Here is a 72,089-nt window from a genome sequence, read left to right on the forward strand (position 1 = left end):
TGCACACACTTAACTTTGACCAATCTGGAGAGAGTTCGATCCCCCTTTATAAATTAGGCCCTTTTATTATGTTGTCGCACATCCTGATGGATTAACACATGCATACAAACATGGTTGCTCCATTGGTCTCATGAATCTAGGTGAGAGAGAGAGCTCCTACACTAATTATTTATAGTCATTGGAGGGGTTCACTCACTTTTAATGAGTGGTAGCAGTTTATACTCATGCAACCATAGAGTACTCGATTTGTTTTTTATCTCATAACAGACTTATGAGGTTGACTTCATATTCGTGAGAAAGAATATGCCAGATTGACTAAGTAGTTTAATCTCTTGCGGTGATGGAGGGAATCTCTTTTGGAAATTAGTTTTTGATAAATTTAAAAGGATGGTTGAAACTGTTTTTTGTTAATATTTTTTGGAAGAGGGACATGCCTTACAGTTTTGCCGCCTATTGCCTCTTTGGTGGAAATGTGATATTAGTTTGTTGATTTTTTTGGATTTTTTTATTTTATTTAACTTTTTAATTGAATTTGAAGGAAAAATTTTGGAGAATTCTGAAAGCATTATTATTGGGGATATGGACAGTTCTTTGGCATTGCATCTAAGCCCTACAATTTAACCACTTGTGGCTTCTTGGTGGAAAACATTTATTCTATTTTATTACTATTCTTCTTTGGGTGAGCCTTACAATTGACCACCTATGGGTCCTTGGTGGATAAATGGGTGATGCTAACTCGTACCTAAAGTTTACAGGATTGGAGGCATTTGAATTACTTTTAGTCCTTTGAATTTTGAGTATTTTAATTTTCGAATTCTTGAGAGAAATCTCATGGTCTGAGAGCATGGATATTGCCATTATGTTCTTTAATTCCCTTTTAGATCCCAGTCACGTCCTTTCAAATGTTTGAGGTTCAAGTTGGATTGATCAGTCTAGAGGAGTAGCAGGGAGAGGTCTTTTACCTTATCTCCAAGACATTGCTTTAAGCCTCTTTCATCTTTTGTATTTTTGTAGATCTCCAATTGTTTTTTTGGGATTTTCACTAGGAATGTTGGTTCAAAGTACATTTTTTGGGTTTTCCCCAATACGGCTTTTATTTATGATGACTCATTTTGCCCATAGTGTTACGACTTTGTTTGTCGTTTCCCTGTTGAGTTTTCACCACATCCATTTTATAAAAATTCCTACTTGTAGGCCCTTTCAAGTTTTCACCATATCTGACATCATTTTTTTCTCTTTCTTTTCTTTAATATTTATTAAGATACATAGCATTGATGAGGTCATTAAGCTCCTTGCCCTCTTGGTTTTGAATTTTATAGGAGTTGCCTGGATGTACCTTAGTTACTATGTAGGTTCAACAGGTAAAACGATTTCAATAGGTAAAACTATTTCTATGTTGTAGACCAGAGAAAATGGAGTCATATCTTAAGGTTTTTCTCATTAGTTTGATAGGCCCAAAGTGCATATTGTAGCTTCTCATGCCAGTCTTTGTACTTTCTATGATTCTATTGATGATCTTGAGAAGTTTTTTGTTCATGGCTTTCCTATTTCCTTGAGGGTGAGAATTTCTAGCTTATTTTGAAATTCTCGCATACTCTAGTGACCTTTTCATCTCGAAGTTAGAGCTATTGCTGGTGAAAATTGTTTCTGGGACTCCAAGTCCACATACTATATTGTTCTTGATGAAATGGGCCACATGTTGCCCCTCAACTTTGGTATTTAGTTAAGCATTCGGTACTTGTCAGGACGAACCTGTATCCATTTGAAGCTTTAAGAGAGATCATGACAATCAAGTCTAATACCCATGAGGTAAATAACCACACTAGCGGAGTAGAATTTAATGGAATGGATGGTCTGTGGATGAGCATGAGCTCTATAAATTTGGCATTTAGGACATCACTTCACATGTTTCAGCAATCTTCTGTAATAAGTGATCCAATATCACCCTTGTCACCTGATTTTCTATGCTAGGGTTACTGCTCCAATGTGTTCATTCATTGTGCATTTATTTTAAGATTTCACTTGCTTCATAGTTATCTAGGCATTGTAAGATGACTCTATCGAATGATTTTCTATAAACTTGGTCACCCATGAGAAAAAGTTTATTGAAAATCTTTTCAGGGCTTCCCTTTCAGTGCAGAATATTTTCTTTTTCTTAGAAAAACTTGAACATCATAGAACCATGGCTTCATTTCCACAAGCTGATTGTTTATTTCGAACTCTCATTCTTTTTCCTTTCTTTCCTCTTCATTTTCAATTTCGTCAATGTTTGGAAGGGAAGAATCATGCTCATATCTGATGTAGAAGGGTTGCATATTTGTTTGTATTAGTATGTTGACCATTGATGTGAGCATGGCAAGGTATCAACAAATCGATTATTTTCTCTAGTCACATGTCAGAATTCTATCTCTTTGAAACTTTTGATTATATTTTTTTACGCTCTCTCTTGAAAAGATTGAAGCTTGGAATATTTAATTTTCTACTTCCCTTGTACTCGATAAATAGTGAGTAATGAATCACGAATAATTTGCATTTGCTCAATTCTTAGTTGGAAAGCATTTTCAAGTTTACCTATTGACTCCTTGTATTCTGCAATGTTATCAGTTCATAGAAAATTGAACCTTAAGGTGGTTGGTAGTATAACCTTTTCTAGTGACTAGAGAATTATTATCATTCCTACCCCATACTCATTTCGTGTCCCATCAAAATAAAGTTCCTACTTTGTATCTTCTATGATGAAGAGGTCTTCATCGTGGAGCTTTTGTTGATCAACATCTTATCTGGGAGCATGTTCTTAGCTAGGTGGTCCACATGGCTTGCCCCTTTCTTAATTTATGGGTAACATACTCAATATCGAAAGTCCTCCACTTTGCCAAGCGTCCATTATGGATTGGTTTCTCAAGCAGGTATTTGAGTGGATCAATCTTGTAAATAGGTTTTGTATTTAGTGTAATATGACATAGTGTCATAACTTCTTCATGGTCCGTACAAGCATTAAGCAATGTTTTTCCATGTCACAATATCTACTTTCATAGTTGACCATCGTCCTACCTATGTAATATATGGTAATATATGGTATTTTCTTTTTCTTATTTACGTGGCACCCATGGTTCTTTCCTTCACTGATATGTATAGAAACAGGGGTTTGTCGAAATCCTATTGACTAAGTATCAGTGATTTGGTGAAGTAATCTTTGATTTGATCAAATGCATCATCCCACTTGTCATCCCATATAAAGAGGAGTATCCTTTTTCGACAACCAATTAAACAGTGTGCATTTATCTTCTAATTGGAAGTTACCTTATGGTTTGTATTTGTCCTTTAAGTCTTAGATTTCACAAATGTTGAGAGATGGAGGCATTTTTACAATTGCCTTAGTTTTGGATTGGTCAAATTCGATGCCTCTTTGACTTATGATGAAACCGAGTAACTTGCCTAATTCGAACCCGAACGCGCATTTTTGCGAATTCAACCTAACTTGATATTTTTGAAGTCAATGAAAGACTATCATTAGGTTTGTATACGAGTATTTATAGTCTTTGATTTGACCAGGGTGTCATCCATTTAGCTTTGATTATCTTATACATTAAATCGTGGAAGATGACAATCATTGCCCATTAATAGGTGGCCCCGCATTCTTGAGACCGAAGGGCATGACTCTATAACAGTAGGTTCCTCATTAAGTAGTAAAGGGTGTTTTCTTTTGATCTTCTACTACCATAAATATCTAATTGTAACTGGAGAAACTGTCCATGAAATATAGCATTTTATGACCGGCAGTGTTGTATACGACATCGTCTAATGCTTGTCAGTGGAAAATTGTCTTTTGGACATGTATTATTTAGGTCCTTGTAGTATATGCCCACTCTTATTCTTCCGGCTTTCTTCGGCATGGCCACTAAGTTGGCTAGCCATTTCGAGTAGCTGACGGGTAGAATGAAGCTAGCTTTTAAAAGCTTATCTATTCCTTTCTTATCTATTCCTTTTTTTATCTTGGGTTCGAGATGTGGTTTCTGTTGGTATAGTTTTTATCTTATTGGTGTAATGTCTTCATGCAACACAAGTTGATGTTCGACTGGGATTGGATCTAAGCTTGGTATATTATCATAAGACCAGGTAAGGTAAAGACATCTGTGTGATCATTTTTTCTTATTCCTCGATCTTAGTCATCTTAGAATCCTCTTCAATTCTTAGGTTGATGTCCCATGCCTTTTTGACGGTGGCCATGAGACTACCATCAAACCTCTTTTTGAATTGTTTTAATTGGGACTCAATTTCTTAAGAGTAAACGTGTTCTTAGACCCCTTATTCTTCCATGCCAATGTCCGGATTGTTAAACCCGTTGCCAATCATGGTGTTCTTGAGTCGTTTTTCACCGTGTCTTATTCGAGGGTGGGTAGGTGTAAGTTTTAGTATGTCCTGAGGTACCTTTAGACTGTATTAGCAAAAAATATGAAGAAACCCGATGTAAATATTGAGCAATGATTTCATGCAACCGTTGCATAGTAATATGATGCAACAACTTTAAAAAACCATCTTATGACCATTTGTTTGATTCAAAATTTGAAATATACACTCTTTTCATTTTAATGAACAATTACAAAAAAAAGGAAAAATTGAAAACACGATCTAAAAAGTATTCTTTTAGCGCAATTAACATAGGCCGTTCATTTTAGTGAGATGCTTATATCTAGGCTTTAGAAGGATTTTTTCATTTCCAATTTTTTTAGATGGCTTTATTATCATTAGATGAACAATGGCAAAAAAAATATATATGATTTTGAGCTTATAAAGGCTAATATCTTGAAATTCACAAAATGAATGGTCTAGATTCGATTTTGGAGGGGACTCATGTTGACCATATCTAAGATTCAAATTGAACTTTTTTTTTTTATTTCTAGAGCGAAACACAAACTCACAAATTAGTTCTAGATCCAATTGACTTGGACCTGACCTGAGTCTAGGTCTAACCTAAACCTAGTTGAGTCGGGTCAGGGTCTAGGTCCAGGTCCAAGGGGCGCATTCCAAGTCTTTTCAGTAACAGATCAAATTACATTAAAACATTAGGTTACAATTCGAGTACATATCAAATAAGTAAGGGATTGTTCTTGTCACTCCTAACAAAATTGTGAGGGTAATGTACTTTAATATTTCCTTAATTGAAAGGTTAGGTTAATTCTTTAATGGGTCCACATATTTCTTTGGGGTGAACCGGAATCACTCATGATGGATTGACCTTTGTGAGTTGAAAGTCAAGGCTACTTTCTTTCTTTTTTGACAAGAGCACAAATTTTATTGATGAACGATTATTACAATGAGATTACAAAATAATGGCTGAAGAAAAGCTGCAGTGATCAATTTGCACTCCTGCTTTAGCCGAGAGCATAGAGTTACCAAATATCCCACCATATTCAAAGCCCACATCCAAAGTTGATAAGTAAGAGTACAGACTAATCACCTATCTAATATTTATTAGAACTAAATTCCTTGAGGTAAAAATACCTTTCCAAATTTGAGACTAACAACATCCTCCTATGCCCCTATTGATAAATCCATTATTATTAATCCCATATTTAGAAACCAGCACCACTTTCCATAATTGTTGACCACCACACAAAGATCTCCTCTACCATTTAGCTAATAAGGCCTGATTATCAAACTTGAGTCTCCTAAAACCTAAGCTTCCTTCCATTTTTGGGATACACACCTTGTCTCAACTCACTAGATAATATTTTCTCCCCTCATCTAAGTACCCTAAAGAAAATTTCACTGTAAGTCTTTCAATGTTTTAGTTACAGGAGTTTGCATATGTAACATGGACATGAAATAAGTTGGCAAATTAGCCAAATAAGATTTAGTAAGAGTAATCTTTTTAATCACATGAGTATGTATATGTAATAAGGACATGAAATAAATTTGCAAATTAGCCAAATAAGATTTAGTGAGAGTAACCCGCCCCCCAGGATATAAGAATTTAGTATTCCAAAGATCAAGTTTTAAATGAACTCTTTTCAAAAAAGGATCCCAAATCGATCTTGGTAATTTATTATTTGAAATAGCAATATCAAGATATTTGATAGGTAAATAATCAGCAACACAACCTAAAGCCCAAGCCAAATGATCTACCACAACCAATACCCACCAAAGAGGAATAAAAAATGAATAAAAAAAAGTGTGCCAAAGAAGGACACCCTATAATCCATCTTCTCTATTTATGTCCAAAACTCATCGATTCTATAATACCATCCAAGATTTTCTATTCCACCCTATCATAAACCTTTTCCATATCCAATTTCAGTAAAACTTTGGTTCTGGTAAATCTCTAAACTGGTTGGCTAAGCCAAGGATAAGCACGCATCCTACAATGTGCTGCTTTATAAGATTTCAAACCATTTGACAAATGTGATATATGAATTTAGTTAATGTCATTTATGAGGTTTAGACTAAAGTTTAATAATGCTCTTAATCATTTGGTAATTAAATTGATATGTTATTTAACCATATGTTCAATATTTCACCTATATAATGAATTTTTATTAAGCACTTCCCCTTATTTTGTGTTTCAATGTTTTTGAGAATGTGAGGGTGTCCTTTCTTTGGAATTTATATCGTTAGTGATATATTCTTTGTTAAGTCTTTTGTACCAAGTGTTAGAAAGACAAATTTGGGGTTGGTAGTTGTTGGTGATAGATGTCTTTTTGACGCGTAGCTTTATGTAAGAATAACGACCTCAGAGGAAGAAAAAGGCTGCTGCTATTTTTTGTCTTTCCTCTGAAGGAGTCTAATTTAAGGTTACATGAGAAAACATTTCACTTTCAGATGAGGAATGAAGCCCCCAAACTGGCCACTGTTGACATCGAACAGCTTAAGGACATGCATAAAATAAAGACTTCACTAGGGGTAGCAATGGACCCGACTAGACCCAAGGACCGACGAGCATAACCGATCTCGGGCGGGCCTAGCCGGACCCAACCGGTACCCATAATCATAGGGTTTATGATGGCAATCATGTCTTTAGACACATGCTAGGTGCTTATATTATGACAATATTGACAGTTCTTATAGTATTATTGACAAAAAAATAAGCTCATAGTCATCGGGTATATGATGGTAAAAACAAAAGGCAAAAAAAAAAAAAAAAAGGCTTATAATCATAAGATGGCAATAGATCCAACCAGACCCGAGACCCAACGGGTCTAGGTCTGGTCCAAATTTTGGACCCAAATACTATTCGGATCTGAGTGCGGGTGGACATAACCCGCACCGGACCCATTGCCACACCTAGAGTTCACATAATAACGATCCCGTGGAATAATAAAGGCTTATTTTTCTAAAGCAAATCCGTTAGTCATGTATTCTAATAGGATACTGCAGTTAATAACGTTGTCCTTGCAGAAGCAGTATGTGACAAGCGCAACGGTGTACTATTTCTCATTAATCCTATAGGAGTGTGAAGTGTGTATTGCATTAATTTGTTTATCAAAATGTTAAATCATTAGCCACATGTTTTGATTACCATTCAGTCCAAAGTTCTAAAAATGCACAAGATTACAAAGAGATTGAAAAAAGAGAGAACAAAAGATTGCTCTAATAGGAAAAGAGCCACAAGGAGATTGAAAAAAGAGAGAACAAAAGTTTGCTCTAATAGGAAAAGAGCCACAAAGAGATTGAAAAAAGAGAGAACAAAAGTTTGCTCTAATAGGAAAAGAGCCACAAAGAGATTGAAAAAAAGAGAGAACAAAAGATTGCTGGAAAAGAGCCAGGCTTAATTTGTCAGCACTTGACAATTTGCAACATTACGTCCTAGGCTCAATTCCTACTACGGGCAAGGGCCTCTCCCCACTGATTCACCCCAAAAAAAAAAAAAAAGGATTGCTCTATTCCAATTTCAGCGTATTTTTACTCATTTTGGCCATTATTTGTGACTTTTATAAAATAAATCTGCACCTACAAAAAACAAAAAATGCAGGCAACTAGGAAAAATGTTGTGTATTGGGGGGGGGGGGGGGGGGGGGGGTCATTTCACGAACACCGATTGTTGTGCCTCAGTCCACTTCCATTCATCTTTCCCTACTCTCTCCCCCTCCCCGAACCCCCTCCCCCCCCCCCCTTCCTTTTCTCCATGTCTTCTTTCTCTCCCCCCTAACCAATGCAAAATTGTGCTTCATCAGACTCCGATCCAAACTGCAATCTGAATAAACCACTCGCTGTCTTCATGAGCAACTTCATGAAGCCAAACAAATGCATCGATTCAATTGACAACTCAAAACCCACTCTTCATCAAAAAACAGACACCTCGACCCCTCCGTAGAAGCTTCTTGTCAACTGAAACTATCTTGACTTCCAATATGATATCAACACTTCAACCCAAAAAAGTCATATGCTCTCCAGCAAAACTAATCAGCACGCATCATTTCAGCATGCGATCTGAGGTTTGCGAAAGGAGTGTATGGCGAAACCACTGTTAAGGCCACATATAGAGTCAACTGAAAAAAGAAAAAAGCATTCGAAAAAACATATCTGGTTAGATTTTCATTTACTATTTAACTCTCTCTCTCTCAGCAACATATGCTGAATGACAAAGCTACATAACGAGTTAACATAGAGCTTACCAGTAGAGGCAGGGTCAAGAAACTCCAAATGGGCCATAGGGCAACAGAAAACCTGTAAAACCAATGAAGAGTTTGAGAATTTGCTCAAAACTAGAGTAGGGAGAAGCTTGTGGTTGAGGGGGAGGAGCAAGAATGGTTAGGTTGTTCCTTACAAAAGAAAGGAGAGGAGTCCAAGTACAGCCATGGTGGGTAAAGCAAAGGGTGGCAAAAGGTCCAACCTCTCATCTGCTCTTCCTTTCTCACGCATAAGAACTGCCATATACGACATGATTCCAACGATGAGAACTAGGCATGCCAACCCCAGGTTCAATGCTGTCCTGCAGATCCAATACCATAGCAGCACGTGAGAAAGCATCTCGAATTTTATACAACTCCCCCTCTCTATCTCAACTTAGATGGCATCTCCCACACAATAGTAACCAACCACCCAGGCATAGCAGTAGAACAAGATGAAAATTATTTTCTTTTTTTACATTCTGCAGTAATGTAGAGATCTTATGATCACAAGTACTAGACGGAACTCAAATGAGTGTGCACATGCAAACAAATATAGACACACATTACACATAAGTATATTCCTATATATATATGCACGCAATTAGCCAACGAGTGTCCATGGTTACCAGAAAGAGAAAACTCAGGCTATATGTACACATACATATACATATACATATACATACACTCAGAGCTACACATATACACAAGTACACACATGGCACATAGAGAAGAAAAGTATATACACACAAGTCATTACATGGCACATAGAGAAGAAAAACATGCCTTATTATGACTGCTCCTGCATGAACTAGTCATGTCCAACTTTGACTATGTTGGTGATATTAACTGTTGGCTTTGGCATATGGCTGGTGTACACTTCACATGCTGCTTAGGTAGACAGAAGAGGGATTTCGTTGGTGAAGTTAGAAATTACAACCATTGCTCTCTCGAAGCGTCTTTTCCCCAACAACACAATCCCCCTCACTTTCTAACCTCAGCTTACAACCCTCTTCTTCTCTCTAGCCTTATCCATAACAATAGAATCCCTTTTTCTCTCTCTAAGCCCAACTTACAACCCTCTCCTCAATCCTCTTAGATCTTATCCAACAAGAAAATGCCTCTCTCTCTCTTCAAAATCTATGTACCATACCTCCAGGTGAGGTGTTTTTTGCAATTCGGATGTTCCAGCCCTCAATCGTAGTTGAAAGCCTATTGAAAAGATCAGTGATGAACTTCACATTCCTTGGTGTTTTTTTCTTTGTTTCCATTACTGAGCCTTTAAGCCCTAGTGCATTAGGTCTTTGTTTTCGTTATTGAGACTTCTAATGACATCAGTCTTCTAGAAGCTTATGGGCTCCATAGATCATATAGTTAAAAGAATCTTGGTACGTTGTTTTTTTCCTTGTGGTTTTTCAAGGGTGAGGACCTTAAACCTTCCCTTAACCCATCCCAAGCCTAGGTAAAAGGGGTGGATTGTATTAAGTACGCAGCCAATGTAAAACTTTGCCAAAACTTCTCATGAATATGGAATATAGGCTATTTGCTTATAATAGAACATTCCCCGCAAGCGAACCTCAGTATAGTGAGAAATGAGCAAGGGTTAGCCAGGGCATTCTACAGAACGATGAGCCGCAGTGCCACCCGGTTGCAATGAAAAATAGGCAAGGGTTGGGTTCCGATGACAATCTGGACGAGGGCAGATAAAGAAGCTAGTCCAAGAAAATAGGATTTGCCTAAACACATGGAATGTAGGAACACTTACAAGTAAGAGTATGGAGTTAATTGATATAATGAGATGAAGGCTAGTAAACATAACTAGCCTACAAGAAACTATGTGGAAAGGAGAAAATTCCAAGGAAATAGATGGGTATAAACTTTGATACACAGGAAAGGATAATAATAGAAATGGCAGGCATAATAGTAGACAAAGATTTAAAAAATAAAGTACTTAATATCAAGAGAGTAGGTGATAGACTCTTATTAATTAAACTTGCAGTAGAGGAAGAGATTGCCATCATCATCATCATCGTAGCCTTTTTCCAAAGATTTAAAAAATAAAGTACATAATGTCAAGAGAGTAGGTGATAGACTGTTATTAATTAAACTTGTAGTAGAGGAAGAGATAATTAATATATTTAGTGCTTATGCACCACAAGTAGGACTAGATAGAATTAAGAAAATTTTGGGAGGACATGGATAGATTAGTGCAAGACATACTAAATGAGGAAAGAACACTTTAGAAAAGAACTTAACTGGACATGTAGGAAATGGTAGTAGAGGATATGAAGGGGTACGTGGGGGGAATGGATTTGGTGAATAAAATGAGATGGGTGAGGTTATTCTAGATTTTCCTATGGCTTACGACCTAGTAATAACAAATATTTACTCCAAAGAGTGAGATGAACATTTAATAACCTATAAAAATAGATCATATAAAAGCCAGATAGACTTCTTTTTAGTTAAGAAGAAAGATCGACCATCATGTGAAGATTGTAAAGTTATTCTAAGAGAGAGTTTGACTGCCCAACATAGGCTCGTGGTTATAGATGTCTGCATAAAGACAGAAGAGAAGGGTTGAAATTACAAGGTGGTAGATTTAAAAAAAGGAAGAGTTTATATAGAGCCTAGGCTCTAAACAATCAAATTAGAGCCTACCTCAAAAAATTCACTAGAAGAGGTTGTTTTGATGCCCAAATATCTTCAAATTGATCATCTCGACATCAAGATGCATGGACTTGAGAAAAAAATGGATTTCAAGTTTTGGAAATAGTACATCTTGTAACGCATTTTTGGACCTTTGATTTTTAATTTATTCAAGTTTTCATAGATCTGTTCGATATGAAGCTTTAAATGTTATAATTAAAGATGAAAACAAATTTTAAGGCTAGTCAAAGATTTTCAGTATTGAAACCACATTTCTCGACACTATTTGAAGGTGGGCTCTGATTTGATTGTTTAGAGCCTTGGCTGTATACAAACCACACCCTTAAAACAATGAGAAAATAGACTTATTTAGGGATAAATTAGTTAAAGAAGGAAAATGGAACTCTAAAATGAGATCAATGCTATATGGAATGAGATGGTTGACTGCATTAAGAAAGTTGCAAAAAAAGTTTTAAGAGAATCTAGGGGGAACAGAAATTATGATAAGGAAACTTAGTGGTGGAGTGATGAGATTCAGAAGGCCATTAATGAAAACGATTATTTTATAAAACTTGGCAATGTAATAGAAATATGATCAAAACTTCGAAGAATATAAAAAGGCTTAGAAAAATGCTTAAATAGTAAATCTACACAATGAATTGAGAACAAGAAAAGGTGAAAAGGATGTCCTCAAATTAGCAAATAAGAGAGAAAAAGTGTAGGGATTGAAATCATATTAAATATATTTGGAGTGAAGACCAAAGGGTTTTGGTAAAGGATGAAGAGGTCAACAAATGGTGGAAAGTTTATTTTCAAAGATTATTAAATGTAGAACACCATGGGAATAAAGTGATAGAAGGAACAGTTGGCATAAATGAGGGTGGAGGTCATAGATACATTCATAGGATTAGGATATCGGAAGTGAGAACCTTTGAAGAGAAAGAAGATGGGAAAGGCTTTAGGAACAAATGGTATTCCGATAGAGGTTTGGAAGTACATAGCGGAGAATAGCATTGACTAGCTAACCAAGTTGTTCAACAAGGTGTTGACAACAAAGAAAATACAAGACCAATAAAGAAAAAGTATTGCGGTGCCGATTTACAAAAACAAAGGAGACATACAAAATTATGCGAACTATTGTAGGATCAAACTTATGAGACACATTATGAAGCTATAGGAGAGAGTGATTGAGCAACATGTGAGGAATGAAATGAGTATCAGAAAATCAATTCGGTTTTATGTCAGGAAAGCCAACAATCGAAGCTATTTTCCTACTTATACAACTGATTAAAAAGTTTAGGGCAAAGGGAAAAGACCTCTACATGGTTTTTATAGATCTAAAAAAAGCTCCAGATATAGTACCTAGAGATCTGATTTGGTAGGTGTCGAAAAAGAAATGAGTCTCAAGATACTATATCAACTTAATAAGAGATATGTACGAGGGAGCGCTAACTAGTGTACAAACAACTAGTGGAGAAACAAATGAGTTTTCAATGACAATACGTTTACATCAAGCGTCAACATTGAGCCCATACCTCTTTGCCTTAGTTATAGATGACTTAACTAGACACCTACAAGATGAAGTATTGTGGTGCATGTTGTTCACAAATGACATAGTTTTGATCAATGAAACCCAAAACGGCATCAACACAAAGTTAGAACTTTGAAGGGATGCTCTAGAATATAAAAGTTACAAATTAGCCGAACTAATACAAAATATATGGAATGCAAGTTTGACGGCCAAGAAATACTAAAAAGTGCGTATTTTCGATATATTGGGTCAATAATCCATGAAACTTGAGAGATTGAGAGAAGATATTGCATATAGAATTAGAGCTGGGTGGGGGAAGTGGAGATGTGTAACCAAAGTTTTATGTGATCGCCGCAATACCAATAAAGTTGAAGGGTAAATTCTATGGGACAGCTGTGAGACCAGCTTTACTTTAAGGGACGGAATATTGGGCGATCAAGAAACAACATACTCATAGAATGAGTCTAGCTGAGATGAGGATGTTGAGATTGATGAGTGAAAAGACAAAAAGGTATAGAGTTCGAACTGAATACATTCAGAAAAATTTAGGTGTGACACCAATAGGAGATAAGATATGAGAAAATAGACTTAGGTGGACTGGCCATATGTGGCGCAACCCAATACAACACCTGTTAGGAGGTACGAGTTAGTTCAAGTGAAAGGCTCAAAAAGGGAAAGGGGTAGGCCCAAAAGGACATAGTTGGAAGTAGTGAGAAAAAATATAGGGACTTATGGCCTCACTAAGGGTATGGTACTTAATAGAGTAAAAAGGCGGACAAAGATTCATGTATAGCCGATCCAATTAGTTGGTAAAAGGCTTCGATGACGATGATTCTTCTTTCCTTGGTTCACATGTTAAGTTAGTTTCCCAATTTTTGGTTTCTTTAAAAAACTAGTTTCCTAATTTTTGTCCAAGAGTTCAAAAATATTATTTTGATGCTTTATACGGGTCTAGTCTCCTAAAATGCTTTTGAAATAGTCGGGAAGATAGTAGTTTAAGAAAGTAGACATAGTGAGTCCCAAGCTAAGTTAAATAAAGTGGGATTCAAACCTGTATAAGTACTCATGTAGGCCCATGGCCAAATATATTCAACTTGAGTAATAAAATTTCAATTTTCAATTGTAGTAAGAGGTGACCTCTAAAGGACAGATTCCTCACCTCTTTTTGTAACACCCCTTTTGAAACAATAGGATAAGACGAGAAGAGCCTCCTCAACAATTTAGCTATGTTTTAAAATGCAGGATGAGACCGAAAGCAGTGGCGGGGGCCAATGCTGCTCGATGCAATCTGGATGAGGGTGCATCGTGGCAATATAAAAAAATTCTAAAAAATGTAAAAAAAATAGGTTAATGCATAAAAAATATATGGTGGTGATATATGTGATAGTAGGTATTTAGTTTATTCATTAACTCCAAAAGTATAAGTTGACAAAGATTTTGTATCCACTATCCCCTGATAGAAACTAGAAACTAGCTTCATAAAACATTCAATAATCAACAACCATAAGCACAAATCTGCAACAACAAACTTTAAAGTTACAAAATACTACAAACTAAAAGTCTATGAAGATTAAAGAGTTTTAAAGTCAAGCTCAAGAGGAGTCAATTCAATAAACCTCCTCCCCCCCCCCCCAAACCCTTTCCTCATTCAACACCCAAAAGATACAATCAACAACCAAACATCAACAAATGCACAAATTGAAGAACTTCAATAAATAAAATTTCCGCCCAAAATTGTTTTGATTCAATTGATCCAATAAACGCCACAAATGCGGCTGAAAAATGTGGTTTAGGGGATTTAATTACCCCCCCCCCCCCCAAACCTTTCCCCCCATTTTTTGAAGGTCAAAATTACCTTATTACTCCTGCCTGTGGGGTACTTAGAATAAAGATGGCGGAAGATTATGCGGCCTAATACGGTGAGATGCGGGATGCGGCTCTAATGAGGAGAGATGCGGCACATATGCCGGCGCATCTCTCCAAACGGCATATGCGGGGAATTTTGATGCACTGCCCAGCGCATAGCACCTGATGCGGCCACATATGCAGCAATGCGGCCACATTTTAAAACACTGCAATTTAGAGTCTTCTTTCCCTTCTCATGTGGCACATTACCATCTAATACTGCCAACAACCAAATTTGCCACCCCACTAAAACCTTCTATAAAACCTAGCCATACCTCTCCACACCTTAGCTAAACTAGCTTAAGAGCGACTTTCAACCATATATCACTCCACAGCCTCAAACTTAGTTTCGACCCTAGATTTGCCTTGATTCAACCTTGGGATTCATCTCATCACCCTTTAGTCTTGCTAAACCTGCTAAATTCCAGCAAGCTTTAACCCTTGAAACCCTAAAACCTATCCTAAATTTACATAAACAATCCAAATCCTTCCATATGATTATAGTTCATTTATACCTTGTATAATCCAATAGGAAACCTCCATAAGGCCCAAAACCCCGATATCCTAATCTTTATTGGAACCTAAACCCTTTAAAACTCCTAAATCCGAACCCAACCAGAATTCGCAATCATACCCAAACCCTTTCATTCTACACCCTACTCGTGTGAAAATCATATAGAAGTCAAACAATCATCATACCCTTTAACAAACCAAGGTTTCCACAGAACTTCCATCTAGCCTCCTAAATCCAAACTAGCCCTTTTTTTTGTGCCATCTACTAATTTTAAGGCATCACTATAGATTAGGAATGATCTCCTTTTTATTCCCCCCCTAGAAGCCAAGGGGATTACCCTACACTAAATTCTTAGTACCAAGTTGCAACAATAAACAATTGAAACATCCTCTTAAAAGGCAAGGTGTTACAGGCAAGTGAATCAATACTGTTGCATTGAAGAAAACATGTTTTAAGAGAAAAAGCCTTCTCTTAGGGGTTCTTAGTAGTTAGTAGTTAGTAGATAGGGAAGCAATGGAAGGATGATACAAGGAAGGCATGTCACAATGGCCCCAAGATTCCATCTGTCGATTACGCATAATAGCCATTCCAAAGCTCTGATTTCTATTACGTCCATTGGTATTTTTTAGCTTCGAGTTACCTAGTTGGAAGAGAGAATCGCCAAAAAACAATGAGCTTTCGCCAATTTTAATAATTTTTGTAAAGTTTTTTAATTTTGAGCCGTTTATGGGCTCCTACATTACTCTAGCAAATCCACTCCACCTTCCCTGTGTTAATCGGCTCCCACAGGCTGATTCCCAAGGCCAAGCCTAAGCCGAGTAATTTCACATTGTTAGAAACATATGAATTTTCGTTCAAGGTACCTCTGTCATTGAGAGTAAACTGTGCGATTACTGACCAAATTAGGACACATTTGCCCATCTTTCTGTATAACTTGAAGTTGTTAAGAATATTACCAGTCAAGCTTATGCCATATGCACCATGCACTTTGACCCTTTCCAGAGTCCAGACAATGTATCTACATGAGGATGAGAAGTCATGTTAGAATATTATTAAATAATACATAATATGCCTTACAATAGCAATATGATTAATATTCGCAGAACACTTATACTATACATACACACATACATAATACACATACACATACACACAAAATATGTTATACATTCAATTTATAATACACGCACATGCACGCACGCACACACACACACACGCACGCACACACACACACACACACATATAAATGCATGTACACACATATAACATGTTAAAATATTCACAGAACACATAATATGCATATACATACATGCATGATATATATATATATATATATATATATATATATATATATATATATATATATATATATATATATATATATATGACACAAACACACACAATATGCATAATATTTACAGAACATCTGTAATATACACATACATACATGCATATATAGATACAAACATAGATACATAATATATATACATGCATACACACACACTAGATATGCTTAACATTCACAGAACGCTTATAATATACACAGAACGCTTATAATATTCACAGAACGCTTATAATATACACATACATACATGCATAATATATGTATGCGTGTGTGTGCATATGTGTGTGTACTGCCCATCAGATAGATACCCAAGCAAAGTAACTGCCATGAAATGAACATGACCCGTATGCAAGATAGTAGAAACACAGTCATAAGCGAGTCGACTCTCTGACCGCTAGGTGAGGTACAAAACATAATAATTGAGCACTTCTAGGTTTCTTTAAAATTTTAAATTTTGTTTTTTTATGATTCATGAAGCTGACCAAGAACATGGTGAACCCACTAAAACTTCATTCATAACTGAGTTAACTTCATGTGACCAAAAGCCAAGGTACAAAACATAATAATTAGCCAAGTCTAAATGTCCTTAAACTATTTCTAAAAATTTTAAAATGCGTGTTATTCTTATTCATAACTCATTGACTAAGAACAGGGTCAGTCAACTCTGCTCGGAACTAGATTGAGTCTTTCAAAATATAAAACTTTGTTTCAAAACATAAATCTTTGTTTCAAAAAAGCAAATGCAGAGCAACGAAAAAGACAATGCTCTTCGAACAAAGATACATACCGATGGAAGTTGGTACAATTCATACAACTTAGCATTTCACGAAATATGAAGCACGGAGGATGCACATATCACCAAGCAGTATACACACACACACACACATAGAGTTGTGTTATAGTGTATATGATCTGTGACCGTGAGTATTGGCATATTCTTCAAGTAGATTATGCAGAATATCACCACAGCATATAGGAGAAGTCGGAATATGACACTTTCTTGGGTATGCCAAAAGTGATCATCCAATTTTACGAAATGGTATACTTGGTAAAAACAATGTCTACTAGTATTAAATCAGTCATGCCAAAACTGAGGCTTTTACTATGATTAAGTTTCAATATATTATCTGCCAATATGTATCCTAGATGCATGAGACAAGCAATACATCTTTGGTACCATAAATAATCATAAAATTTGACATTTGCGTCAGGTTCTGTTCATGTCACTAGGAAATAGAAGTGCTAAAATTTCATTAAAGATGAAAACCCTAAAATTATATGATCTGGATTGTAGAAGAAAAAAACACTCCCATCGCATTTCATTGGCATCAAGGCATAAATATGATTACAGCTTGCTAACATAATGCAAAAGAAATCACCACAGCTATAGTGAATCATTTCCCTTATCAATGATCCAAATTATCAGATAAAAACATATAGTTTTTTTATAATATTAAATGTGTGATGACGACACCCCCACATATGAAAACAATGTCAAGCACAAATTCAAAGCACCAATCCGGTGAGACAGTTTCATAATTGTCAGCCATTCATAACTAAATGCCAAAAGAAGGAAATGCTGTGATGTCCCAGAGCATATGGTCTTCACGAAAATTAATAAATAACAGCTAAATTTAAAGAAACAAAATAAAATAAAACCAAGAACGAACATAGCCAGTACCCAGTGCATGAAGGCATAGCAATAGCACAGTGAAAAAGTTTAAAATCTTCAATCATGAATTGCCGAAAATAACCCAATAACCTAAAACAGAATGCTACTCTCTAACACCTCCCAGAGCATATGGTCTTTACGAAAATTAATAAATAACAGCTAAATTTAAAGAAACAAAATAAAATAAAACCAGGAACGAACATAGCCATTACCCAGGGCATGAAGGCATAGCAATAGCACAGTGAAAAAGTTTAAAATCTTCAATTATGTATTGCCGAAAATAACCCAATAACCTAAAACAGAATGCTACGCTCTAACACCTCACAGACTATCCAAATTTCAAAAATAAGGAGTCACTAAAACAAGGAAAAAGAAAACTAATCTCTATAATGAAAATGCAGTTTATTAGACACCACGAATGAATATTTTGCAATCATATGTGACCAAAGCAACCCAACAATTCCAAGAAAGAGTACGACCCTCTAACACCCCACAGTATACAAACCAGAATCGCAAACAAAAATAAACATAACATAGACAGAACAAGGCAAAAAACCAGTAAAAGAATAACCGCCCTCAATGCCAATTAGCCAGAGAGTCCCAGAGGACTAATGCACAAGAAGAGGCCAGAAACACGATCTCAATTTCCAATTATGCATGACTAAAGAAACATAACAACCCAAAAAGGATGCCACCCAATTAAAGGAAAAGAACCACAAATAAGATTGAAAAACCAATACCAAGAATGAAAAGACTAGTTACCCAGCAAAGGAATGGAAAAAAAACAGTTTCAGGAATGAAAACACTAATTACCAAGTGAAAGAATAAAGAAAGAAACAGTTGAGGAGAGAGAACAAATCAATGTACCTCTTGATCCGCTCGTCATGGCATACAAGATATATGAAATTGGAGCGACGGTCACCATAGTAGAGGATGAATGCTGCAGAGGCCAACCACAAGAAATTCTCCATAAAATGAATCCATGGGCGAGACCTGTCAAGCTTGGGCTCTGGATCATTCAATGATAATGGTGAATTTTCCTCTAAGTCATCACTACTTGAAGCATAACCAGAATCACCCTGGTTATGCCTCTGCCTAACCACGAACCTTAGTGTACCCGAAACCATTTTCAAAACGAACTCGGAATACCCTCTTCTCACTCTTCTTCTTTCTCCAGTGCGCCCACTCTAGAAACCCATTTCTCGAACGGCCCAATAAGAAAATTCAATGAAAACTAAAAGGAAATCCCAAGTTACTGCAACACCCAATTCTCAGAATCTCATTTCTTGAAGAACCCAAGAAGAAATTTTAATGGAAAAAGGATTTATTTACATGGCTATATACCTTGCTTCTAAAATGGAAAGGCTCCACCCTTAAACCTTGCCTCTTAAAGAAGAGAGGAATAAGGGATTGCATGCATGGGTCTTACAGAGAGAGAGAGAGAGAGAAGGGGAGGAGAAAGGGGTCAGGATTGAGAAGAAAAACGAATCCAAATCCTTTGAATGATGGTGAGTTTGCAAAGCGTGCAATGTTTGTTTGGATAACCGTAGGTCAATCCATCCCCCCCACCTCCACTTTCTCGCCCCCCACTCTTCTCTCTCTCTCTCAAGATCAATGAAAAGCTCTCTCTCTCTCTAGGAAATGGGGGAAAGGGAAGAAGCACTTTCTCTCTCTTTCTTAAAAAAACAAGGATGGAAAGTGGCCATGTTTCCAAGGATATTCCGACTGTTACGGATGCCGCATTTGCATGAATCATGAAACGTGGCTGGCAAAACTCAGACAAAGAGGAGAGAGTTTTCAATTCGAGGGTGTTTTCGTCATTTCCTGGAACTCCCCATTTTGTGGTGCCATTACTCACAGAAGGTTGATAAAGAGGAGCGAGGAAGGGAAGTGCGCAATTTTAAACTTCAAATTCTACCATTTTTGTAATCTATCATTGTCGTGTCATTACAGCGTTAGTACAAGGTGGATAAAGGGTGCTTTGTTGCTTGCTTTAGAGTTAGGGGTGCAATGGACCTGACCAGACCCAACGGTGTACCCTTGATTACATAAAATAGTAAGGAACATGGGTGTATGTGCCGGTATTTATAAATGTCAATCACTGTTTGAAAAGTCGGTCGGGTCAAATCGGAACCGACTAGTTAAGTCTGAACCGGGACCCTCTCGGTTTCGATTATCACCGGTTTAAAAAACTTCCGGACAAAAATCAGTCGAAAACCACTCGATTTTTATCCTAACAGGACCGGTTTTCTTTAAAACACGTTATAACGTAATATAACAGCCGTTACGTAACAAATCCTATTATTTGTAGCAGTAGACCATTTTTCTTAGCAGAAACCTATGACTTTTGTTTTGATTTGATTTTTTTCACTTTTTTTAGAATTTGTCAGGTTTTTTCAGTCAATTATTTATTGAAATATTTTATTTCACATTATAACAAGAGGGATTTCCGACCAGAAACACACCGGAATTCGAAAGTTTTGAAGCCATTTTCGGTTTTCTTCACGGTTTCTCAAAAATTCGCCGAAGTTGAGATTTTGGGCTTGTTTTTAGTATTTTATCAATAAATTTTTGGGTATATTGTAGATGTTAGAGTAGGTTATTCAAATCCTAATTTCATTAAAGAATTGAAATTTCGGTATCAAATTCTACAGATTAGGGCGTCATCTCAATTTTCTAAACTGAGTTGATAAAAATCTGCCTAACTCGAGATTTTGAGCTTTTTTTATACTTTTTCAGCCAAATTTCGGAGGTTTTGTAAATGTCAGAGTTACTCAAGATTATTTAAGTCCTAGCTTCATCAAAAGATTGAAATTTCAGGCTTGATTTCTACAAAGTAGGGCATCATCTTAGTTTTTCTAAACTTAGTTAAAAAAATCCGCCAAACTCAAGATTTTAGACCCATTTTTTATCATTTTTCAATCAAATTTTGGGGATTTTGTAGATGTCATAATTACTCAGACTTTTCAAGTCCTATTTTCATCAAAAGATCCAAATTCCAGCCTCAAATTCTACAGATTAGGGCATTGTCTCAGTTTTTCTGAACAGAGTTGTAGATGTCAGAGTTACATGAGATTTTGATTTTTTTATTTTTTATTTTGGGTTTTCGACCCATTTAAAAAAAATATCTATCAGTCCGGTTAACCGCCCGGTTAGTCCAGTTCCGGTTCTAACTGCTCTCGGGCCCATGTCTCGTTAACCGTTCCAATTCGATTTTACAAAAATTGAAGCTATAGAATGAGTTTAGCGGAGATGAGGATGTTGAAATGGAAGAGTGGCATGAGAAGAAGGGATAGAATTCGAAATGAATCGATTCGAAAAATTTTAGGTGTGGCACCAATTGGCAATAAGATGAGAGAGAGTAGACTTGGGTAGGCTGGTCAAATATGGTGCAAATCCAATGCATCACTTGTTAGGAGGTGCGAGTTAATCCAAGTCGAAAGCTCAAAAAAGACACGGGATAGGCTCAAAATAACATAATTAAAAGTAGTGAGAAAAGATATAGATACTTATTGCCTCACTGTGGATATGACCCTTAATAGAATAGAACAGCAAACAATGATTTGTGTAGCCAACCTCAATTAATTATAAAACCATTATGATGATGATGTTGTTGTTCTTGTTGTTGATGATAATGATGAAAAGAAGGGAAAAATAAAAAAAAAAGCTCATAGTGATAGCCCACATATCTTACATAAACATTTGGATGGCAATGGACCCGACAAGACCCGAGAACTGACGGGCTGACCCAACCTAAGGTCCATGTAGGGGTCCAAATTTTGTATCCGAAAGATTGGATCAAGATCCAAAACCTAGACCTGAATACTATTCAAGTCTAGGTCCAACCAGACCCGACCCATTACCATCAATGTAGTCAATAAGATATACTATATAGGGGCAATTTATAAGGGCTTTTATCATATGGGAAAGTTCATATAGAGCCGAGGCTCTAAACAATCAAATTGGAGCCTATCACAAAAGTTTCACTAGGAGAGGTTGTTTTGGGGTCCAAATATCTTCAAATTGATCATCTCGGCATCAAGATGCATGGACATGAGAAAAAAATGGATTTCTAGTTTTGGAAATAGTATATTTTGTAATGCATTTTTGGGCCGTCAATTTTTAAAATTTTAAAGTTTTAATAGATCTGTCGATCTACACTATTTTTGAAGCTTTAAACTTTATAAATAAATATGAAAATATATTTTAAGGCTATCACAAAGATTTCTAATATTGAAATCAAATTTCTCGACACTTTTTAAAGGTAGGCTCTAATTTGATTGTTTAGAGCCTAGGCTCTATACAAGTCGCACCATTTATCAAAATACCCGTTAAAGAAGTATTTAGCTTTACGTTCATTTGCAACTATTCCAACTCAACACCTTGGTTTTTTTTTTTTTAAAGTACCTGTTATATAAGTCCTTAGATTCATTTGTAAAAATGCGCTCCCTCTTAATAACTCCTTTTTCGAATGAATTTAGCCCTAATTTTTAAAAAATATATAATCTCTAACATGGAGAACATTAATATGTAAAAAGAATATTTTAAAAACCAAAAGTGGTGATTTTTTCAAGGGACCACCATTTGCAACTCGGATGTATGGTTTAGGCCTAGGGGGACGCAAACGTAAGAAAGCGTCCCTCCACAAGTATAATGCTTCTCGGTTTGAAAATAAAGCAAAAGATACCTGCAAAGCATTAAATTATTCATCTATGGTAGGTAATTTGATAAATTTCCACACACAAAGCATGGCGCATTTAGGAAATAAAAGGAAAAGAAATTAATTGGAAACCAATTGGTGTAAATAAACGAGAGAGTGAGTCAATAACTTTTCAGAATATAATTCAAATATCGTTAGGGGAAAAAGTTTAAGGCGCACCACAAAAATTTACTAGAAGAGAATGTTTTGAGACCTAAAAATCTTGAAATTGATCATCTCGATTTCAAGATGTATGGACATGAGAAAAAACAGATTTAAAATCTTAAAAATAGTACATCTTGTTTAAGAAAACGTTAAATGATTAAATGTTTAAGAAGGCTTTTTTTTAGGGGAGGGGGCTATCCTTGTTTAAGAAGGCGTTTAAATGTAAATTTAAAAATCAAGGGTGTGGTTTGTACAAGGCCAAGGGCTTAATCAATCAAACTATGGAGCGCATCTTCTTGCATTGTTTTCAAGACTTAAAGTATTTTTTTTTTTTAACGTCTATGTATCTCAAGATTTTTATGGAAGTATTTGAAGGTTTTTCAACATCAAAACTTTTAGTGAATTTTTGAGGTGCACCTTAGTTTGATTGTTTAGGGCTGCAACCTTAAATAAGCTTGTTTAAAAAATCAAAGATACGCAAATACAAACGAAGGGAAAGGTGGGTCATGTGCCGTCCTTCTTTAAATGTAAAAAATATCAAATTTAACATAGAATAAATGTGGGGCTTGTAGGTTGGCTCATTAACAGTTGGTTCATTGACAGTTACAACAGTTATGTCAGTGTCTTACTGATATTTGATCCAGATCGAGCTTACTGATAGTTGATTCAGATCGAGTGATTCTAATTCGAATTGACAAATTTTCGAGCCTTATTTAGCATCGGTCGATATTTTGAATGTATCACCAAAATATGTCTCTTGGCCTCCACGATCTAGTACCTTTGGAAAAAGATAAAACAACTATTTTGTAGCCTTAAACATGGTACGTTGAATATCACCACACGATTTGGACTGTTTATGTCGATAAGCACTAAATCACAACGGACAATCTTAGGAGCTCCAAATTCACTTTCTTAAAATATGAACGTGTAATTTGGACTACTTGTTTCAATCGACCATAGGTCAACAGTTTGCACTCTCTTATGAGCTCCAAATCTATTTTCCCAGAGTAAAAATAAATCTGGCAGTTTAAAATTGCAAATAAGGAATACCTAGCAGTAGAATTTCGCAAGGGGAAAGCTTTGTATGACTCTACTATCTACATATAAATTGTGAAATATTTGTATGACTACCTACATTGTAGGTGACCTTACTTTTCAGCCGATTTAAATAAACAGTTAGGATTACTCATATCATAATATCACACCAAATGCTATTTGATTTTTATATTTTTTCTACAAAAAGCTTTTGGGGCATTCCATCGTCTTATCGAGGCGTACCTAGCAACAACTAAAAAAAATTATTTCCTCAAATTAAATGACAAACATGGCCCTTAATTTCAGGGGTATTCTGATTTATCATATAAATTATTATCATCATGCACCCCCCTGTCAAATGTATGCATGCCACAAATTTAGTTGCAAAATAATTTATAAAAATTGAAGACTCTTAGAGCCATCGAATCAAAGTCCGACGCTCAATAGCCAACTTGTGATATTGTGACTCAAATCGTCCTAACCATCTACCCAAATATGACAGCGAAGAGATATGTGGGAGCGGTCACATGTAAAGCTCTCGCTTTTGTACATGGGTGTGAATCATTTCTTGGGGGCAAGGGATTCCAAAGCCACAGAAAATGTGATACCTAAATTTTCAAAAGATAATGGGAAGAATGAGGGACCACAAGAGGCCTAATAAGAGTAACATGCTCATGGTCCCAAGGGCAAGTTGGAAAACCAACTGGGTAGATAAAATTGGTGATAAGTAATATATTGAAACTCTCTCTCTCTCTCTAGCTTTATCTATATTGGTTGCGCGCATGCACCCTGTCAATTTCTTGCGCTCCTCATGGAGGTGTTTTTTGACACTTGAATATCATATCCCCCATAATTTTCTTCTTTTCTTAATCTCAAATTTTTATGAATCCCTGGCGCATCTGTCACCATCCTTCACATTACAATGAAATGTTATACAACAGGTATCAACTACAAAAGGTTTGACTTCGAAAAGTGGTAATGACATCCTTCACATTACAATGAAATGTCATACAACAGGTATCAACTACAAAAGCTTTGACTGGGAACGACATCCTTCACGTTACAATGAAATGTTATACAACAGGTATCAACTACAAAAGGTTCGACTTCGAAAAATGGGAACGACATCCTTCACATTACAATGAAATGTTATACAACAGGTATCAACTACAAAAGGTTTGACTACGAAAAGTGGGAACGACATCCTTCACATTACAATGAAATGTTATACAACGGGTATCAACTACAAAAGGTTTGACTTCGAAAAGTGGGTACTTAGGAAGAGAAAAACTGAAAATGGGGAAAAGTGGGACCTAGGAAGAGGGGCAGAAAAATGAGAAAGGGAAAAGAAAAGTCAATGGAGAGATGAAAGGAACCCAAAATTCGAAAGAGCTTCCATAGAAGCCGATGGCAGAAGATGTGCGATAAAAGGACCCGAAATTCAAAGGAGCTTCCATAGAGGCTGATGGCAGAAGTTCACTTGGAGCGTTGATGTGAAAGAAAATGCGCTTCTAAAGATAAATTGACTAGAGGCTTGCTTAGCGAGATGAGAGAGGAACCAAGAATAAATGTGCTTCTATGAAAAGAGGACGCAGAGAAAGAAGTGCACATATAAAGTGAGCACAGAGAAGTTCACGAGTGGAAGAGCTTCTTTAAGAGAGAGAGAGAGAGAGAGTTGCATGAGATCATGAAGTCCCACTGCTACTGCATAAACTGACCAGATCCATTAAAACTGCATAAAGAGACTCTAGGGAGAGATGCCCCAAAAACTTCTTACTCTCTGATGAGCCTCCATTGCTAAGATCAGGATGGCCCTCCATTCTCGCATCCTCCAACACCAACCACCACCCGATGCAACAGTGTGGATCGTCTTGGTCTATACGAGCGACAAGACCAAGCCGATCTCCTTGCTCTACCTCAAACCATAGGCTCAAAAAGTCTCGAGTAACCTTCATACCCACAATAAGGGCCTCCTCATGAATCCAATGTACCACCTGGCTCGCTACCTGTTATGAATATCATTGAGCAAGAAAAGCAATCAAAAGTCGAGAATATAAAAGCTAAGTATTTTCTCTGTTTTACTTACCCAAAAAAAAAGTAGTCTGTTTTTTCTCTTAAATAAGATTTCCAATTTTACAAACTTTAATTAGAGGAGAGGCTTAAATCAGGCACTACGAAAGGCTTATGTTTCAAGTGGGACAAAATTTGGTATTTTAAAATTTTCATCTCATTCAACAAACCAGCATTTCTGAGTGGGCAATCACTTGGGGTTCTAAAGTGGCAGCTAAAGAGAACTAACATGCTACCCCAACATGCCAAACTAATCATGCTTCGGGGGGCGCGACAAACAAACCATAAATATCTGTTTTTCAGCCATTTCTGGAGAATTTTGGATCATCATTTACCAGCATTACTCAAAACGAATCCTTGACTAAGGGGATTAGTTTATGCACCTTAAATTTTTGTCACTGCAGCATCTTTGGTAGCTCCACAATCACCCAACCGGTTAGAATCGAGTCCATTTCATACTTACAACCAGAAAACTCTCTCTCTCTCTCTCTCCTTCCTTAGAACAAAAAAAAAAAAAAAAAGGATTCTCCCTCTCTGGACTTCTCTCTCTACCGCCTTCCCAAAAGATGAGCCTCTGACTCTCTACCTCTCACCAAACTGACCGATCTATGAGAAAGGCATCTGGACCATGTACACTGGCCATGAATAAATAAATCAAGGAGTATCTCTTTGTATCATCTCCTTGCATCAATTTGCGAAGTATAAATAATGAATTCTTGGTTCATAAGCCACCTATGTTAACAATCACTGGTCCAACGCTGAGGATTTAGCCACTAAGTAGGTTTTCATTTAACCATGGGGTTGCTTTATTTGGAAGGTTTATGTAAGTATAAAAATGAACAATTATAAGATGCTGGAACACCGGGGAGCAGGCACAAGTGTGCAGTGACAAAAAAAAACTGGGTGTATAAACCATCACTCTTGAAGAAATTGCATCAGGCCTGGATCATGTCAAAATTGCATCAGGCCTGACATCTTTGTTTTGCCAATTTGTGGTCCTGACAACCATATGCAACTCCCTTCCTGGTCCTGAGGAAAATGACCATGGACTGTGTTGTACTACTCTGCATTTTCAGGCTCTCTTACGTGGGGAACCACTCTAAAGCAGGATTAGGTTTCCTTTTGGACTGACGATATTCGTGACTGATAAACACCATAAACTTGTTACAAGCAACCAGCAGGACTGGGGATATTGGGATGGGTTAGTGATCACAATCAGGATGTGCAGTACCTCCCGCCAATGCAGACCCCATAGTTTTCCAGTTGCACCACTCATGAGCCTCCCACATCTGTTGCTGATTAATTTGAGTATCTCCAAGTACCAGGCGTGAAAAGAAATACCTTCTATGCAAAGCCAGATCTGCACATTCCTGAGAGCTCCTCTATTTGGCTTCCATGGTTCAAGTGTAGTCTGGCTCCATATAGCCTTTAGGGGCTCGTGGGCCTCCTATGCAGTTGTCAGTCAAGAAGGCAAAAAGTATGCCATCGTCAAAATTTGTTGACTGCAAAGGAAAAAAGTATGCTGTCATCAAATTTGAGGAGCTTTGAAGACTTGTCTACCCCACTGGTTGATTCTCTTAAGATCATGTCTTGGGGGTTAGAAGACAGGCACCAAAACCCCTTCAAGCAGGGTCAATCTACGTGGGATGATTTCCTTTGCAATGAGGTACAACACGAGGGTTTGAGGCCCCATCTCACATAAATTTTGGTGCAGGCCTGTTGCAATGTTCAAGCAAGCTGGCAAACTGAGGGATTTGGCGACTCGGTTTATGATTACCATTAGCAGATGCAGTAGGTTTGCAGGCAGTCAGGAGCCCACTAAAGATTCTGACTGCAGCAACCCCATTTGTTCTCCAATAATGTGCTCTAAGGCCTGATGAAGTAGGAGTATGCTCCGCGTAGATTCCACGTAGATGAGGTAGCAGAGTGACAGGTGCTGCTTCCGAGACAGGGAGGGCATGGTCGGCATCGGAGAAACTTGGGTGAGAAATGATAGAACCAGTGGGTTGTTGGTGGGCTGGCAGCAGTAACTGCTGTAGTTACAGGCCAGGGTCTTCAGTATGGATGTGGCATGGGTATTGACCATATGGAGGTGGGAATATGAGGCAGCTTCGATGGTCTTCAGTGGGGGAAGGGGGGGGCCAAGAGGACCAACACGGGTTTTGGGGTTTAATGGGTGGGAGAAGGGTATGAGGCCTGTGGAGAGAAATGTGTGGAGAGGGCGCATTGATGCCTGTCAGTGCATTGATTGTAACAGTTGGATGGGATGGGGGAGGGGGACTAGTGTACAGGACTTGTTGAGGAGGGTTTTTGGACTGAGGCATGGGGTCTAGATGATGGAGGATCCTGGGGCAGGCTGACGGAGAGAGATGGGAGGGTGATGGGTCGCAGTGGTAGATGGGGACATGTGGCACTACGGATGGTATATCCTCATCCCTCTGATTTTGTCTCACCCAAATACAGAACTACTATTTGCATTTTAATTAATGTTAAGGTGCCTAACAAAAGAAACTTGGTCATAGACATTTGGCTGGTTTTTTATATTTTTCTCCAAACTCAAATATTTTGAAAGAATTTAATAGGGTTGAGGCATACCTGTTGCAACAACATCGGGGTGAGGTCCTCCAAGCCACAATGATAACCGCTTATTGAACGAACCTCCACGGAATCACTTCTAAATAGACCAACCACACTAGGTGCAGCTTCTCCTTCAATGCATATGGATTCATCATTCACAACAACTTTAGTGTAGAACTGTGACCTGATCCCTTTTTCCAAATCAAATGTTTCAGGTTTTGTTTTACCCAAGTGCATGATAGATTGAGGGACCTTCATATATAGCGACCACGCAGATATTCGAGAGTTCCAGGTAGGATGTGATAATAAGTGAACGTATGGAACTCTTGCTGCCTGCATCGGAAATGAACTAAAAAGCATCTTCAAAAGAATTCACCATGCTCGTAAAAAAAGAACACTCAGATCTCTCAAAGTCAAATAGCAAATGAATCGACATCGTCTTTTCAACAAAATTTGCACATAATCTACAAGAAAATGCAGTTTTTTTTAATCATTGTTACAAATTACAACTATATTTGAATTTTAGGTTATTTCCTAGATATTATATAACAATAGTGGCTTTTTTAGCATCTCCAGAGTCATTGCCAAAAAAAACATTATGCAACTATAGTTCAAAGTTCAAATTCAAACTAAGTTGGAAGACAAATCTTAGAGCGTGAACCAAATGGAGCACATACCAGATTTTCAAGATCTACAAGTACTTTGTGAGAGAAAATTCTGTGGCTGAGTGACACGCAGAAATGACCCAAAAAACCAAACCCATCACCTATAGGCTTCATAGATCCTTGCACTTTATTTGAGCCACATTTGACAGGAGCACGTATCTCTCTGTCTCTAACAAATACATTTTCAAGGAGCAACTGTTGCAGATAAATCTCACAACTCAGAGCATCAGGAAGCCAATTTTGCTCCTTTTCTTGGGTGTTCTTAAGCCTCGCATCCGAAGCTCCGGACCCCTCAGATAGATCCACAGATACCACCCGAGAGCCTTCATTATGAATGCCATTTTGGCTTTCACTCTGATCATCCTTGTTTGAAGCCAATAATTTCAAACAAACAGAGATTTCTGGATTTAAGCTCAACTGGAGAAAATTCTCTCTCATCCCTGTCACATTAACTCCAGGAGATCCATTGAAAGCTTCACGATTTACCCAATCAAAGACCTGCATTAAATAAAAATCACATCGACAATATTGCTCTTGGGTATGCTTGGCAAGGTAATTTCTAAGGGGGTCTATGAAGCTTTGTTAAAAAGTACAATTGGATGACAAGAAAACTTGGAGAATAAAAGTAAAACCTGACATTTAATTTTAATTTCAATAAACATATGATTTTTCTTAGGTTTTGTGACTCGTATTTAATGTAAATTTGACGACTTTATTTTTTTTGTAATCCTAGATGATATTATTTTTTAAAAGACCAGTTGCAAGGAAAAATAAGAAATGAGGAAACTCTAGTGATATCAAGGAAGATATGTAATTAGGCTCCGTTTGCGACAGGTGAAAGAAATACCTCATAAAATTATATCCCAATAGGGCCACAGTACAATTGTGTCCGTACAGTTAGACAAAAGGGGTCGGGATCCCTTTTCAGGAACAATGTAAAATGCAGCTTTCAAGCAGTGTTTTTACATGATAAAGTGATTTGGTTTGGGCTTTCTGAACCCTGAGCGCTGACCACCAATGCAGTATCACACAAAATCCACAATATTGCATTATCAAAATCGATGCCAAACACACTATAAACAAATCCATCATATTTTCTCAACATTCCAATGAAATAGAAATATTTATCACTGATACTTTTAAGTAAATCAATATGATAGATAAATTTCTAAATTAGCATTACAACGACAAACGATACCTGCTCATCAAAGATAGCTCGATGGATACTACGTAGTAAAGCATGTGTTTCCTTCAGGCATTCATTGACATCTTCATTAGTAGCTGTCTCTTTCTTAGCTCCACAATCAAACCCTTCCCTTAAAGAATCAATGTTGGAGCCAGCAGGCTGGATTGGTATAGTACTTGAGGGACCATCACGAAACCCTAAGAACAATGCATGACATGAATTTGGAGGCAATGTTACAGCCAGCATTCCAGTAGAGTCGTGTTCAATTCGAACTGTAGATAGAGAAGATGTTCGAAAAAGTAATGGATCTGATAGAGAGATATCAGATAAATCAAATGTGAAGCCCTCACTTCCTGAAGGGGCAGCTAGTGCACGCTGGCGCTTTACTTTCCAATTTTGTTGCAATCTATTCAATTATCAGAGGGGTGAGAGGGTGAATAATAAAATAGACAATAGTTGATTAGCTCTATAGCAAGAAAATAAATCGGCATAGTAAACGGTTTGGATGGAGTAAGTAGGTTAGAAAGACTGGAATACTGAGTGAGTTCAGAGGGACTGAATATGTGCCTTCTTGCTTTCTTTAGATTATGAACACAAGACAGGTATTCTTATGGAACCTCAGTGGTGTTAACGGCATATTTTCTTTTAATAAATAGAACCTGGAAATGGAACAAAACAAGTAATCCATGGTGTGTATATCAATAAAAGAAAAAGAGAAAAAGAAAAGAAAACATATGTACTTTATCATGTTTAGTGGTACGACGCAAACACACCCTAAGAGTTGTCGGCAGTGAATTTCCCTGGTTCTAACCAGTAGGATGTACTGCAAGTTCACCTGATTAATGAACCGTAGAATCTTGCCTCCCTTGCAACCTGATGTTCCAAAGCTTTTGCAGATTGTTTTAAATATTTGCCCACATGCTGCATATCGAGAAATAAGAGGGCTAAGATTGATGATAGGGCATTTGAGAAGCTAGCATTTCAATAAAAAAGAAACACATATAAAACACTATGCAATAGTAATCAATGTTTCACCAAGTGCATGCTTCTGCAATGAAACTATGTTGATCAGCGATGAATTATCGTCAATTTGTACACTATCCAACCAAAGGGCAATCTAATCGCTAGTAAATTGGGAAACCTCCAAAAGAAACAAAAATCTCAAATAAGTTCAGTAGATCAAGGATGTACTTGCAGTGATACCAAGTTGAAAACCTTTCAATGCTATTGATAATCTTCATAAAAAACCCGCACTCCACGAAATCATGATTGGAATCAACCTGAATTCTTCTTAAGAATACAATAGAATTATGGTTTCACATTCCTTGGCAACAGTTATGTCTGGGTTGTGGGGGCATAGATTCCAACGGAATATCAAAGGAGGATTATGGGCCTAACTATCCAATAACACCAAGAAACACATTTGTGAAATTAGAGGTGAAAAAATTGGGAGATGATGGCAAGTGAGAAGAAACTACAATGCTGTTCTGTTGACCTTAAGATGTAAAGTTCGAAGAATGGAGCATATAGACTTTCTCCAACAATATATGTCAGAAGTTGGAACAAAGTTACAGGACTTAGCCTCAGCATGGATAGTTTTATATGGAAAACTAATCAAACAGATCCATTCATGATCAAGATGGACCATCTGAAATAATCACAAATTAGGTAAGCACTTCTTAAGCGTCTACTAATGGGCTCCTCTAAGGCCAGTACCAGACCATTTCTTGTCTTGTTTCTTTAGACACAACAATGGGCAACCAATAGTTGATGATGTTCAAGTTTATACACAAGTCGTCACTGGCCAACGGTTCTAAGGATAAGGCATGAAAATGGTGCAGTCATTTCAGGTGAAGGAGTGAGTTGAGGGAGCTGAAAATGAGGAACAGAAAGGAGCTGATGGAAGTAGGAGGGTTAAAGGCAGAATCATAGGGAAAGACAAAGAATGCGAAAAGGTTCAGCAAGTAACAAGGTGATACAAATATAGTAGCAAGTAGAAAAGGCGGATGAGACAGTTGATCAGAAAATTATAAAAGGTAGAAATATAGAAGAAAAAAAAAAAATTAAAACAAGGCACACACAAAGAATAGGAACCATATTAACTATATGTTAACCCAAAAAAAAGAAATAAAAAACCAAATTATATTTAAAAGCACGCTCGTTACTAAATCCATTGAACTAGTAATCACTCAATTACTTGATCGGGAAGCCCTCTAAGTTTCCAACAGTCCTTGTGATAGAATTTGTAACACACCACCAAATCAATCATAAGATATAACCTACAGAGGAAGAAAATTGAATTAAAACTAAAGAGAAGAGGGGCCCCAGGCCAGCTATAGAAGTGACAGCGAGGAATCAAATTCCCCATGGATTTAACGTCAAATTCCTTCTTTACTTTGCAGAAAAATCTAGCTTAAGATCCACAATAAACATCTTAACCTAAGTCCCACCTCTATTTACAGTGTTCAGGAGTCCCTTTGGACTCCTCTAATATCCCCATTCAAATGGCATATTGATATATATATATATATATATATATGTGTGTGTGTGTGTGTATATATATATATATATACATATATATATATAGATATATATATATACATATATATATATATATATATATATATATATATATATATATATATACCTTTTCTCACTTTTTTATATCCAATGACTATTACTGAGACAAGAATTGAAACAAGGATTCATGACACACTTATTAAATTCGAATTTCTTGATAAACCAAAAACCAAAGAAATCAATACGGTTAAAAATCATATCAAAGAAAAAGAAGAGTTTTTAGGATCATTACAACTTGAAATCAAACACAAGATTGTTACTGATAAACTCCAATCTGAAGAAATGATACAAAAAATACAACAACTCAAAAGTCTTATTGAACGAGAAATATGCCATGAATTACCAACTGCTTTCTGGAACAGAAAACAACACATTGTTGGATTACCATATGAACCTGATTTTAGTGAAACAAAAATTCCAACAAAAGCTAAACCTATCCAAATTAATACTGAATTACTCCAAACATGTCATAATGAAATTAAAGATCTACTTCAAAAGAAGCTTATTCGTCCAAATTTATCTCCATGGAGCTGCTCTGCTTTTTATGTCAATAAAAATGCCGAACAAGAACGTGGAGTTCCACGATTAGTCATTAATTATAAGCCTCTCAATAAAGTCTTACAATGGATTAGATATCCTATTCTCAATAAAAAGTAAAGGATTAATTTAGTAAGTTTCTTTTGATACAATAATTAGTGTCAACTAGTAATGCTCTAAACAGGGTGTGGCTCTGATACCAATTTTGGCTGTGCAGAAATATGTGCTGAAGGATTAGCCTTATGCACAGATATGAAATTAAAGAAACAAATCGATAAACAAAATATAAGTGGCAAAAAAGAATTCGGTGATTTTTGTGAACAATTCGGTTACATATTGACAAAACCAAACCTCATAAATTACATAAATTTAATAAACGGAGAAAACATAAACATAGATCTGATCAAAGACAGGATAAAACCCAGAACTCTCCTAAAAAGAAAAATAAATTTACAAAACGATTTGTCTCTACAAAATCTCAAAGAAAGGATAAAAAATTACCAATCTGCTATAAGTGTAAGTTGGCCATTATAAAAGCCAATGTAAAGTCAAAAAGAAAATAGCAGCGGTGATACTAGATGAACAAATCAGAAATAAAATATATGATATCATCCAAATATACGATTCTCCATCTAGTTCAGACTCAGATACTACGTCATCCAGTAGTCATACATCCTTTCTCGGTAACATCCATGATGAAGACCTTTATTGGTCAAATACAACTACTAGTTCAGAAGATGATGAAGACTTATGTAAATGTCCTATTACTACTTCTAATATTCATACTTTAACAAAAGAAGACAATCTTATTTTAGATTTAATAGAGAATTTCTAATCCTGATGAAAAACGAGAAATAATTACTCAATTCATCAATCTAGCTAAAACAAAAATAAAACCTATCCCTTTACTCAAACCTCCAGATGAGTATAATTTTTTTGACATAAGGAAACGCATAAGTCAGCATGAAGCTTATCAAAAAGAACCGACTATTGCTGACCTCAACAAAGAAGTAAATACCATAAAATTAGAAGTTGCTCAATTAAAAACTAAGATACAAATCCTTGAACTCCAAAATGAAACTCCAGGAATAGATACAGATACAGATTCTATTGAATTTGATCACTTGATCAAAACATATCATCCAAAACATAGAGATAAATGTGAGTCATCTACTCGTAAATTTGTAATTGAGAAAAGTTCTGAAGATAAAGGGAAAGGGAAAATTCCAGTCCATGATACTATGACTCTTCAAGAAGAAGACCCTGAACCTCAAATTAGAAATACTTTGACAAATATGCAAAAATCCTTTATAGAACATAGTATTCCTCCAGATAGTATCCAACGAATTAATTATAGCAAAAATTGGCAACCGATAAATGCTAGACCATACTATAAGAGACCAACTCCTGTTGACATACAACTTGAAGAAGATCTAGTCAGTCATACATCAACTTATACTGGTCGGACTATCATTAATTGGAGTATCGATGGGATTTCAGACCATCAAATATTAGATACTATGCGACATATGACAATGTACGCATCAGCATGTAAAATGGCTGGAAGCCATGATCAAGAAATAGCGAAAGCCATAGTATCAGGATTTACTGGATGGCGTAGAGGATGGTGGGATTTCCACCTCAATGACCAAACGAAACAACAAATTTTAACAAATACTCGTAAATGGACAGCAAAGAATGAACATAACCAGGATGTCTTATTTACTGAAAGTGATGCTGTCAATACTTTGATATATACTATCGCCTTACATTTTATAGGAAATACTGCTATCTTAGCAGCACGAACTGCTGACCTTTTATCCAATCTTAGATGTCCTACATTATCTCATTATAAATGGTATAAAGACGTCTTCTTTTCTCGTTTACTTATACGAGAAGATAGCCATTTAGATCATTGGAAAGAAAAATTAGTCGCTGGCTTATGGCAAGTAATTCTTTTTTCACAGTGGAATAATTCTTTTGTGTAGGATTCCATGCTTTTGAAGTAAAACGAATTAACTGTTCGGTTGAATCAAATTTTTGTTTTAGTATACCACCTAGACCTAATTCTGAGGCATCACATTCAATGATTTTAAAAGCAGTAGGATTAGGTAGTGTTAAGCAAGGTAATTCTTTGGCTTTTAGTTTAAGGCGTTGAACAGCCAAAGTATGGATCTCAGTCCATGGTGGAGGATTCTTTTTCAAATGGTGGGATATCTACAGTACCGATCCCTCCACATTCATACTCAAACGAATACCCCCTCCATGTGAAACACTTCATCCTCAAGAAAATAATATTGTCAGTCTTCCTAGTTTTTCTGCATATCTCAAGAAAATGCGTCTCTCACACCCCAATGCCACATTAGAAGAACTCGAAGAACACCTTCTTCACATCTTCGCAGCACCAAATACAGAACCAACTACTTCAGAAGAAACTGTAGAGTCAGGCAACCCGCTTCTCGAAGATTTCAGCCAAAAACTCGATGCGTAGCTCGGCCCGATCTCATAAAGATGATATGACCTCGCATAGACACCTCCACAGTAACAATTCCCCTTTCCTTTACTTTTGCTGAAGACAAGACACCTCCACAGTAAAGATTCTCCTTTTCCTCTCTTTTGCTGATATGACTAATTTGGAGTCACATCAAGGCCACAGTATAGATTCCCTCTTCATACGTATCCTTCCCTTATGCCTCGCCGCTCACATATATGACCTCCACCGATGCACGAAAGATACTCCATACCTATCACCGATGCACGGCCACATCCTTAGCCACCCACGCGGCCTTCTTCGTGACCCCACTCCGTGATAAGACGTCATCCTTATGTCTTCTCAGCCATTCACGACAACACCGATACCTTCTCCACTAAGGCATCCGGCTTCTTCCTCCGCCTATAAATACCTCCTCCCTTCTCCAGAAAGAGGCGGACTTCGTCAAGGATACCACTGAAGCAGCATCAGAAGCTCTCATAAGCTCTCATATTCTCTCAATCTCATCCTCTTCTCCTCTCTTCTACTTTGTTTTTCTCAACTTCTGTAGATAGTAGGTTAGTTTATACAGTTGCCATCCAGTTGTCTGTACATCGTCAAAAGTCGGTAACTTCTGTATGTCCTTATGATTTCATAATGTGCGATTGTAATATATCTTCCTTACCCTCCTACTATCCCTCTGAATGGAAACAGTTTGCAAGTCTCTGTATATGCAATAAGTAAGTAACACTGTATATGCAAGAAGTGTGCGTATATTCAAACTTGTTTTTACATTTAAAATTCGTGAATATACGCACACTTCTTGGATTGTATTTGATGTATATTGGCTTTCTGTGCTTATAATAATAGGTGCTTTTCTTTATTATGTTACAATTCTGCAACAAATAATAGCTTATAACTCTGTACTCTTTACATATTTATGGTAAACACGTTAAGGTAGATCTTGCGCCGAAATTGGTATCAGAGCCGCACCCTGTTTAGAGCATTACTAGTTGACACTAATTACTGTATCAAAAGAAACTTACTAAATTAATCCATTAGAGAAAGTTGGTCCGAGCGTAGAGGTTAGAGACGCTCAGACACCCTGTCTAAAGACCGTTAAGGCCAGGAGAGCCATTGAGGTCAAAGAGACATAAGAGGTAGTCACAGAGAACAGTCCAGATAACACTCATCCGCAACCTAATAATGGAAAAAATTATTAAGAATCTGTCAGATAAAGCAATTAGCTCAACTAGTAGTACTCTAAGAATTAAAAATAAAGAAGAAATTATTATAAATGATATAGAAGCCCAAATTCAAAATTGGAACATACCAAAGGTTCCAATATCTGATGTTTATAAAAAAGGTACTTTTGATCTTAAAATGGGATATGCCATCAAAACAGGAGAACAAACTCTATCTGTTACAAGTAACCAAGAGGATTTCCAATTATTATCTAATAAAATATTACAAGTCCATAAAACAAAAAATTATAAATATCTTCATATAGGTTTAATTCAAATTGCAATTAAACCCCTAACTCGTTTAGGACTTAATAATTCTATCTTAGTATGCCTACGTGACATCAGGCATAATAGATTTTCCGACTCATTACACGGAATGGTTGAATCTAGTTTATGTAGTGGACCTATTTATTTTAATTGTTTTCCTAATTATTCTGTATCACTTACAGATCCAAATATCTTAAATGTTTTATCTCTAAACTTAAAAACCCAAGGATTTGATATATGCCAATCAGTAAGTAGCACTGTTATTCTATCTTTCTAATATGCAATTCAAACTTGTTTTTACATTTAAAATTCGTGAATATACGCACACTTCTTGGAATTGTATTTGATGTATCTTGCCTTTCTGTGCTTATAATAATAGGTGCTTTTCTTTATTATGTTACAATTCTGCAACAATTAATAGCTTATAACTCTGTAATCTTTACATATTTATGGTAAACACGTTAGGGTAGATCTTGCGCTGAAATTATATATATATATATATATATATATAAGGCTTTGTTTGGAATATGTCAAATAAAAGAAACTAGTTATTGAAAGAAAAAAATTGCAAGGTTTTAAAGTACAAAATTGAAAAACGTTTAAAGCGCTTTTTTGCTATTCTTATAAAGTTGTTTTGGTGTTATACAAGTATCCTTTTTATATCCTCAGCCATAAGTTGGCCACACTCTCCCCACAAACCCTTACCTCACCAAGATGGCTTTCTCTCACTCTCTGCCTCCCCCATCTTCCCAAACCCTAGACAGAAAATCTCCCATGAGGATGCTGCTCCTACCATTTTCCGATGACCTTCTACCAGAAACCTCAAGAAAGAAACAATGAGTTCGACCCCCAAAAGAAATTGATTCCTCCCTGGAAATGCCTCATATCCATTCTTTCTTGACCCAACTATCCCCTCCTCACAACCCCCAAACTATTCTTCTCACACTTCAATTCCTCATCCCGTTCTATCTTGACTCAATTGTCCCCTTTAAATTTCCTTTTCATAACCCTCCAATTTATGATATATTGGACTGAAGATGCAAATACAAATAATTAAAACAAAGAGAGCGAAAGAGTGTTTCCAAACCAACTGAACTTAAAATCTTTGAAACAGTGAAGCTTAATCGAAATTGTTTATTTATATTTAATTTTCTTGATTGGTTTCTTGTTCTTGTAAATTTTTATAAGTTGATTCTATTTTAAATGAAGTTCCAATTTGTTTTCACGTTTCAGGTTTTGATAAGGTGAAGATGTCTTCTTCTAGTTCTAGCAAACAAACTGATTAAATATGGCATGTGCCCTAATCCCAATGATAAAATTTGTGAAGTGCAAATTTTGTAAGAAGAACTACAATGGTGGCATTGATAGACTGAAGTAACATTTAGCCAGTACAAGAGGAGATGTGGCCCCATGTACCCAAATCCCTGCAGATGTTAGGAAGGAGATATTGGATTATCTACAAGGGGTCAGAAACGAGAAGGAAGCGGAAAAGAAAAAAATCAAAGAGATCACTAGGTCAATTGATATTTGGGGAGATAGAGTAGATGATGAAGTAGCTCAAGATGAGGCTCTGTTAATACGCCATAGGATATTGGGCAGAGAAGACCTTAAGCAAGCGACCTACGGATATCTATTTTCCACCCCCAGCTCCTGAGGTTGCAATTGGCGAAAAGGGGCAGACAACTACTGACAACCGGTACAAAAAAGAACAAAAAGAAAAGGTTGATCAATATGTTGCAAGATGGGTCTACAAATGTGGCATCTCATTCAATGCCACTAGTTTGAAGACCTTTCAGATCATGAGGGAAGCAGTGGGGCAATATGGGCCAGGATATAAAGTGCCAAAATAATATCAACTCAGAAAGCCCTTGCTTAAAAAAGAGGTGGAACTCACTAATGAATATTTCAAGACTGCCAAGGACACATGGGGTAGATATGGAGTCACTATAACGACTGACTCATGGATCGATAGAAGACATAGGAGCATTATGAATTTCATGGTAAATTGTCTATTGGGAACAATGTTTCTAAGGTCCATTGATGCGTCAGACAAGATAAATGATGCGGATTTCATTCTTGGTTTGGTAGAAAAATGCATTGAGGAAGTGGGATAGGCCATGCAGTTCAGGTGGTTACAGACATGGCTGCAGACAACATGGCAGCTGGTAGAATGTTGGAGGCCAATAGGCCACACCTCTTTTGGACACCATGTGCCAATCATTGCATCACCTCATGCTCGAGGCAATAAGCAAGAAAAAGTCCGTGGCCAGTGCCATAAAGAAAGCAAGGGCCATCACCATGTTCATATACAGCCACACATATGTGATGGCTATGATGAGCACGTTCACTAATGATAGGAAATTGGTGAGGCCTGGAGTTACAAGATTTGCCAACTCCTATTTGTGTTTGCACTCTATTATGGAGTAAAATCACAAGCTTAGGGAGATGTTTGTATCTAAAGAATGGGTTCAATGCAAATGGGGCAATTACAAGTGCTGGGACGATGGTGGCCAATCTAGTTTTAGCACCATCCTTTTGGAATGGGGTTACTCGCATCCTCGTGGGTTTTGAACCTCTAGTTAAGGTTTTGCACCTTGTTGTTAGTGAGAAGGAGCCAGCTATGGGTCATATATACCAGGCATGGGAGGTTGCAAAGGAAGAGATTAAGAAAAAAATTTATTACAATGAAAATACATACTCTCCAATTTTGAAGATGGTTGAAGATAAAAGGGACAGCCAGTTACAGAGGCCCCTTCACCTAGCAAGGTATTATCTAAACTATACTTATTTCTATGAAAACCCTAATATTGATATCCAGGGATGCTTTAGGGAATCAACATGCTTTAGGGAATCAACAAGTGTTTAATGAAACTCATCCCTAGTATAGAAGAACAAGAACAAGTGTCAAGAGATTTAGATAAGTATAGATTATCACTTGGGACACTCTGTACTGAATTAGAAGTAAGGCAGAGAACGACACTCTTCCCTGGTAAGTTTCAATTTTGTCTTTTCATGGTGAATTTGTTTTTTGATGAAGCTTCATGGTACTCAAATAACAAATTCACCAGTTTTCATGGTGAATTTGTTATTTGAGTACTTCGTTAGTTTGTTCTAGCGGTCTAGGTAGAACTACCAAATTTATAATACATATTTATATAGATTTCTACTCTATTTATTTTTTAAGGTTCATGGTGGACCAATCATGGCCAAAGCGCTTAGCACTTACAGAGGCCATGTGCATTTTGAGCTTGACAAGCACCTCATCTGGTTGCACACACAACTTTAGTTCTTCTGAGATGGTAATCCCTTTCTCCACTAAATTAATATATTTAATATTTTCAAAATATTTCATAATTTCATTAACCATTGATTTATTACATTGCACTTAATAGATACACAGAGAAACAGGCTTGAACAAACAAGACTGAACGACCTTGTCTTCGTTCAATATAATCAAAAGCTCAAGGAACGTTACCTAAAAAGGGATAACATTGACCCCATCATTGTCAGTTAGATGGATGATACATCTGAGTGGTTGGTCGATGCCAAAGATGATCCCATATTCGAAGGAGAAGATTTGACTTGGACCCAAGTACGGCGAGCAGCTGGAATTCAATTAAGCCCTACTGGGGCAACAAGATCTCAATCTCGTCGAAAGGAAAACAAAAGAGTGAGGGAGGAGGAGGCAGATTCACAGGAGACTGAGGAAGAGGAGGGAGACGACTATGATGCATAATCATCATCAGATGGTGGCTTGGTGGTGGTCGTGGTGGTCCTAGTGCACATCAGGACATTGTTGGCAGTGATGATGAAACTCAATTACCAAACCGAGTTTGTCGTCATCCCACAATTACATGATCACATCTGATGTAACATTAGGACTTAGGACTTGGGAGTATGGAGTTGGGACTTTTCATGTAAGTGTTCTTTGTTTCACTTGGCTATGATGAACTAAAATTGTGGAATGATGATTTTGGGTAATGTGTAATTGTGTATTACTATTAGGCATCTTTTCTTTTTCTTTTTCATTGGACTTTTAGACTTCTACCAATTCAATAGCAATTTTATATTTGATAATTGATATTTGCTATATCAATATATGTATGAAATATGGTGTATCAGCAACTTAGATAATTTGTTTTATTGAAATTTCTAAAAAACTACAGTTTCTGAGATAATTTAGAGGCAACCAAATCCCTCTTAATAGCTCCCGTGGGGACTAGACCCCTAAGTTTCCCAAAAGGACACCTTGTGAACTAGGCGCCTGCCTTGCCACCTAGGCTACCAGCACCCTTGGCCGACTAGGTGCCCGCATCTGCTGTTTTGAACATTGTCCTCCTAAGTAATTCATCATCATCATCATCAAAGTCTTTTCCTAACTAATTGGGTTCGACTACACAAAATCCTAGGTAATTCATTTTATTAATTAATTTTTTGTTAACCAATTATAATGAATCATGTTTTTCCTTGAGTATCTCTGATTCTCTAATCTGTATTATTCAATTACCATTGTCAACTGCTTGTTAGGAACAATTTAATGGAGAAGTTCCCAACCTTCAAAATTTCGTTGTTCATATTCTCAGCCAGACTTAGCAATGCAAGTGGTAGTAAGAAGAATAAGTGAAATAAGTTGGAGCAGAAAAGGCTAAATGACTTGATCTTTGTACAGTACAACTTGAGCTTAAAGAAGAAGTAATAGACTCTTGTTTACGTTTTTCATTATGTATCCATTAATTGTAAAGTTCTAGTGTTCTTGCTCCTATTTATATTTAGATACTTTTAATTTATATTTTTTATATATTTTGGAATGTTATCTCATAGGACCATGGCTAAACCAATCCTCTTATACCCAAGTGACTAATTGTGGATGAATTGATCTTTGAGAAAGAAAAGCCTAAAGATATTGAAGACCAACAACAGAATTGGAGGGAGATGGAACTACCACAATGAGGTAAATTGTAAATTTAATGTTTTAAGGTTTTATGTACTTTAAAGAGGTAAGTTTGCATCGTACTAAATAATATGTAAACTTTCACAAATATGGTGCAAATGACAATGATTTAGATGTCAATACAGAGGAATCCAATGATGAAGAAGATGGAAATGAAGTTGATGAAGAAGATGACTAATTATATTTGATTCTGATGAAGAAGACTATTAATTATATTGATTCCAATGTATTACCTGGTTTTTGTAATATTTGCAATTGTAACAAACTTTTAAGCCTATAGATTGCAAATTGTGGTGGTGTGGACTTGTGGTGCTGTACTTTTTCTCGTTCGTACTTATGTTATGATTGTAGTTCATGACTAATAATGTTATTGTTATATTCTAATCTTTTTGTTTTGTGTCATCAAATAGCTATTTGACTAATTTATATTCTTAATGAGTATTTACTAATGGGATTGTATACTATGAGATCATTTATCTTTGTTATGAGGAGGTCACAATTGTTTTTTCTTTAGAATGTTAACTTTGTATTAATAAGAAGGAATTTACATGAAGAAAAGGCTATCTATGCCATCCCACATATTGGGAGCTCAAAATACAAAAGGAATCAGAAGGTGGAGAGTGACTAAATCCAAAAACAGGCGAAAGTAGTGCATGTTCAAGGTAAGAAAACGTAAGAAAAAGAGTACAATGCTAGTGGAAGAAAGAAACAAAATGTAAAATGAGGATGCTACTGAGGAAGTTCTCAAAATTTTCTGGTGGAGTTTGCTCTCGACTGTGTTTTAGTTGCTGAACAGCAGCTAAGATGGGCGAGAGGTTTGTGAGGCGAACTGCAGATGCTTGAAATCAGTAACCCGAGAGGCTAAGTTTCTAAGTCCTTACTCGCCAGCGGTCTGCTGTCTTCAGCGGTGTAGAAAGGCCAAAGGTCTTGAAGTAATCGACGTTGGGGAAGAAGGTGAAGTCGGTATCTGAGAGAGTTGTTCAAAGTCTGGGGGCATGGAGGCTGTGAAAGAAGGAAGACTTGAAGAAGAGGAGAGGAGCAGAGACTGTAAGTTAAGGAGGCAATAGAGAAGCTACGAGAAGCATAGAAAATATGCTTTCTAGTTTTCGTAGTAGGCAATCTGGAGGACAGAGGAGGTGAGTGAAGGAGGTTGCAAGGAGGAGAGGGATAAGGGAGAAAGTAGAGGATTGTCTCAGGGGATACTAAGTAGAGAAGAAGACGCAGAAAAACTGATCTGATGGGAGAGAGAAGAAGAAAGGAGGGGGGAGAGGTTGATGAGAGAAGAGGGGCGAAGACAGAGAAGAAGAGGCAGAAGAAAAGATCAAAAGGGGAGAGATAAGACAAAAAAGGGGAAAGGTCACAATTGTTACTAGCCCATTGGATGTCAAATTGGATGGCTTAGGACGTGTGACAAAGTTCAAGAAAATTTATTTTGAAGTTTAAGTCTAGTCCATAATACACTCACAACCACACGATTTAAAATCCGACGGATGAGAATGATGGTGACCTCCTTGTATTAAAAATAATGGTCTCTCTATATACCTTTCCTTTACTTATTACCTGATGGATCATTTCTTGTTTCTAATGGTATTGCGATGTGGTTTGGTTCATCGTTAAATTCTTGTCTAAGGTGAGGTCTACTAGGGCTGTAGACTGCAAATAATTTCCAATGGAAGTTACCTAACTTTCTCAACAGGGTTAGGGTGATGGAGCAAGTTTTAGTGAGGTTGGACGTGTGGCTATGGATGCAAACAGAGTCATGATCATGATTGAAGACCATTTCATCTTCATTTCACGAGACAAGACATTGATTATAAATCGGTATTGCAAGGGGAACCTAAAAACAGGAACGTATGACCAATAACAGGTAAATATTACCTACAACCCATTAAAACAACAAAGGCAATACCAGGTACATCTGATAAAATGCAGCTAGAAATACTAAATGCACAATTGCCATTTCCAACTCTAGGATAAGGGGAAAAACTACATTCAAAGAGCTTGCCCAACTTGTTCAAAAAACTACATTCAACTAAGAATTACTCTAATAAAAAAAAAAACAGAAGCAGAAGTACACCATTCCTCCATGGCCCATGCACATCAACATCTCCTTAATGTTCTGACCATTAATAATCAACTACTATAAACCAATAGCATTTAACACTATGCCAGCATCAGAGGGGGTTCGATTTTGTGGCGAAAAAGACTGATTCAACATGCCTGCATTAAGATTTAAAACTTGTCGTCCACTTCCAGGAAATTTTCGGAACAGAGAACTTACAATAATACAACGCCGCATTCTCCAACGATTGACGAACAAGAATTTGAAGGCTAAACCATATCTTATGAAAACCAGAACACCATTGCAATAAATTACTAGGCAACTTTAGACTCTCAAATCATATGAAGAGAAACTATGCCTGACCATATTTTTAGGTTTTTTTTATGTGATTTTAACTATACCTGAAAGCATTGTAACTTGGTTGATGTGGAAATGGCAAGGTCAGATAAAACTTCATTAGGTAATGGCTTTGGTCGTGTCATTCCTGCAACAGCCACAGCGTCATTTGCTTCCACCTGTTAAAAAAAAAAAGGGAGACGCAAAATGTAAGGGGAACCTTCAAATAATAAAAAGATCGAGGAGCAAACACTAGTGACAACGTTATAGAATTTTAGCGAAAATAACTAAGTAGAGTACTAGTCTACATCATCTTAAACAATTGAACTCTACATCCCAACGATATCAGGAAGATCCAAAAACTCAAATGAAAATATTTCAAAAGAAAACTCATATGAATTTTTCAAAAAAAATGGAAAAGAATAAGATCATTGGCATGTATCTTTGGAGAAGGTAAAAGGCATTTGAAAAGAAAACGTAATTATTCAATCCAATAATTTAAAACTAAGTGAAAGGCATTTATAAATAAATTAATTGAAATGTATTTAAAAAGAAACAAAACTTCTCAATTTGATTTAAAAAGAGGAAAAAACAAATTTTGGTGTCCTTACCATCTTAAAAGCTCATTGGCAAGTATCTGAAGTAAACTGATATTTTATATTTGAAATTTTCATAACAAATATAACAGCAAAATGTTTAAGCTAATATATTTTAATCTAATTTCAAGTTAATATGTTTTAAGCTAATTTCATGCAAAAAAAGGATAAAAATATGTTGTAAGCTAATTTTCAACCATTTTGGTTCCAATTAGAGCAAGTATTTGGAAAATGAATAATCCAGCCAATTATAAATTAAAAAAATATTAAAAAGGGATAATTGAAGGGGTAGCTACTCTCTAAGAGAGAGCATGACTAACATTATGGACGAGATCAATGATAACAGAGAGTTCATGGTGAGCCTGCCGCAAATTCTCCACAAGGCTCTGCCATGGCCATTGTTGTGATGCCTGGTTCTCCCTTGAAACTTTCTGCTTCTTTGCATCCTTCTCCACGACAGGAGTGAAATCGATTCGTCTCAGCAATGAGAGATACTTCTCATCTTGGTTGACGTCACTCCTGGAAATGTAGGATGAAAATGAACAGAGAGAGAAAGAGAGAACATAGTTGCAGAAATTCCACATAAAAAGGAACTGAGAGAGATCATAGTGGCACATAGAAATGAACGGAGAGAGAGAGAGAGAGGAAGAGAGACCAATCAGAGAGAGTGAGAGCGAGATCACAATAGCACAATTTCATCGCATAAATATAAACTGAGAGAGAGAGATCATAGTTGCACAATTTCCAAATAAAAATGAACTGAGGAAGAGAGAGAGGTAAAAAAACACACGCAACCTCGATTGAAAACTGAGAAACACAATAATGAGATCAAACAGGGTGGAGAGAGCGAGAAACCACAAAATGATACTATAAAGGAAAAAAAAGAAGAGGAAAATTCAGAAGAAACTAGCAAGAAAAATGGAGACAACATAAAAACTTACGGCGGAAAGTGCTCAGTTCCATTCTCATCAACAGCATCTACACGCCTAATGGGAAGCTTGTCGAGGGATAGCTTTATGTTTCCACCATCCATTCTCACTCTCCCTTCCCCCTCTTTCTCTCTCTAGAAACCTCTAATCAATTGACTGCAAATGTGACCTAAGAAGGGGGAGAAACAATAACATCAAGGGAATGATTACCAGACAGTTAGACCAAGCGGAAAACCCTAATTTGTAAAAAGACATCAATAGAGGGTTAACTTTAGTGGAAACGCCTAATTTGCAACAGCCATCAATACTGAGCTTCCTCTGGTTTGCTTCTGAGTGTCTTCGTTTATTTCTTCTCTTTTTGAGAGGAGAGACGCTCCGGTTTCTGCTTATGTTCATACCGGAAGGATGCAAAACGGAAGTCCACAGTATGCTCCCTCGGGGCACCAATTTCTTTGTTTCTTTTTATTTCTGGGGAATTTATCCTACGGACTAGGCTTTTTCTTTTTATTTCTGGGGAATTTATCCTATACTTCCCTTGCGCTATAGAAGTAATATATTCGTCATGAAGCCGTGCAATTTAGATCAAGTGAGCTTTTAAAAAAAATTGATTTTTAATAAAATAAAATAATCAAAATATCTTTAAAATAATATTTTAGTTATTTTATTTTATTAAAAAAAATTTAATATATTTTTTGCATGGAGGGACAAATTGGAGTTTAAATCTATTTAGACAAGTTGCATATCTTCGATCAATTAAAGCTTGTTTGGGTACCTGGAGAAACTTGTCATGTGGATAGGCATGAAAAGAAAGATGGATATGCATGTCTACTATTTGGATTGCTTAGAAGATGTGAATCCATGGATATTTAATTGCAGCTTGTGTACCATTACTTTATATTTAATTTTATATTAGTTAACTTTGCACATTGATTCCAAACTTCAATATTATTTCTTAACTATGATAAAATCCTTATTTGTTTTTATTCCTTTCCATTTTATCCTTACATATAGATATCTTACATATCAAAGATTCAATTAACGTTAACGGTTTGGAAAATCATCATGTTATATATTTTGAAACTTAGAACTAATATCTCTAATTCTTGTAGGGCAAACAATGTAGCTTGTGAAAAAGAAAGAAGAAATAAATTTATTCCAATATCTACCTGTATTTTTTGAATTAATTATAAAATGTCCATCACAAAACACATGATCGATTTTTTAAGGGATACACATTTTGATAATTTCCCCCAAACAGAGATTGTGGTTCTCCCAAGGGATAATAAGCATTCTTTAATAAGATGATGAAAATGTGTTAATAGATTCTCAATCAAGAGTTCCAACTATAGTTGTTGGAAATGTCTGTAATTCCGAATCATTTTAGGAATCGAAATCATGGAATCGTGTGTATCATAAGTTTCGGAATCTAGGAATCGTTGTCCATACGATTCGGATTTGAGAAAAATGATTCTCACTATTTTGGAATCGTGATCAAATAAATTAAGAATCGTGTTTCCTATTTGTAAGAATCGATGTCCCTTCATGTTGGAATCGAGTCTCATATCTATATGGAATCACACATGACCCCACATGGTTCAGTTGTTGCTAGAATCATGATTCGATGAGATTGGAATCGTGATTCCTAAAAATATAGAATCGTGATTCCTAAAATTCTAGAATCGTTGTCCCCACCAACTTGGAATCAACATTCTCACCATTCAGGAATTGTGATCCTCTCCATACTGAATCGTTGTCCCCATCAACTTGGAATCAACATTCTCACCATTCAAGAATCGTGATTCTTCCCATATTGGAATCGAGATTCTTCCCGTACTAGAATTGTGAACTAATTCCCTCCGGTATATGAGAGAAGTATTCAAAAAATATATAAATTTACCTATTATTACATGATCGAATTTTTGTATGTATATACTCTGTCCAACTACCAATGTCAACTTTTATGATATCTTTGCAGACAATTCCCTACAATGGACTCGGTTGACCGATAACCCTATGCCTACAAGGTCTAGAGCTAGTGTATGGCATACAAGGAGTGAGAACAAGGGTGAGCTCCCTCTCCTTTTCTTGAATTAAAAAATAAATACATGATATAGAAATTCTTCTTTGTTAAATGTAGTTTTGAGTGTTTTGATTTTTGAAAATTGAGTTATTCATTTTTTAGTCAATATTTGATGTTTAATTTACCTTAAACACCACACAGGGCAATTCACTCATATCCTTATTGTCTTCTTATTATACTTAAAGAAAAGTATTTTTATCATTTTATTCTACTTGAAGAAATGAAGTGGTGGCATATCTCTCTCATCATATTTTAAACATTATTACATTGGTAGTTTAGTACCCACATCATTTACCAAATATTATTAAATTTGAAGTAATATTTTTTTTTAGTATTATTTATTCTTGGTAAGAGTTCTTAAAAAGTAACATGGAATGAAGGATAGAAATTAGTAAATAACAAAATGAAAATTGTAACATATTACCCATATTTAAAATTTTGATTTTATTGTCGTGTGCAACAACTTTAAATTCTCTCACGCTCTCATACATGTCGCACTCACTCATGATTGAGCAACACATACTTACATGTTATATTATTTAGTTGAAGACTTGAAGTTCATATTCTCACATTATATTTATATTATATTATTTAGTTGAAGACTTGAAGTTCCTATTCTCACATTACTTTCATGTTATATTATTTAGTTGAAGACTTGAAGTTCAGATTCTTACATTACTTTCATGTTATATTATTTAGTTGAAGACTTGAAGTTCCTATTCTCACATTACTTTCACGTTATATTATTTAGTTCAAGACTTGAAGTTCCTATTCTCACATTACTTTCATGATATATTATTTAGTTGAAGACTTGAAGTTCCTATTCTCATATTACTTTCACGTTATATTATTTAGTTCAAGACTTGAAGTAAAGATTGAATGCATTTAACATGGGAAACAAAATGAAACTTTTACAAATAAAAAAACGATTGAAGTTTAGTTCAAACAAATTTAATGAGGGAGACGAAATGTGACCTTTTACAAATAAAAAAAACTATTAGTATTGAAGTAAAATTTGAGCAAATTTAAATTTGAGACAAAATATTGTTTTTTATTTCAAAAAATACTCTTATAATTCATCAATGTTCTCTACTATATACCCATGTTCCTATCGAATAATGATGTGCATGTTCCAATGTCAGATGAGGGGTAAGAGAGATTTTATGCTAGACGAGAAGGATGAGGGAAAAGAGAGAACTTGTGAATTCATCCAACAAATATTCATATACATTATATTATCCAAAAAGCTAAAAAAAATGAGGAAAAGGATGAGGGGAAAGAGAATCTATGAATTCATCAAAAGTTATACATTATATCATCCAAGAGGAGGGGGAGGGAGAGAGAGAGAGATCTTAATAGCTACATTTTTCTCTTCTTGTTCCTTCAGGCGGCTTTGAGCTTTTCTGACATCACTTAGGACAATACAACCCCTCCTTGTGCTGGGGTAGGTAAAGGCTGACTGAGTTGATGAGTAGAGGTGGGAATACATGTCAAGTCATTAATCTATGTCGAAGTAGATGGGCCAATGGTAGGACCTTGAGGTGGTACTATGGCAGTTAAATGTGTGTCGTCATCGACATCAATGCGTGCACTCATCTATTCTAAATGCCTCTATGTCATCCTCTAGGTGATCGCCTTCTGGATGTGCATCCCAATTCTTGTATCGTTTTTCATAGTCTGCCTGTAATCTACCCAATAACCTGTCATTGTAATGTACATACACCAATGACTCCGATCTGGCAGCATTAAGTCGATTTTGTTTGATGCTATGAAGATAGCTGCATGTGCTCCAGCATCTCTCGGCACATGAAGAATCAACACTCTGTGATAATACCTTCATTGCAATTGAATGCAACTCATAAGCCCTATCACCCACCATACAAGTCTTACCATGCTACAACAGACTCAGTGGCCCGATAACTGATGGGTGCTGCAAGGGAAAACAACCCTCTATTTCTTATAAAATCACTGATTTGTTGCCGCACTCTACCCCATTCGACGTCGTCTACAATTAATACGTTAAGAGCAGCATGGTAACAAGTAGATACTTCTGGATCTTGATGGGACTTCACCCTTATATCCCCCTCGCACCCCCCCCCCCCAGCCTCCCGGGTGTACGCAGAGCCAACCATTCACAAGAGTAATACTTCGAACTAAGGAGGAATGTCAAACAATGGAAAGGACGAATAGACTAGTCCCAACGATTCATAGCTAACGTCTTCACTCTTTGAAACAATATGGGACCATCATATAGAGGTATTATGATTTCTCCTAACAATGTATCCATACGCTCATATGAATCTCCCAGGACAACTTTGTCGATGTTTGCAAACATCAGCATCTTCCATATTGGTCTAGTGAACCGTAATATCATTTTATTTATTTTCTAAAAATCCTCGCTCATAAAAACATCCTGGACCTCGTCGTGTTTAGTGTTGCCTGCCCCACGTCTAAGACTCTCCCACTCATCCCCCAACACCAAGGATGCCAATGCGACATGCACTTCCTTCAAATGCATCAACATAATGTAATGATATCCAAACCTAGTTTTTTTTTTTACTTTTAAAAGCTCGAGGTTTGAATAAGTCCTAAAAATGTGGAGACATCTTGAATGATTTTTTATGTGCTTCACCACCCTTTTGGCTTGTTTGTAATGGCTCCTAACTAAAGCAAAATTATGATTTTTCTTTTTCTTGTCAACAATATCCTTTCATTAGAAGACTCAAAATGTGTACTAAACAACCCGACTAAAAAATGTGAGGATGTCGGCATTGAATTAAAGCCCCAATAGCATTGCAATTGGCGGCATTGTTAATGTCAACCTGAATTATATTATATGGTCCAAAAGTGTCTATAACCTTTAAGAGAATATTTGCAATGTATTGGCTCGTATGCTCAACAACAGAGTAGTCAAGACTATTCATGAGCATAGCCTTTTGATTTGACACGGCCATGATGTTGATCAAAGAACGATTCCTTACATTGCTCCAACCGCTTGAAACAACAGACACATCATAAGAAGCCCACTCATTCCTTATTGGACCTAGTACCTGATCTATTCTATTTCTCTCATTATCAAGTAGAGTTGTCCTAAGGTTTTCGTATTTGGGAGTCATATAGCCCTTCGGTGCATTGTTTATGGCGTATACCATTTCATGGAATCTAGGACCCCATGCAACATTAAAAGCGATCCTGTGGAAATACAAGAATCTTCCAACTGCAACATCCACATCATCCCTGGCTTGCAGATTAAACAATTGTGAAATTTTGGCATGAGTGTGTCCTTTCCCTTTTTTATCGGCACTAGTTGATTGTAATAGTGAAGGGAACAAGGATTTGTCTATTAAAGTCATAGTATCTATTTGTGTCCTACTCCTGTACAACCTTTGACCTTCATCTTTTTCATGTTTCAAAGCCAACTGCATTTCTTTTGATAGCTTAGAGCATGTTGAGATTGCTTTAGACCTGTTCCCAAATTGTTGACTCAAAAGGTGAGCACGCACACGAGCATAAGATCCAGCAAAGGAGCCTCCCTACAATTAAAATTGTGTAACCAATTCTTGGTACCCCCAAACCCTTTTGTATAACTACCAACCACAGTGACATATTTCCACAACAAGTTTTGGTGGGCTCCTCAACCTCATCTTCAAAATTCAAGGTCTCAACTGCATTGTCTGAGCCGAAAAATCAGCATAACATTCCTCTCCCGCCATGCTAATGCAACCTGTGCATTTGACAATGATAACATCTGGTTAAGGTCTTCCTTCTATCGAACGCATGAAACTTGGACCGCCCCTGCCCTAATTCCGACCCAAGGAATTTAGCTTGGATCCACCCTACCGAATTCTGAACCAAGGCATGCAACTTGGATCCCCCCACCCCAGTTTTGACCCAAGGCATATAACTTGGATCTACCCACCCGAGTTCAAACCCAAGGCCCATAACCTAGATTCGCACACCCTAATTCTGACCCCAGGCATGTAATTGCCCACCCAAATTCCGACTCAAGGCATGTAGGTTGGATCCTCCCACCCTAATTCCAATCCAAGAAATGGATCATGGAACCGCCCAACCTAATTCTGACCCAAGGCTGGTATCTTGGATCCGCCCATCCAAAATCTGAGGCATGTAACTTGGATCCGGCCAACAAAATTCTAATCCAAGGTACTTAACTTGAATCGCCACCCGAAGACAAACCTAACCGTCTTATATATGACATAAAATTAAAGGGCCCTTTTTGACGTCCTACACTGGTACATTTTCACAATAGAGTTATATAACCATTTGAAGAAAAAAACATATATAGATTGGTTCTATGTCATGGACATTAAGGACTTTTCATAGCATTTAGACCTTTCCATCAACACTTGTTTCGAAAAGAAGGATCGGAGGTTGAGAAAAGCATGTGCATACATAAAAAAATCTCATTTTTGATTGCTGACGTGGTTAACTAGTACTTCTATCAACTCTTGTTTTAAAAAAAAGGAACGGATGTTGAGAAAAGCATGTGCATATATAAAAAAACTCATTTTTGATAGGTTAACCTGTACTTCTATCAACATTTTTAGAAAAGAAGGATAAGATGTTGAGAAAAGCATGTGCATACATAATAAATAAATAAATAAATCCTTTTGATTAGTGATGTGGTTAAGGGTTTTGTAAAGCATTTAATCCTTAACTTGTATTGCTTCTATGAAGATTTGTTTTGAAAAGAAGGATTAGATGTTGATAAAAGACAGTGCATAGAGATTTTATGGTCGAGCAATGATTCCCCATTCACTATTTGTACTTCACATTTAAAAATATCATACGTTCTCAATTCTCTATTCGAACTCTCTCTAAAAACTTTTGAACTTACCCATTTAGAAACCATGGATTCGTACTTTCTCTAAAAACCTTTGAACTTTGGATGTAATCTATCAAAAAGCCTGCAACTCCTTCCCATTTGAAAACCACATGTTCTCTATTCGTACTCTCTCTTCTTCTCTTTCTCTCTCTCTCTCTCTCTCTCTCTCTCTAAAAACATTTAAACTTTTGATGGTTTCTCCATTCGAACTCTATCTAAAATCCTTTAACTACTTTCCATTTAAAAATATTTGTCAACACATGTACTCTATCCGTAAAAGGCAGTGCATAAAGACCTTATGGGAGAGAAATGAAATTCCAATTCACTATTCGTACTTCCCATTTAAATCTTTTCGAACTCTCTAAAAACCTTTGATCTTTTCTTTGATTCCCTGTTCATACATTATTTAACAGTCTTTGACCCCTTCCTATTTAGAAAGCACATGTTCTCTATTCATACACTCCTCTCTCTCCTTCTAAAAACCTTTAAACTTTTGATGGTCTCCATTTGTACTCTATCAAAAGGCCTTTAACCACTTTTCATTTAAAAACCTTTATCAACACATGCACTCTATTCGTACTATTTTTCTCTCTAAAAACCTTAAAACTTTCGATAGTTTCACTATTCGTTCTCTACCTAAAAGCTTTTAACTACTGTCCATTTGAAAAGTCCTCTATTCGTAATCACATAAGACCTTTGAACTTTTTCCCATTTAAAAACCAAACCATTATACCCACATAATACTCTATTTTCTTATAAGCTTCACTTAATCATTCCCCATAGCCACGCATCATAGGATATATAAAACGAGCAGAAAATACATTCATTATAGGTAGAAAGAGTAGAAAGGACATTCATTATATACAGAGAGTAGAAGCATATAAAAAGTTGAAATATCAATCATTATATATAGAAAGAGGATAATATATATATATATATATATATATATATATATATATATATAATGCACTTAATCCTCTTTCTAACTTCCCACGGTAATGGGAAGCACGTGGAGGCATGTGGGCCGAAGACGCCACTGCAAGAAAAAAGAAGCCATACGCACATTACCATCCACAACAAAAACAATAATTGCATTCACAAATAAAATAAAATAAATAAATAAAAGTGTTCAATAATTGTCATCGGCCTTCAGATAAGGGTCACAAAACCATGCACCAAACATAATACCGATAAAGTAGAATATAATCCACTGTTACCAAATTAAACAGTATGACCATCCTCCTCCATTGCACTAGGGGAAGTAAGAAGACCACCATAAGGGTCAAGAATGAACTCCACATTAGAAGCACGGTTAGACGAATCACCGAGATACTTATCGACATAAAACATATGAGCGCAATTCATTTGAACAACACTCATATTTTCCAATCGAGATGTCAAGGACAAGATCTCCTCCTTAAAGCAACTTTCTCTCCTCCTCACCGGAAGCTTTAAACCAACGCTCATGTAGAACCTGTGAAGATAATCCATTGTTCTCGGTCCTAAGATTTTCATAAAGCACAGTGGCCTCCTGAAGTTTTCCTCAGTAGTAGGTCCAAATCTTATATGATTAGGTAGTTGTGGGCATTCCTAATGACATATTGCTCTGCCTCCTTTTTGGTAAAGCATGAAAGCCCCTCAAATGTTCGGCCACGCATAGTGACCTAAGCTTTAAACATCCGACACTTAGGAGTTCCATTTTGAGATACTAGATAAGGAGGAAGTTAGTTATCGTTTCCCCTTGAGTTAAGTTCTCATTTTTAAAGGATACGTTCTCAAGTTCGAGAGCCCTCGGAATAAGAGCCCTAGGATGTCTTTGGTGTATGCAGTTTGCAGGTGACCCACTTTTCATAACGGTGACCTACAAGCAGTTAAAAATAAATATAGATGGAGAATTATAAATTAACCCTGAGATGCATGTCGTAAAAGTATACATCACAGGGCTAAACAAGTGCATAGTTGTGTTCACATCAATATCTATACAATTTAACAGATTATTTTAGAAGGCCAAAACAAATTATACATAAAATCATTCAATAAAAAAGAAATTAATTAAAATTCAAGCAAATTAAAAAATAACACAAAAAACATAAGCTCATAATAAAAACAATTCGCATCCATCAAACATAAGCTAAAATTAGAGCAAATTGAAAAAGAATACAAAAAACATAAGTTCATAATTGAAACAATTCACAACCATCAAACATAAGCTGACACATCAAACAACAATGTAAATTTATAACTCACTTTAAACAAATTCATCAATACTCGGTCAAAGAGCAAATAGAGAAAGTAAATTTCAAGTCACAAGACCCGTAAATAACAACTAAAGGTCTGTGAGAAAACAGTTATTAGTTTGAAGGTCTTAAGGACACAATCCAAAGACAATTTGTATACATATAAATAACTTTTTTAGATAGCAGAGTCCGCAGAGTATTAGGCAGTTGTGTCTTAGACACAACTGCGTAATACTTGTAAACTGAGGAGCAGAGCTCCTCAAGGGAATCCTCAAACACCTTAGCATTGCAGGAGAGCATCATCATCTCTTCCTCATTCTTTCCAACCCTCATTTTGAAAGCATCAAGGCTCAAACTAAGAGCATCAATGCTCACTCATAAAGCGATCACACATCACTATAAACAATTTAGTCTTCACCATGAGATCCTTAGCCATGGTATACCATGAGGAATTTTCTCCCTGTGGTGTGTTTCCATGCTCTAACATTCAACATTAAACCAACGGAGTGACAAACCAACAAAATGGCAAACCATTAAAGCAATAGTTCATACTTTATAATTCATCATTACATATTATATATTTCAAACTAGCAAAATGATAACTATATAATCCATATTCCATAGTAATGCTTATTTTCTTTATTTTATTGTCCTTAGACTTTAGGTAATGTAAAAGAGACATTAAAGAAAACAATAGCATTTTATTTTACAAAAGTTACATAGAATCAACCTAGGCGGAGAAAGAAGCACATAATATTCTACTTATTTATTAATACATGCATATCCCTATAGAATCAATCAACCTAGAAGGACAAACAATTAAAATATAATATTATCATAAGCATATCCATCAGATACACTTCCCCATTAATATGTAATTATATTCTCTATAATCTAGAGTTCCAGATTACTGTTTTATTTTGCTTATTCTTTTTATTTCAACACTTTATTGTAATAGAAAGACATAATGAATCCATCCATAGCATAAGAAGTTAAGAATAATAGTATTTTACTATATAATAAAGACACTGAACTATTTTAAAATCATATAAACCTAGAAGGAGAAGCCAATGCATTATGCATTTCCATTATAGACACCCCAACTTTAACACATGGTTAAATAGATAGACATTAAAGACAATTAGGTATATTTATTTTAAAATAAAGACCTACATACTATGAATAATAATAATTTACTTTAAAATAGAGACAGTCAAGCATTAAAGAATCAAACTAGAAAAAGCACAGTTATATTATGCATATCCATTAGAGATAGTTAGGTATATTTCTTCTTTATTTTTATTATTTTAATAATTACAATAATGAAGTAGAAACAAAAAGGAAGCAACTCAAAAGCAAAAGAACAATGATATTTTACAATTGCATAGGAGTGACTTTTATGCAATCGAACATTCGAATATTTCTGCATTCCAACACTTTCTATAATCCAGAACTGTGGTTTTAATCTCTTTTATTTGTATTTTATGTGAACTCTTTAGTGCACTGAACATTTTGTTATTGATGTTCAGGGCTAAGAGCCTTCAAAAGAGAAGCCATTATTCAAAATGTATAGTACACATCACATATCTGAATGTAAACCTTATATAAAAGAGCAGCTATGTTTTCGAAATGGCGCAATGTAAATGATTGAAAGTTGGACATCTATAAGATATAAAGAGTCCCTCTAATTTGTGCCTTTCTAATGACGAGAACTTAGACAATTGTGTTCGAGTAATTTCCTTCAACAACATGATCATTGCCAAACTGATAAAATGTACAATACATCAACGAAAATCTCAAAAAATAAAACAGTCCCGTGTATGTATGAACCAAGCATGAAAAGCAGTTGTAGTTACAAATCTCAAAAATCTCCAAATTTTAATTCTTAAAAACGAAATTGAAACGTAAATTTATTTTGCATCAGCAAATTCAAATCAAAAGACGAAGCATTGGATTTACATTAGCAGAAACATCATTGTAGTGGGCAAAAATGGAATGAAAAATGATGAATCCGTAATAACACATGAATCTTGAAAAAATAAAGAAGATAAATAGTTAAAGATAAACTAAATTGACAGCAACAAAAAGTAAAAAAAAGAAAAAAAAGCAAATAAAAAAGTCATTCACAAAATGATTTTCCATGAACGTAAAAAAAAAAAAAAGTAGACCAAGCATATGTATTTAGTTCAACGATATAATGAGTGAAAAATCTGAAACACCATGAGTAAATGATTGATACGAAATAGAGCTCATTCAAATCATGCTTGATCATACATGCATGAAGCATAGGACGTAGTAAATCATGCTTGATCATACATGAAACATATGATGAAGGAAATCATGCTTGATCATACATGCATGAAACATAGGATGAAGCAAATCATGCTTGATCATACATGCATGAAGCATAGGATGAAGAAAATCAAGTGCAAGAAGGTAGAATGTGCAAAGAAATGCTAAAATGATGATGGTTTGTGGTTGTGAGGAGAGAGAGAGACTTGTTAAGATAAAGATGGTGAACGTGGTGCATTTGATGAGATGGTGGGGCGGTTTTATGAGGTGATAATTAGAATACTGACAGGTTAAGTAGGGGACACGTAGAGATGGAGGATTTAGAGAGAGAAAGAGAGAGAGAGGGGAGGGTTGAGAGAGAGAGAGATGGAGAGGATTTAGAGAGAGAACAAGGTTTAGACAGATAGGATCGTGCACAGAGATTTGGGCATGACCGTGTAAGAAATTATGTGAGATAGAGTATCTAAATAGGCTTTAGAGAGAGAGAGGGGAGGGTTTAAAGAAAGAGGGGAAGGGTGGAGACATGACAGAGAGGGGGCAAGGTTGAGACATGAGAGAGAAGGGAGGGTTGAGATATGAGAGAAAGAGATGGTAGGGTTGAGACTTTAGTGCGCGAGAGAGGGGAGGGTATAGAGAGAGAGAGATAGGGAGATGGCTGAGAGAGAGGATCTTGCATCGAGATTTCGACGTGAGAGTTTACGTAAGAATGTTTATAGTGCAAAATTAGAGAGATCTTCAGAGGAAGATCCCTCAGATCTGAACACCACAAATTGATTTTAAAAGAAGGTGATAGAGAATATGGGGAAAATCGAATTTTGATCTGAAGCCAGATTCACCGAGAAACGAGCATATATGTTCTCAGATTAGTGGCAGCGCCAACATTGATCCGAATATGAAACACAAAATAAAAAGCAATAAAAACTAATATAATCTAATTAAAATGAAATAAAAGTAGAAAATAAATAATAAAATTGTAAGAAACGATACCAAACCGGACCAGATTGCCCAGGACTCTCGAGCCTTATGGGGCTTGCCCGTATCAAAACCAGTCCTCTTTTGTCTCTCTTAGTCGGATGTTCACCAGAAAGTCTCTAGTTGAAGAAGGGCGGTTGTGCCCTATGGGTAGATCTAGGGTGGTTATGCCCTAGGTCTAGGTTTTCTCAGACTTAGGTTTTCTCTCAGGAGGCTCGAGTTTCTGAAGCAGTTTCTAGGATTTTCTCTTCTCTCGTGTAACTCTCTCTGGTTTTTTTTGTTTTCTCTGATCTGTTCTCTTCCCTAGGGTTTTGATCTCTCAGATTTTTTAGCTCTATCTGCTCTCCCCTAGGATTTGGTCTCTCTCCCCCCTCTAAATGACCACGAAAAGAGGGTTTACAGGGGGTCAAAATCTGCAGGAGAGGGTATACTCACATAACGATCACGTATTTATCCAAAAAAATAGGTTTACTAAATTAAATGTGATCATAAGAGTTCAGAAAACCATGAAATTTGCCACATTTAAAATGGGGTGTCAACAAAGAAAGAGGGACAAGAGAGAGAGGATAGGGTTTAGAGAGAGAGAGACATAGGGGAGGACTAAGAGAGAGAGAGAGATGATCATGCAAAAAATATTATGGTTGATGGTAGTGAGATAAGTTGGAGTGCCTACATTTAGGTGATGGGGGGTATGTGATGGGGTGAGATAGGTTTGAGTGCTGGAAGATGGGGTTAAGATAGGTTTGCATTCCTAGGTGATGGGGTTAATAGGGTGGCTAATAGGCAAGGGGCACATATACAGAGAGAGAGAGGGGGGGAGGCCTTAGAGAGAGAAAGAAGGAGATAGAAGGCACATAGAGAGAGAGAGGGGAGACGGACTTACCTTGGTGTGATAGTATTTATATATAGGGTTGGCTTAGGTAATTAAAATACTAGATTGTAGGGGGACATATAATGATGTTAATTAAATGAAAAGGGATATTACATATCTTTATTAGATGTCACTTAATGCTATGATTGAGGGAGTTCTACATGTAACATGGGTTCATGTGAAATATACTGTCGGGTCATACAATAGATAATGAGAAAGAGGTAGCATCCGACCTGAGACCTAATCCAAGACCCGTCGGGAAATACCCGAACGTTGTTTGGGTTCGGTTGGACCCGACCCCGTACACGTAAATAGTTGGAGATAAAATACTTCAAGCTGATAGTGAGGGTGCTAATGGACCTGACTAGACCCAGGACCAACAAGTGTAGGTTGAGTAGCATGGGCCTGGTCATTATTCAATTGTACGAACCAGCTATGGCTAGGGTTCAAGAAGAATTCTTCTATCATTATCCCTCATTCTTCTGTACCTGGCTAGGGTTCAAGCAAAATGGAACCTAGAGCTGGGATTTTACTATGGAACAATGTTTGTTAGAATTGCTTCGCTTTATCCGAGGTTGAAGCCTACGGATTTTAAGCCTAGACCGAAGCGAAGCAAAGCCTAGTGTTGTTGCCTTGCTTCGGTCAGATAAAGGTCCCACTACCCAACCCAGTTTGGTTAGGGTATGAGTCCAAGAACTTAGGATTTTGAACTAGTGGGTCGAGTCCAAGTCTAAATTTATAAAGGCTAGCATAATAATATATGAGACTATATACAATGAAACCATTTACCCTTGATACAACGTGGTCACGATTACATACACCGTTTACCTTATAGCGATATTGAATTAGGGTTGGCTATATGAATTATCTTCCTCAATTCTTCTGTACCTGGGATAGAAGAATTGAGCAAAATTTAACTACTTCTATCATTATCCCTTTGGGATCATTATTGTCGAAGACTGATCCCAATTAATTGGGGTTGGCTACATGAATTATGTTCATTTATTATTTTCTACCTAAGCTATATTGCTTTATAATATAAGTCAGCAAATGCCATTTTCACGATTTTAGGCCTAGACCAAAGCAAATCGAAGCATAATGCTGCTGCTTGGGTTAAATTCACGTTTCCCAAATAATGTATCGTCATCATATTTGTCCAAGATTTATCTCAATTAATTAGGGTTGATTATATGGATTCACCATTATCATCATCATTTTAGCCTTTTTCAAATTAATTGGGGTCGGCAACATGAATCATTAATCTCCATTCTGCTCTATTAAAGGCTCTATCTTTAATGAGGCCAAATGTCCTCATATATTTTTGAACTACTTCCAGTCATGTCCTTTTGTGTCTACCCCTTACACTTTTCAATTCTTCTACTTGAACTAACTTGCACCTCCTAATATGTGCAGTACTTGGTCGGCGGCACACATGGCCAACCCACCTAAGTCTACTCTCCTTCATTTTATCGCCTATTGGTGCTACGCCTAAGTTCTCTCGAATAAATTCATTTCAAATTCTATCATTTCTTGTCTTGCCACTCATCCATCTTAATATCCTCATATCTGCTACACTCATTAGACGTGTATATTGTTTTGGGATTATATACAATGAGACTACTTACCTTTGGTACATGGAGGTCACAATTACTTAAATGTTACAACGATCTGATGTGATAACTGATAGCTTGGGTGTGTCACAAAGTTCGAAAAAATTTCTTTTGAACTTTGAGCTTGGTTAATGAAATAAATGCAGCAATCCAATTTCACATCCAATGATCAAGATTAATTGTGACCACCTTGTATCAAAAGTAAATGGTTTAATTCTATAGTTTTTCTAATGTTTTTTGTCTGCCCAACAGTCCACCCCATAGAGCGTTGACTATATGGATTATGTTCATTAATTATTCTTAACCTGGGGCCATAGCTCTCTGTAAGACTAATAGACATCATATCTTTTCTCACTACTTCTATCATTATCCTATTACAGTCATTGTTGTCCAAGACTAGTCCTACTTAATTGGGGCCAGCTATATGAATTAAGTTAATGCATTATTACTCTATATAGGACATTATTAGAAAATGAGCCCGAGCTTAACAAAACAAGTATAACAAAATTGGAAAAAATTTCAAGCATTCTTGACAAATTATAAACTATAGACTTAGCATAATATTTTTTTAAGGGTGCTGTTTGTATAGAGGCTCTATATAATTTTTTTCCATTTTCTAAATAATGAGTATGCTAAATAAAATAGACTACCTAGAAAAGCTAAGCTTTCTTTTGGATGTCTATGCCCATCCTAATTCCGAGCCTACGGCATGTTACTTAGTAAATTATTATATATTAGAACTTAACATAAAACTATTTATGTTCCCTCAGGTATATTTTATTATGGTTTGAAAATATATATATAATTTTCAAAAAGTAAAAATTTAAATTTTATAACTAAAAGTATTCATTTGTGATTAAATATGAATTTCTCCATGTTAAATCTAAAAAATGCTTATCAGTTGTGATAGCGTAATAGTATAGTATTCTCCCATAAGAGCATGTTATACAAATTTCAAAACCAAAAGAGGGCATTTATTGCCGATGTGGCAAAAGCAAGTATACTCGAATATTTTTTTAATATGACCAACATCTTTAAAGATAGAAAATTGAGCCATTGTGTACCTAGTCTTCTATATATAAAACATGACCTTATTAAAAGTGTCAATCAAGAAATTGTTTCCAAGGTTAGAAGGGTGATTCAGATAAGTATGTATATTTATCATGTACATGTGTCATACGGTAAAGTTTCAAGATGACATAGTAGGTGTAGCTACTCGCACAAATATATTTGTGTTCCATTGAGTATATTCTATTTATATTGAAAAATACATATATAATTTTCAAAAAATAAAAATTACATTTTTTAAACTAAAAATAAAAATTTCATTTTTCAAACAAACATATCCCTAGATATCCTATAATATTTTACGCCAAAATTACATCTCATGATAAATTTTGATGTTACACCTTACTTTGGTTGTTTAAGGTTGCAACCTTATGTAAACCACACTCTTAATAAAAACTAAAAGAATTGAAATCACATGCGGAGCACGTGGATTCTGCTAGTATAAAATAAGAGATTGTATACAATGAGATTATTTACTTTTGATACAAGGTGGACACAATTCCTTACAACCATTTGATGTAAAATTTTATAGCTTAGATGTGTCACGAAGTTCGAGAATATTTCTTTTGAAGTTTGAGCTTGGTCAACGTAATAATTACAACCACTCAACTTCACATCCAATGGTCAATATTATTGTCACCACCTTGTATCAAAGGTAAATGATCTCATTCTATACTTTCCCATAAAATAATACATGAAGTTCCTATAAGGCATAGCCTTTATGGGAACAAAAACATATAAATATGTTATATTTATAAGGCCTCGGCTTTACGGCAACAAAATCACATGAGGTTATTAATTTATTGTTTTACATACGTTTTAATCTTCTATTCTTCTATATATAAAACTTGAGGAGGTTTGTGGCCACATGTTAAGCAAGAAATTTATCTTAGGATTGGACTTTGGTTAGGTTGACCAATAAAGGATACCAAACTAGGTTCGGATGCACCATATCTCTACATACACTACGTGGCCTTCAAGAAAAAGGTTTGGATAGAAATCACGTGGCCTTCAAGAAAAAAGTTTGGATAGAAGTTGGTGAAATTAAAAATAACAACTACACTTAAACTAGGAAAGTAGCACAAGATAGTCTTAAAAAAAAGCCCAAAACCATTAATAACCACATTAAAAATCAAGAGAACTTGTGATCCATCTGGTGTATATTGGCTCAGACAAATATTATATTTTATATATTTAAAAAAATATTATATTTTATATATTTTATAATAATAAAATGTCACTTTTATTTCTTAAATGTATTTTTATGGAAGATTGCCAGACTTTATATATATATAGAAAGTTTAGCAATCTTCCATAAAAATACATTTAAGAAATAAAAGTGACATTTTATTTTTAGGGCTTAGAAGGTCTTTATCTTGAGGGAATAACACTACAGGTGACTCCCATAGGAGCATGTGTACAACCTTTTTACCATTCCCATCACAAGGTATTACATGCGTTTATTGCAGTCCCATTGTGTCCTGCAATCTACCTATTTACTTTTAAAAAAATGCCACCATTGTTATAGTTTATTAAAAAACAACATACAATGAAAATTGTATTGTAAAAAAAAGAAAACTCAATTTAGGTAACTTTCAAATTTATTCAATATACCTATATTTTATTTTAAAGGCTAGCAATTTTAAAAAATTGTAGCCCTAATTAGAAGAACTTTGTTCTATAGGTATAATGTTAAAAACTCACTTTTTAAAAATTTTGATTAATAAATTTAGATTTTAACTATTATAAAATTTAATAAATATTACTGATTAATATTAATATATGAAAACAAATTCAAATCTAAATGTAGCTTTAATAACAAATAGCCGTTTAGAGTTGACCCTAAATTCACGACAAAAATATAGATTACAATATGTTATCGGATTGTTGTTATAATAACATATTAATCTGTTGTAACATATTATTATGATAACAAAATATAATAGATTGCAATATGTTATTATAATAAATTAAAATATGTTATAACAAATTATTAATAGATTATTATAATTTGTTACAATATATTAACGTATTATAATCTGTGATAACATATTATAACTTGGTATAATAGATTATAGTAATATGTTATTATAATAGCATATTATAATATGTTATTATAACATAATATAACAATATGTTTTAACAGTAATATGATATTATATTCAGATTATAATTATATTAGGGATTATAATATATTCTACTATAACATATTATAATATGTTATAATTTGTTAATATACTAATATATTATAACAATTTATTATAATAGGCTACTATAATAATATGTTATGGGAAAGTATAGAATGAGACCATTTACCTTTGGTACAAGATGAGATATTAATCTTGACCAATGGATGTAAAATTGCGTGACTGCAATTATTCTATTGATCAAGCTCAAACTTCAAAAGAAAGTTTTTCGAACTTTGTGACACATCCAAGCTATCAAACTTCACATCGGATAGTTGTAAGTAATTGTAAGCACCTCGTATAAAAGGTAAATGCTCTCATTGTATACAATTTCATATGTTATAACAGTAATATGATATTATAATCATTTTATAATAGATTATAACCAGTGGTTTAAAAAGCAAATCGGTGTCTCGGATCGAGTATTCCAAAAATCCATCCGGATCGGTGAATCGACGATCCGGATAAGGAATAGGCCAAATCGGTCGGATTAAGTTTTAATGTTGTTGCGGTATTCTTCCGGTTTTCTCTAAACTCGGGCGGTTCCGTGTGTTTTGCTAGAACCGGCACGAGGCTGTCGATTCCCGCCGACTTTTCAAACACTGGTTATAATAGATTATAATAACATATTACTGTTATAATCTTTTATTACAACATTTTATTGATATAATATGTTACAATATATTAAATAAGATTATAACATATTATAATTTGTTATTATAATATGTTATAATATATTATTATTATTATAATAGTTTATAAAATTATAACTTATATTCTGTTGTTATATAACAAATTACTGTATAACAATATTATAGTAAATCTTGTTATTATAATATGTTATAACAAAGTATAATGTGGTATAACAAATATAATCGATTAGTGTAATAACATACTATTGTTACTATAATAACATAATATTGTAACATATTATAATCTTATAACATATTACAATATGTTATATTCCTATAACAGATTGTAATATGTTATAATCCTATAACAGATTGTTCATAATCTTATAACGGATTGTAACATGTTCTAACATATTATAATCCTATTGCAGATAATAACAAATATAATTTGTTATTATAACGAATTATAATATGTTCTTACTATAACATATTACAATATGTTATGATCTAACATAATATAATTTGTTATATAATAACATATTACTACTTATGATCTAACAAAATATAATTTGTTAATAATAATATATTATAGTAATATGTTATTATAATAATATGTTACAACAATTTGATAATATAATATATTATTATAACAGTAATATGATAATATATTATAACAGATTATAATCTATCATAACATTGACATATTATAATATGTTATATAACAAATTATAATAGGTTGTAATAACATATTATCTATTATGATCTTATAGCATATTATAAGATTATAATATATTATTGTTATAATCTTTCATTATAATCTATTACTGATATAATATGTTATAATATGTTAAATAAGATTATTACATATTATAATATGTTATAACATATTAATGTTATAAGATTATAATAGATTATTGTTATAATTTTTTATTGGAATATGTTACTGATATAATTCGTTAAAAAAGATCAGTACATATTATAATTCGTTATTATAATATGTTATAACATATTACGGTTATTATAACAAATTATAAAATTATAACTTATAATATGTTATATAACAGATTACCATATAACAAGATTAAAGTGAATCTTGTTACTATAATATGTTAAAAAGATTATACAAATTCTCTTTCTAAAACAAAAAAAGGTATCATTATGTGGGTACACAAGGGAATATATGTAGCTAGCATAAGAAGATGGCCAAATTCAAATGCCATTAGATATGCAATAGGGTTTTTATAAGGAAGAGCTGGCTACTAGTGGAGTCATCTTGATTATGCCATTACTGTTGCAGGATTTACATAATTGAGATCCAAATTAATCTTAGAATTTGTCTTGAAATCAATAATACAGTATACGCCACAAATATTGTTTTACTAGAAAAAAAAAACTTCAAAGTATTTGATAATTTTGATGAATATTCAAACAGCTACAGCAATGAATGCTACAAGCAAAGATGACATAATAATACAACTTGCAATACATACTATCTTGCATCTCTTCCATGTAATATTCTAGAACTTTTCTTTGAAACACTTTCAAAGAAGAGCATACCAGTACAAAACTTGGTGATGACTGATATAGTGAGATATACCAGAGGAAAATGTGGTCATGTGAATGTCAAGATTTGAGGTTGATGTACTGTGCTTTCAATAGATTCCATGTTTAAAGTAAATTTGTACGATGAATTGATGAATCTATGCTTTCAATGAATTGGTTATTGTATATAGCCGTTATACAATTCTATCATCTCATATTATCATATCCAATAATTGTATGGGCAATGATTTTTCCAACTCTTGTTGTTATTTGGTTGATCCATCATCCTAAAAAGGCATGATGCAATAATAACGCTGCGTGCTCTAAACACTTGAAGCCTCTGCTAATGTCCTTTTTGTTTGATTTATGACAAGTTGGATGAATTTATAACTTGTACATGGACCCTAATAATTTCTTTGGTGCTAAAGTTGTGAGATATAAATTAATCATAATGTTATTAATTTTTATATCAACGTCCAACACAAAAAACCAGCAACAAAAATACATTTTCAGATCATTTGTCCATCTGAATTTTTATCACAATTTGACTTGAGATGATTCTTGCATTCTTTGTGAGTTCTTTAATAAAGTTTTTAAGCAATTAAGAATAAGATCTCTAATTTTGATCACAATTTGATTTGAGAAGATTCTTACATTCTTTGTGAGTTCTTCAATAAAGTCTTCTAAGATTTAGGAATAAAATCTGATAGAGATATTGATCCAACAAAGATCGCATATGCTATTGTTTTTGTAGCAGCGTGAAAACCATGAAACATTTGGTAATGAAATTCAACTGAAAATTTCAGATGAATTTTGATGATTTATGAAAGCACAATCTTGTTTTTATTTATATTTTTCCTTCACTTATGATTTGAAATAAGTTTTATCAATGGATGAAATCAATTACTCAATGTTCAGAGCATGAAGCATATCACCTAAAGAGCTGACTTATGGTTTCCACAAAATAGACTTTGTGCTCTATGTAAAAATAATTATTAATGGCCAAAACAATTTTCAATCTTTGTCAAAATGACGAAAAATATTAAAAAATACATTACAAATAAAATCATTTATTTTTTAGGGTTTTATATAATGTTTTAAAATTTATTTTAAAAATACCCAACCAGTTTACTAAAACCGGCCGATCTAACCTGGTGGTTAGAATTTAAACCGCCATAGTTTTCCTACACTAGTTGAGAGAGAGAGAGAGAGAGAGAGAGAGAGAGAGGGGGCTATATTTCTAACGGCCATATTCCCAATGCTCATATTCCCAATAATCATATTTGGAAGGCTTATCAATAGGAGCTAGCTACCCCATTTGGAAGATAGCTTGAAGTATAGATCTATTCAGACGTATCCAAGAAAATTTCACTTCTCTCTACAGATCACAAAAATCAAAATCTGGACTCTACGATCACCAGCCTCATGAGCCTCTTAGATCTGGGCTTGGGGTTGATCCTCGAAATATTCTTGCACTCGAAATTTTTCAACACTAGTATCATAGCGATTTGGGTTCTATTTTACTCGTACTCTAGAATTTATTTTGTGAGATTTCTCAAATTTATACCAATTTTTTTTTTAAAAAAACATATCGTTATTTTTTGTTTTTTCATTTGATCTTATATCTTGCTATATGCATATCATCCTGTAATTTTTAGCCCTCATCTTAATGGGTTAAAAAGGAAAAAAAAAACAGCGATTGATCCTACCTCTTGATGATGTTCTCTATATTGTTTGCATGTTTCCGCCAAAAAATCTTATCACGTTTCCACAAAAGGCGAAATTAATCAAATTTCTACATACTAACAACAAAAGGTGAAACATTGATGCATACCTATTTTTATTTATTTGTTTTATTTATTTTATTTTTGTACGATAACATGAAGATAATGACAAAAGCGAGCGCTCCTGCAGTGACTAGAGATGCCACCAATATAGAACTGTCCTTTGTCTCTTTACTGCTTTTTAGCCATTTATCCATACAAATTCAACTCAGATCAATTCATCAAACATCCAGAACAAAACTATTCAAAAAATATAAATTAAATAAAAAAAATTAATTAACCTGTAGATAATGCATCCAAGTAGAACTATGAACAATACAAATAACCAAGCCATTAGTGCCACAATGTTTTATAACGAAGACTTAGCAATTATGTGATATGGGTTCTCTCTTGTATTCTTTCTCTCTAACTTATATAATACACGAGTTGAAGATGATGTGCCTATCTGCCTTAACACACACAACTCCCCACTCCTATCTTAACATGTCATGAAAGAGTAAGTGATAGACATGGGGTGGTGTGTAGATAAAAATGGATTGTGGATTTGGGGTTTGAGTATCTTATTCTATATATGAATATTTTTCCTAAGAAATGAAATTGACATGCTCCTTTAGAGCAAAATAAAAATTAGTGCCTTGTATGAGAATCTACCTAGAAGTATTTTTACGATTCCAATGAACATAGGTTATCTATTGGATGGGAGAAAGAGAATAGATCCAGGCTGTAAAGAGATCCTTTTTTTTTTTCCTCAAATTTTGTAGATGACCTTATAGAATCAGGTGAATAATTTTAAGAAACAAAAAGTTCTTTTTGAGTTCTTAAAGGCCTAGATCTCAATATTCACTAAATAGACGGTCTAGATTTATGGTTGGAGAGGGTCTCATTTTGACATTTTCTAGGATATAGTTTTTATTTTATTTTTTCTTTTTAACATTGATTGTTGGGATGAAGAGTGATTGAGTGCAAAATATGCAGTTATGCAAATGCCATAAACATAGTTTTTCAATAAGGATGAAGTGTGACGTACATCAAAACAATGAGCCACCACAATGCATGCAATGACATTATAAGAGATAGATGTGTGAGGTGTGAACCACCATACAACAATACATGCAAGAATATTCTAAGAGAAAGATGGGGAACAGGATTGGCAAATTGTTCTTTACTTCAATCATCAAAGCCTTTCAACTAGTACACAATAAATACAATGTTTATATTATAAACACTTGTAAATTTCAAACTTACCAACTTTCTCAAACCTCTTAACTTCAACATATATTTGTATCCAACTTATGGCAATTCCAATAAATACATGACTAAAATTATAAATATAAATTCCACACCTCTAATACCTGAACACCATAAAAACGAGAGAAATATACATTGATAGACTTAAAGAGGTAATTCCTCTAATACCTGAACACCATAAAGACTAAAAAAATATACATTGGGGACACAACACAACCAACTATGAACAATAAAGATGAATACACAACACAACCAACTATGAACAATAAAGATGAATTCTAGCACGGTGGGTCAAATATGCAGCGCAAATGGAGCTTCTATCACCCCTATTTATAGGGTTAAGTTTATTAGCTAATGTATTCTATATAGTATGCACTAGTCATTATACTTAGAGGTGCACATGGTGGCCATCCACCACCGTCCTTTTCAATGTGCGGTCGAGATGAACGGAAATCAAAATAATAGAGTGAGTGGCCATTATTTTTCTAATGGTCTATTTAACTATGTATACATATGATGTCTACAGTATGGTTTATCCCAATGTGCACAAGTTTAAATGTATATAATTTATGCATAAGTATAAGCACAATGGCATTCACGATCTATAGAGAAAGGTTTCTATACTTTTTTTACAGCATGGAAGATATATACTTCCCCTCCATCCAGCCAGCCGTCCAATTTAGATCAAGTGAGCTACTGACCATTTGATCTAGATCCGATGCCTTAGAGTATTTTATTTTTAGTTGTTTTCTACAAATTGTATGACTATGGAATTTTGGTACATGCAATTTTCACAATTAGGTGCACCTAAAAAAAATATTTAAAATAATGTTTTGATAAATATATAAAGACCAAAATACCCGTTGAATATTTCAAGGGTATTTTAATCATTTATTCTATTGAGAATATTTTTTTATACTTTTTACAAGTAAGAGTTTAAGAGAGGAGTGGACACCCAAAATTTGGTGTAAAAATATTTTTTACAAAAAATTAAAAATGAAATAGTGTAGAGACATGACATTGTGATCGAGATCATCTCAACCATCCATTAAGAATAAACGGTTGGATAGGGGAATTATATAAGTTTTATGATGTAGGGGAACTAAGAGTTGTATTCATACCCATAAAAATGGTATGTTGAGAGCAACTATAATAGAAAAATATTGTAGGCTAGCTGCAAGTAGAGTGATTGTTTCTTAGAGACCCATAACTGCGCATGACTTACTTGTCCATTCAATAGGAGAATAATTGTTTTCCATTTTTAATTCTATCCAATTTTCAAAATAATATTGAACGTACCCACTATTATATGTAAGTACAGTATTTGGTCTTAAAATAAAGTATTTGTGGAATTCTCTGTAGATGGAGCCTCCCGCAGATAACTTTTCGTATTTCTTGTAAAAGCTTTAACCAATGGGGTTGAGACCATTTATCTTTTATACATGAATGTCACAATCATTCTTGTCTCTTAAATTTCAAAATGAATGGATGTAAGAAAGTCATTGAATAAACACCAAGTTCCAAAAAAAAATTCTCGGACTTCGGGACTTACCCAAGCCACCCAACTTGACATCTAATGAGTGAGAAGAATTGTGACCTCCATGTACAAAAGATAAATGGTCTCTATGTAGATAATCCCTTAACAATTGGAAAAGACCGCGGTTTTAAAAATTGTTAACTGGAGAATTGCCATGGCGACTCGGGCCAGGAGCTTACCCTGCTAGGTTTTGCCCAGACTCCAGAGAGTCTGCTTGGAAACGCCTTTTTTTTTTTTTTACATAAAAAAATGGCTTATTTATTTATTATTATTATTATTTATTTTTACATCCTTTAATCTATATCCAAGCCCTATTTTGAATGATTTAGACCCAAACATCTTAGCTCCCAAAAATCATGTTTTTGGTAAAAAATGCGTTTGCCAAGATTATTTTCAAAGAACCCTGCTGCCCAATCCGCCTTTCATGTAATTTTTTTCTCATTTTTCAACCAAATCATTGTAAATTAAATTTTTTAAATGTTAGTCTTAGAGTCCTCTAAAGATCCTTATGGAAATTTGTTGAATTTTAAATCAAAACAGAATAATCAAGAGTTCAAATTTGGAGGGTCTCTTGTAACCAAATTTGAAAATCTTCA

The 72,089-nt window shown here is 35.2% G+C and overlaps 2 protein-coding genes and 1 long non-coding RNA gene across 7 annotated transcripts; all 3 read right to left on the minus strand.

Moving 5' to 3' along the window:
- Positions 1-7,588: 7,588 nt before the first annotated feature.
- On the minus strand, positions 7,589-20,029 carry LOC18432700 (testis- and ovary-specific PAZ domain protein). Of its 2 annotated transcripts, none has more exons than XM_020666303.2 (4): positions 19,087-20,029; positions 8,765-8,929; positions 8,613-8,664; positions 7,589-8,486 (listed from the first exon to the last, which is right to left on the minus strand). In XM_020666303.2, the coding sequence occupies exons 1-4, from the start codon at positions 19,344-19,346 to the stop codon at positions 8,397-8,399; spliced, it is 567 nt and encodes a 188-aa protein (XP_020521962.1). In that variant the 5' UTR covers positions 19,347-20,029; the 3' UTR covers positions 7,589-8,396. The 2 variants fall into 2 exon arrangements, with proteins under 2 accessions (XP_020521962.1, XP_088723871.1); XM_088867745.1 differs by having other exon boundaries at positions 8,831-8,929; positions 19,087-19,898.
- A 5,047-nt stretch (positions 20,030-25,076) lies between these two features.
- LOC18432701 (RNA polymerase II transcription mediator) lies at positions 25,077-46,948 on the minus strand. 4 transcript variants are annotated; one of them, XM_011624506.3, is made up of 9 exons: positions 46,859-46,948; positions 46,601-46,757; positions 45,980-46,178; positions 45,129-45,242; positions 31,452-31,537; positions 30,629-31,022; positions 29,443-29,928; positions 28,784-29,098; positions 25,077-26,124 (listed from the first exon to the last, which is right to left on the minus strand). In XM_011624506.3, the coding sequence occupies exons 2-9, from the start codon at positions 46,690-46,692 to the stop codon at positions 25,804-25,806; spliced, it is 2,007 nt and encodes a 668-aa protein (XP_011622808.1). In that variant the 5' UTR covers positions 46,693-46,757; positions 46,859-46,948; the 3' UTR covers positions 25,077-25,803. The 4 variants fall into 4 exon arrangements, with proteins under 4 accessions (XP_011622808.1, XP_020521966.1, XP_006842865.1 ...); XM_020666307.2 differs by having other exon boundaries at positions 31,357-31,537; XM_006842802.4 differs by having other exon boundaries at positions 46,601-46,948.
- A 7,655-nt stretch (positions 46,949-54,603) lies between these two features.
- LOC110007123 (uncharacterized) lies at positions 54,604-59,754 on the minus strand. Its single transcript, XR_002280670.2, has 2 exons — positions 59,031-59,754; positions 54,604-55,375 (listed from the first exon to the last, which is right to left on the minus strand). It is a non-coding gene; the product is annotated as an uncharacterized LOC110007123 (long non-coding RNA).
- Between the last annotated feature and the right edge of the window lie 12,335 nt (positions 59,755-72,089).

Source organism: Amborella trichopoda, chromosome 5, assembly GCF_054954075.1.
Source record: "Amborella trichopoda isolate Santa Cruz 75 chromosome 5, AtrichopodaSantaCruz75HAP2 v2.0, whole genome shotgun sequence".
NCBI lineage: Eukaryota > Viridiplantae > Streptophyta > Magnoliopsida > Amborellales > Amborellaceae > Amborella > Amborella trichopoda.

Coding starts and splice junctions, on each gene's coding strand:
- LOC18432700 (XM_020666303.2), bottom strand. CDS start 19,346: ATGGTTTCGGGTACACTAAGGTTCGTGGTTAGGCAGAGGCATAACCAG. Junction 8,665..8,764: donor GGACTCCTCTCCTTTCTTTT/GTAAGGAACAAC, acceptor TTGGTTTTACAG/GTTTTCTGTTGCCCTATGGC. Junction 8,487..8,612: donor TCTTGACCCTGCCTCTACTG/GTAAGCTCTATG, acceptor TTCTTTTTTCAG/TTGACTCTATATGTGGCCTT.
- LOC18432701 (XM_011624506.3), bottom strand. CDS start 46,692: ATGGATGGTGGAAACATAAAGCTATCCCTCGACAAGCTTCCCATTAGG. Junction 46,179..46,600: donor GGAACTGAGCACTTTCCGCC/GTAAGTTTTTAT, acceptor CTACATTTCCAG/GAGTGACGTCAACCAAGATG. Junction 31,023..31,451: donor TTCTACGGTTCATTAATCAG/GTGAACTTGCAG, acceptor ATAATTGAATAG/ATTGCAACAAAATTGGAAAG.